General features: G+C 37.7%; 1 protein-coding gene across 2 annotated transcripts; it reads right to left on the bottom strand.

Moving 5' to 3' along the window:
• Positions 1 to 5,336: 5,336 nt before the first annotated feature.
• LOC117321968 (protein timeless homolog) lies at positions 5,337 to 39,669 on the bottom strand. Of its 2 annotated transcripts, XM_033876609.1 has the most exons (32): positions 39,558 to 39,669; positions 39,107 to 39,260; positions 38,531 to 38,648; positions 37,878 to 37,940; positions 37,397 to 37,498; positions 36,638 to 36,678; positions 35,895 to 36,009; positions 35,132 to 35,196; positions 34,839 to 34,907; positions 34,222 to 34,486; positions 33,704 to 33,921; positions 32,745 to 32,927; positions 30,978 to 31,117; positions 30,483 to 30,639; positions 28,584 to 28,664; positions 28,087 to 28,184; positions 27,404 to 27,466; positions 21,693 to 21,762; positions 19,230 to 19,437; positions 18,713 to 18,855; positions 18,305 to 18,387; positions 17,490 to 17,619; positions 16,777 to 16,853; positions 15,856 to 16,038; positions 15,005 to 15,172; positions 12,817 to 12,885; positions 11,505 to 11,623; positions 10,866 to 11,134; positions 8,612 to 8,800; positions 6,278 to 6,509; positions 6,160 to 6,217; positions 5,337 to 5,789 (listed from the first exon to the last, which is right to left on the bottom strand). In XM_033876609.1, exons 1-32 carry the CDS (start codon positions 39,637 to 39,639, stop codon positions 5,662 to 5,664), a joined length of 4,140 nt encoding a protein of 1,379 aa, XP_033732500.1. In that variant the 5' UTR covers positions 39,640 to 39,669; the 3' UTR covers positions 5,337 to 5,661. The 2 variants fall into 2 exon arrangements, with proteins under 2 accessions (XP_033732500.1, XP_033732499.1); XM_033876608.1 differs by having other exon boundaries at positions 5,338 to 5,789; positions 6,160 to 6,509.
• Between the last annotated feature and the right edge of the window lie 13,747 nt (positions 39,670 to 53,416).

Genomic DNA, 53,416 nt, shown 5'->3' with positions numbered 1-53,416 from the left:
CAGGCAAATCGATCGGCCTGTTGACAAAGGATATGATATTTGTGTTAAGCAAATATATATACAGATATGTACACGAAGAGCTAATGTAGTGAAAATTTAGCACAAACTGTGACGCTATCTTTTGCGAATTTTCATTTTTTGATATATGGTTAACTTTTGTTCGTCAAACATCGTCGGATACACACAGCTGATAGCGTAGCGTAGTGCAATCAAACGTGAGTATCCAACGCTGTTTTTCAATCAAAGTATCATATATGTAGGCAATATATGCATCCGACACTGTCTACAAATCAGAATCTGACAGCATTACCAAAGGAACTGTATCGCACGTATATTTCTGCAAATGGTTAGAATCAAAGTGCAAAGCAGATAAATTTATCCAAAAGTCATTAAAGCTTTCATAAGAAATAAACGAGTTGTTAAGTACTGTGGCTAGACACCTACACAGGGCAATTAGAATATCGTAATACCGAGAATTCGACAACTTTGCCCGACGATTTCTCGTTTTAAATCGAGACGAAGGGGCTTATAGCCTCTTGCAAATCTACGGTCTAGCTGAAAACAATGCGTATCTAAATCGATGTGTACATTAGTTACCATATTAGTGTCAGGAGAAAATTTTTAAGTAATGTTGACGAAAAATCCTGAATGCCAATTTGATTACAACCAATACATTTCGCCCGACTTATACGCTTCATGAGCTGTGCTTTTGTCTGATGACTCTAGCACAGTGCTTAAACGAAACATCTGATATTGAACCAAATAATGTCTGTGATGTGCTATGAGTCTATTCTCATACACATCGTTTCCTTTTTCAGAGATTTGAAATTTGAGATTTGAAGTTTTTTAATATGTTTTCATAAGTTTTCAAAAGATATATTTCACTGATTTAGGAGAACTAATCAAAATTTGTTAACGGAAACCACACGACAAGGTGACATTATAGGCAAACTATGGTGGTCGTTGGGGCCAAGTATCAATTCGTGAAAACTCGACGGAATCCACACGACATTGTAACATTATAGACAAACTATGGTGGTCGTTAGGGCCAACTATCAATTCTTGAAAACTCGACGGAATCCACACGACACGGTGACATGATGGATATACAATGAAGACCGTTAGAACATGGCGGCTTGTTAATTTGGTACTAACATGCTACCATAGAGAATTATTGAATTACCATTCACAATGATAACTAGGCATTTTCCGCGCATCCTCCCTTTAACGTTGACAGTTGGGAAAGGCCTCGTCCATTACGGTAATTTCAAGTCTATACAATGATTAATCTCACCACGACAATAGCATGGTGACACCGCCGCCTCAAAGACCCAGCCATTCCAATTGCCATGGCGACTGTGCGACCCGCGATTCGCATGTCGCGCTTTTTCCTGGAATAATGAGCTACAGTATATCCAAAATGGTGAACGAAAAAACTAATTACCGTCATTCCGTGCTCGTGTCCGACCAACTCGATATTGTAACAATACATGTATTGACGATGTACCTTTAACCTGACCACGCGTGGTTAAAGCGACACAAAAACGCTACTGAGGATATGATATTGGATCTCTGACAATGAAGTTACAACAATGTTCACGAACCAAGTCCCACCACGACGGGAAAAAACGGGAGTGGGTCGCTTTGCATGTTCTGTAAATACATAATTACAAGGTGACATACTTGGTTAAAAACAGCATTTCCGGAGACAACAATTGACAAATCCGGAGTTGATATGGCGTAAAAACATGAGTACAAAAATGTACGCTATACAAAACTGTAAATTGTCTTGGAGTAATCAAAACCAGTTCATTGCGATGGGCATGTATCATTTCCATTTCTGACGTTTATTTAATTGGTATTTTCCATTAAGTTTCAGCGACTTGTGTGTTGTTTTACGTATCAAAGGTTTGCCATCGAGGATAAAATTTGTAAAAATATCGGAGAATTTTGTGTACTGAACAGAAGCGAGTAAAGAATTGTGTGCACGGATAACTGTATGTTTGTCCTGCTCAAGTTTAAAGGACAACTGTATGTTTCGGTCCGAGAAAAAAATCTAGCGAGCCTGGACTAAGATTTGGGAGTTTACATTAATAATACATTAATATATAATTTGGTTGTTTGACTAAGATATTAAAAATAGGCGAGCTATAGCTCATCGGCATCATTGTCATCATATTAACAGATGTGACGTATGTGTTTTGAAGGTCATACTTGTAGACCTTAGAGAGATTCCAAATTTTCAGACAAACTTAAGACTGCAAGACACGAATGCCGTCGCTCATAAATTCTTGGTGTTTAGCTTTATAATATGATATAATAGAATAACATCTGTTGAGTGGCATTGATTGGGAACCCGACAAGAAACATTGTGTACCGATCAGAAGGTGACCTTTGACCCTATAACCTTGGCTAATGACACCTGGATGTGATCGGATGTAGAACTTGCTGTCATGATACCTTGGGGTAAATATGAACCAAATATGTTCAGGGATATGTTACTGATCTATAACGGGACGGACGGCCGGACGGCCGGATATTGGCAACACTAGATATACCCGCCTAAGCAAGGGAAGCTCGTTACTGTATCAAATTGTTACGAAACAATATTTTGAGAGAGAGACAAATTTTGAATTTACAATTCCATTCGATACACCAACCGATTTCAAAATTGACATTAATTATCTTAATGTAAATTTCACTGGTACACAGAAATCAGAAAATTTAAATTGATTGATAATAAATGGTGTAAAATATTATTTATTACTATGATCGAGATTTGTGTCTATCGAATCCAGTGTTCCCCTTTTATGAATATTCAATACCGTCATACATAAATGTCATCATGAGGTAAAGATGTATGATTAAGATATTTCAAACTATTAGCCCAGCACTATACATTGGCTGTGTGAAGTTAGCTCAACATACGACATTCAAAACTTCATATCTTGTGTGTTTTTACCAGCCAACTTTTGAATGTTCAGCGGCTGAACATATGACATTCAGATTTTGAATGTTCAGCCGCTGAACATACGACATACCACATTCAGATTTTGATTTTGAATGTTCAGCGGCTCGACATACGACATTCAAATTTTGAATGTTCAGCCGCTGAACATACGACATCCAAATTTTTTAATGTTCAGCGGCTGAACATACTACATACTACATTCAAAAGTTACCTCGTTGGTTGGTAAAAACACAAGATATGAAGTTTTGAATGTCGTATGTCGTATGTTGAGCTAACTTCACACAGCCCTATACATTATACATGTATCCACCTCGGACGAAATCGCTGTCAATGTCTTTTTTCTGAGTTTCAGCGATGTAAGGGAGATAACCTATTCACACAACCTTGACTATCCAACTAGTCTTGTAATGATAGTGGTTGAAAACTGTTTGCAAGCTTTCGAAAATGTCTTTTTCCCTTTGTAAATCAAGAAAGTGGAGATAGTGGAGCTTCCACAACTTGTTTGAATATAAAAAGAAAGGAAAACAAAGAGGCACAGAGGGCCTGGATTGCTCACACAGAGGTTTTTTGTTTATGGATATAAATCTAATATATATATTTATATTTCTAATGTAACTGTAATGATTTACTGAGGCATTGGTGAATCCTTATATAGTCTACCAGCATAATATCAGGACTGCTGGTGGGTGGTGGGGGTTAACATATCTGACCCCTGAAGCATTCCAAATCACTCAAGGTCATTTATTTGAGGAAACTTTGTAGCACTCTACCAAGGTAGTGTTTCATCATAGGTACCTCCTGGCATATCAGGAGTCTGGGTCTTCTGGAACTTATGAAAAAAAATTCTAGACTTGAACAACATTGACCCATGACCTTTGAAATATGACAAGGTTATTTATATGAGGTTATAATTACTGATAGCACTCTATCACAGATACCTACTAGCTATATATTACGCTGGGATTATGAAACTGAAAAGATTCAGAAGGAAATGTTTTAAATTATTTGACCCATGTGACCTTCAAAATGTCAAGGTCAATATATGAGGTAACTTATGATATCAGCACTCTTGACCAGGTACCTACTGCATGAATAGCAGTATCCGGGTCTTGAGAAAATTCAAATTCTCAAATGCTTTCCAACATAAACGATCATGTGACCTTGATCAAAGGTCAAGGTCAATCATATGAGGACACCTTCTAGAATCTCATCATAGGTGACTGCTGGCAAAATATGGGTGTTCCTGAACTCGAGACATATCTTTCATATCCTAATATCTCTGACACTATGACCTTGAGAAGATGTCAAGGCCATTCATCAGAGGACATTTTATCAACTCGATCCCAGGTACCTCCTGCCCAAATATCAGTACCCAGTTGCTAATAGTTTTCAATCAGAAGTATCAAGCTGATGGACAGACAACAGACCCTTTACCATAGTAAAACCTCACAACTGGTATTTGTGCAAATATCAATCAAAACATCAACAATTTTCATGACATCTTTACTGACACTGTTTTTCATGTTTTGTATTTTATACAAGTTATATAACATTTACAATAAATGCAAAAATATCTTGATTATACAGGAAAATATATGTAATGAGATATACCATTATAATCAAAACGAGAACAATGACAGATCTGACATGAAGAGCCCTATCTGAGAGTTCGGTACCTCTTTACACTTAATAATATCCTGTTGTTGCAAGTTCCCATTAACTCTATAATTTAAAAGGATCTGTATCAGGATCTGTCCATATCGTCTGATAACACATCTGTCAGCTGTACATTGATAACACAACTGATAGCACTACAACTGTTTTTAGTTGTAGACTGATAACACAACAACTCTTAGTTGTAGATTGATAACAATACATCTGTTTGAAGATTCATCAATTCAAGTTCACATTTTCTTATACAATTATCCTCAGGTTTCAATTATCCCCAGGCCAGTAATAGCTGTTATGAAGAAAAACAGTTCCCAAGGTCAAGGTCACCCTCATCTTCGCTAGCCAAGGCTTCTGATTACGTTACACTACACGAACCCTTGGCGGATATAGTCGTGTTCAAACCGTTGCGCCCTGGAATCCCAGGGCACCCAATCAAATCACGTTTTACATTCTGGCTTGGTTTCGCAGTAAACAAAAAATGCGGCACCCAGTACAGAGCTACATTGCCGACTATGTCATGGCATTTTACCTAAATACAAAAATCACAATCTTTGGGGGAACATTCGCAGTGTTTGATCAATTCATATAAGTCATTGATCACATATCTCATCGAAATGACACCAAACATCGATGTGTGTTTGTAAACATCACCGATGAAGTAAATCGGTAACGCTTGTTTTGATTGGTCGAAAATTTCATGCGTGAAGGGTGGCAATTTCGAATCACCGCTAGAGGGCCAGAACTGACGCCTATATCTGCCAAGGGTTCGTGGAGTGTAACGTAATCAGAAGCCTTGGCTAGCGAAGATGGGTCACCCTGTTCATATGGTGAACATCACTAGTTTTCCTCAACACCTGTTTCCAGGGTTTCCAGGGTCAAGGTCACCAACCATTGCTTATGAACTGTTTCCTTGGTGAAGATCATCACTTATAACTATCCATTGCAACTCTTCCCAGGGCTAAGGCCACAACTGTGTCCTAGCAATTACTACAACCAGTCTCATTTAATTTTTAAAATGTTCAATCCTCCTCATCACTTTCTATCCTGTTTTTCTTATTGAGCACCTGTCGGAGTGGTATGTGGTCATCAAGTTCTGAGTCAGAGTTATCTCCCATCTCCAAACTGAACTGAGTTGCTGGAAAAGAGCCTGAAATAGAAAACAGATAAATGTCAATAGAATTTGTACATTTTCAATTTTCATAATTAGTGATGTAATTTCTGATAATGGCACTTTTCATTGAATTGTATATAGATATTTCATATTAATGAAAATAAATATAATTCATACATCAAACTTGTATATAAAACAAATTCCGAGTTCTGAACTGGAAGGGAGTGTACATTTATCAAAATACAATCAAATTGTTAAGAGGGACATGGAAGGGAGTACTTCAATGTTGACTACCGACAGATTAAAACCCATGTTGTATCCATCCATTCTAGCAGAGTAGTTGGACTAAAAGTTACTTATTACTATTTTTGTGGATGAAGTAGAAAGAAACAATAGTTTTACTCACCTTGCTTAAGCTTAGAAGCTAGAGGGACATCATCATCACTGTCCGAGTCGGACTGCATTTGGACACTCTTGGTTGGTTGTGCAGGAGTTTCTACATCACTGTCCGAGTCGGACTGCATTTGGACACTCTTAGTTGGTTGTGCAGGAGTTTCTACATCACTGTCCGAGTCTGATGGTGAAGTGTTATTTTCCGATGCATTTGATGGGATACGGGCACGCTTGGCTGGCTGTAATGGTTCATCATCATCGCTACTGTCACCTAAATCTAGAGGGCGCTTCTGTGACTGGCTTGCCTCGGTGTCACTGGTAACGGCTGTCTCATCATCAGCAGGCATAGCTGGTCCAGCATCACTGTTAAACAACAATACCAGTATTAGATGTAATTCTTGTTTGATCATTATGTTGAAGTGATACATAGATAAATAAATAATTAGTAGATTCTGTCCCAAAAAAGTTCACTACCTTTGTCATGTCTTAGCTAGATAGAGGTTTGAGACAAGAGGACAGATGTATATTTTTTCTGATTTTGAAACAATGACATCATTTACATTGAAGTATACAAATAATGGTGTTCAAGAAATAATTATAAACATGTACATTCCCTCTTCTGCTCTTGGATATACAGGTATATGGATTGCAAAATTTACCTAAACAAGAGATCCCAGAGGGATCTTGGCGCCCACCATTGAATGATCTTTATAGGTTCCATGTCAGATTGATCTTTTCTCTACTTTTCCCTTCCTCTAAGTCTTACTAATCTGTGTAAATTCAGATACAGCCCTCTAGTACTTTTCAAACAAGGGTAACCTATATATAAAATTTAAGATTTGGCGATAATGGCTGTCTGTTGTTTTCGGATTGGTCCCAAAATGCAACACCAGGGACCAAGGGGAACCTACATATGAAATTTCAGAAAGATCCCTTCAGTACCTTCTGTAAAATAGCGATAACAAACTTCAATTGTCAAAATACAAGATGGCTGCCTGTCGGGCAGGTTGTTTTCTGACTGGTCTCAAAATGCAATATGCATAACTAGGCACTGAGGGCAACCTACAAATGAAATTTCAGAAAGATCCCTTCAGCAATTTCTGAGAAATAGCGATAACAAACTTCAATTGTCAAAATCCAAGATGGCTGCCTGGCGGCCATGTTGTTTTCCGCCGATAGGTCTCAGAATGCAATATGCATAACTAGGCACCAAGGGGAACCTACATATGAAATTTGAGAAAGATCCCTTCAGTACTTTCTCAGAAATAGCGATAACAATCTTAAATTGTCAAAATCCAAGATGGCTACCTGTCGGCCATGTTGTCTTCCGATTGGTCTCAAAATGCAATATGCATAACTAGGCACCAAGGGGAATCTACATATGAAATTTGAGAAAGATCCGTTCAGTACTTTCTCAGAAATAGCGATAACAAACTTCAATTATCAAAATCCAAGATGGCTGCCTGTCGGCCATGTTGTCTTCCGATTGGTCTCAAAATGCAATATGCATAACTAAGTACCAAGGGGAGCCTACATATGAAATCTGAGAAAGATCCCTTCAGTACTTTCTCAGAAATAGCGATAACAAACTTCAATTATCAAAATCCAATATGGCTGCCTGTCGGCCATGTTGTTTTCCGATAGGTCTCAGAATGCAATATGCATAACTAGGCACCAAGTGGAACCTACATATGAAATTTGAGAAAGATCCCTTTAGTACTTTCTCAGAAATAGCGATAACAATCTTAAATTGTCAAAATCCAAGATGGTTGCCTGTCGGCCATGTTGTTTTCCGATTGGTCTCAAAATGCAATATGCATAACTAGGCACCAAGTGGAACCTACATATGAAATTTGAGAAAGATCCCTTCAGTACTTTCTGAAAAATAGCGATAACAAACTTCAATTATCAAAATCCAAGATGGCTGCCTGTCGGCCATGTTGTTTTCCGATTGGTCTCAAAATGCAATATGCATAACTAGGCACCAAGGGGAGCCTACATATGAAATTTGAGAAAGATCCCTTCCGTACTTTCTCAGAAATAGCGATAACAAACTTCAATTGTCAAAATCCAAGATGGCTGCCTGTCGGCCATGTTGTTTTCCGATTGGTCTCAAAATGCAATATGCATAACTAGGCACCAAGGGGAACCCACATATGAAATTTGAGAAAGATCCCTTCAGTACTTTCGGAGGATTAGCGATAACAAGAATTGTTTACGGACGGACGGAGGGACGGACGGACGGACGGACGACGGACCACGGACGCAGGGCGATTTGAATAGCCCACCATCTGATGATGGTGGGCTAAAAATGTAACTGCAAAGCTTCAATATGTATTGCCATGCAAATTGTAACTATCCTCGATGAGTGTATATACCCTCCGAAACTTCTTATCCAAAACCATTGACTGAGAAATTTGTTAAACTGAAAATTGTTCAATAATTACAAGTGCTATTAGTTTTACCTATCTTCACTGTCGGAGTCCTGTATACGTCTGATGCGGGACTTTTTCTTGGAGGGTGGAGTAACCTTTGTTGTGGTTTTGTTAGCTGGAGTGTCTGTCACCTCGGAAACTTGATGACCTTGACCTTCAAATTCCACATCATCATCACTGTCATTCCTTGCTACAGGTGGAGAAGCAGATCTTCTCTTTCTGTTGAAAGCAAAAAGCCAGGAGTTTATCAAGAATTCTGGAAGTACTGCTAAACCCAAAAATTAACAGCAATATAGTATTCCTTGAAACATTTTATTTGCTCTGAAATCAAGAGTACCATCATCCGACAGTATAAAGCTTCACTCAGACTGTGTATCACTATACTTCAAACTAGCATTAGGGGGCAAGTTAACAAACAGGAATTACATATATTATATACAGTACATTCCAGTTAATCGGGTAACGCTTAATCGGGTATTACGTTTTATTGGGTAAAATTTCAAAAACCAAAACCATTTTCTCTTAAATCATGTTAAAAAAATTTGTTTAATTGGGTTGGAAAAGTCATATTTTTCGGTTATTCGAATAGAACAATCGGGACAAAAAAAAATAGAAATGCTCCGATTTTCACGAATGTCATCACGTATTTCTTTAAGTTTTGGACATTTATCAACAAATAGGGTAATTTAGATGGTTAAAATGTCAAAAAACGGTAAAATATTACCTTAAACGATAATGTTATGTCGGGGTTTTGTCATGTTCAGAACTGTGTTGTTGTTAATTCTGCCTCGTGGGGTTTTCCCCCCCAACAGGAAGTCGATTAAGAATTGTGGGTAAAATTAAATGTTATTTTTAGAGTCAGCAGCAGGCCAAACATAATGGGGGTTTAAAAGCATAATTAGCTACTAGACAATTAAACATTTACTTCTGGGATGTAAAATCTTCGAAGCAGAAACCAAATAAATAGGGTTTGACCTGGGTGTGACACTGCTACAGATGGATTGATATCACCGCTTACTGTATGTGGCAAATCCAAAGTTAGGGGTTCGCCATGGGGAAATGTGACGACACCGGTACACAGGTGATTTATTAAAAAAACAGTAGTGAGCAGTAAAAGGACAGACGCCCGACGTAAGCTTATAATTCCTATTCAGGTAAGGATTAGAACTGGTTAATTAAAAACATTACATTGGATTTCGTGTTGTTTTATCAGTGACTGCCAGTGTCAAGTTCGTATAAATTTATACCACAGGAAACGACCTAAATAAACTCGGTTTCTCCGATCTCTGTGCTTTGGCAATTGAAAATAATATAGAATATTTTAAACTTCATAGCAAACATAAGAATGTCTCTATGATAAACATAAATGATTTTAGCTGTAATTGTCGGCGAGTCCTCAGATTGTATGTCAAATTAGGAACACGTGGATGAAACAGGGATGTATGACTCCCGATTTGAGGTGCTACGATTGTACTGTGTCGCGAATAAGAAACAATCTTTAAGGTTTAATTATTTTAATACGTGTATTTTTATACAATTAGTAATAGTGATCTGACAATTTGACATCAGTAAAAGCACAAACAAAAACACCGTTTATTAACAATAATAACGCAAATATTTTCATCCAAAATCGACCCAAGTCTGACAACCATTACGGACCAAATCCAAGATGGCGACGTGCATTTCGACTTATTGCATAAGTCGGTTAATCGGGTAAAAAGTTCCCGCAAATAGGCAACCCGATTAAGCGGAATGCACTGTAATGATATTTCAACAAAAAAAATATTGCAATATTTAAAGGCAAAATTGACATAGTTTTAATCAGGCTTTGCATTATAGTAAACAATGAAATTATCATTACCATGAAACATGTTCAATTTTGGTAATGATAGTTAAATAATATCAAACCTTAATACAATTATATAGGGGTTAACAGATGCCTTTCAATACATGCACCAAAAGCTTAACATCAGAATTGGCATTATAAAAAGTCTGAACTTAACATCAGAATTGGCATTATAAAAAGTCTGAACTGTTAAAAAAAAAATTAAAAAAAATAAGACTTTTCCCCAGAAAGATATCAATTGTGTCTCCAGAATAGTTTATTCTACCTGTTCATCTAGATAAAATGTGGTTGTAACATGTAGCTAGAGTTGCCCTGATAAAGGCCAGAGATTCACGTGAATACAGAGGTTAAAATATTCATGATCACCTAATTATTTAGGCTTTGTATCATGAATACTGAATATTCTGAACTTAACTGATGCAGAGGACCATTAAATACCTTGTTCTATCTCTCTTGGGCTTCTTGCCCTTATCCTGCTGTCGTTGTTTTGCTATGGCTTTCAATCTCTCCATCCTTTCGGATGTTTTCTGATTATCCTTCTTCTTCGCCTCCTTGACTTTTTTCTTGCTGGGTTTGGGAGCGGGTGGTCGGTGGACCTTGATTGTATGTGCCTGACTTGGAACCCCTTGTTCATCAAGTGTCAGCCCCTCCACAAGCTGCCTCAGTTGGGCGGGGCTCCAATCGCCAGGGATACGCCAAAACATCTCCTGGAGAGCAAAAAATTGGGAGAGTAATCATATCATATCAATGGTAATATTTATTTAAATAGTGTTATGTTCAATTCTTACATGTTGTCTTAAACATGTCAAATAATAAACTATAGCATGTGTGAAATATAAATGACCCATGTCCCACTTTGACGAAAATGGAGCTAAACACTTGAACATCTCTATCTCTATTTTTGGTAAATTGACGAATTCCATGGAAGTTCTTACTTAAATTGAGACAAACGAAGGTTAGGACTTCATGGCAGGGACATATATGAACTAAAAATTATCAAAATACAATACAAGAATCCATTTTAACAATGAAACAAGAAGCCGTCTGAAGTGATCCCGTGAACTGGAGATGTTTTACCTGCTCACTGGAAGGAGGACAGATGCCAATTTTCTTCAGGAAAGACAGAAAGCATTCATCTTCCATGGCTGTTTCATTCTCCTCTGTCAGTGGAACAATGGGAACTGGCATACTACTGGCTGTAATAAAGGAAATAAAGCTTAAATAGCATCCAGATCAAAATAACTTTTACTATGGTGGTACATGTACCGTATATAAATAATTAATCTTAAACAGCATCCAGATCAAAATAACTTTTACTATGGTGGTACATGTACCGTATATAAATAATTAAGCTTAAACAGCTTCCAAATCAAAATAACTTTTACTATGGTGGTACATGTACCGTATATAAATAATCAAGCTTAAACAGCTTCCAAATCAAAATAACTTTTACTATGGTGGTACATGTACCGTATATAAATAATCAAGCTTAAACAGCTTCCAAATCAAAATAACTTTTTTTACTATGGAGGTACATGTACAGTATATAAATAATTACCCTATGTACATAGAGAATACATGGTCAGTGTCTTAAAATATAAGCTGTATTTTGGCGAGGGTAAAGAAAGACAAAAGTGGCGAGCCTTGGCGAGCCACTTGTCTTTCTGTCCCGAGCCAAAAATACAGCTTATATTTTAAGACACTGACCATGTATTCTATTTATCCTGCAACAGTCATAAAAATAATCATCAAAAATAATCATTTTGAAGTGAAACGGTGTCAAAAATGACAGAAATATGTTCGCCTTTCAAACGTAGTTTCACTTTGAATTAGGTCAGTCGAACAGACGTACGTGCTAAGATTCCAAAATACAGCTGTTTTCCGTCACTGCCGTATACAGCAAAAATATATACGGTGGGTGTATTCCGACAATGCGGTGGCAGTTGCAGGATAAAATGGAAATATATGGATTGCGAATGGCAAAGCCCCTAATAAGGTAGTCTACTGTCAAACTAACACAGCCTGAAACACTTCCCTATGGAAGCAGCTTGGCAGTGTAGACTGGCAAGTGCTGTGAAACATCGCTACACATCACATTCAAGGCTTGTTGACATGAGCCAGTTAACTATGTCCTGTCAGCTCGTCATATATATTCACAATAGGAAAGAAAGCAAAATTTTAAATTTTAAAGCATTTTTTTCCTAAAAAAAAAAAATTATGTTAAAATCAATAGAAGAGAACACTGGCTCGTTATTTGTTTATTGTAAGTACCTCTGAAGTTCAGTATAATATAATATTATGGCATTAAAATATCTGCTTCTTTAATTATTGGATAAATCTTCAAGAATTCTTTATGTTACACTTCACTGTGTCAACAGTCGGCCCTTACCTGATTCCTCCTTATCCCCAGCGGTCCGACTCAAACCACGCTGTATCCACTTGATCTGGTCATTGTAACCTGTAGGATTATCAACAGTAATTACCAAATCAGACATGGAAGAGAATACCAGATGACACAAAAATAAATGAGTGAAAGAAATATGAGACCCCCTGTTTGCAAGAGATGATGAAAGTGAGGTGAACCTAGGGTCCCAACACTGGCATCTCGTATTTTTTTTAGTAATAATATAAAAGCAAATTAAGAAATGAAATTATAATTTAGTGTCTGTTATGTTCAGCTTACCTAATCAAGACACCAGTAATACACACTAGGAAATACTGGTGACAAAGAGGACAAAGAGGCCAGCAGTAGTGATACAAACTCCTATACCGTGGGGCAATAACTACCCCCCCCCCCCCCGTATGGCTTTCATGTGGCACAAAGTCTGGTTATATTCTTATAGATTACCTACCGTATTTGACCTAATAAGGGCGCCCCTACCTTTTTTCAAGGAAATAAATCATTCAAAAGTAATAATTCATGTTAAATGTTTGCTACTTTATGTGTTCAATTTTCTTCAGCAAAATAAGTAACTGGAACACAACTTTTTGCCACATTTTGTCTATTCCTACAGATGACATGTCAGTGCAAAGAGCACCTGAAACTAAACACACATACAAATAATAACTTACCATCTTTATTTGAAGATAAAGTAAAAGACTTCATTCTTGTTGATAAATAGCTTTTGTTCAGAACAGAAAGCTAGTAAAAGACATTTTTATGACTGAATATTTTACCGTTTCCACAGCCTTGGGTATTCTGCTATAAGGTATAGTCTGTTTCATAAAACTTCAGAATAACTAATCTTAATAAGGGCGCCCTGACTGTCAATTACCTGCGCCCTGATTAGGTCAAATACGGTATATATATATATGTTTAATCAAGCCTAACGACTTTACAAGTCTGCCTGTGAAATTACATGTCTCAAACCTGTCCTTTATGGCCGATTTTCAGATTCCCTGTGATATTTTATTGTATAATGACCCTCTGTACAGCAACCACCTGTCTAATGAGACAGAGGACCGGTGATTTTGAAATGTGGCGACTCGTTTGTTTTCTATAACAACAGATTACTGTCAGCAAGCCATCTTCTGCTCTCAGTAGTCATCCCTCATAAAATCCCCAGAAAATTCAGACACTTTGACCCTGTCCTGCTTATATAAACAAAAGACCCCCATCACCTGTTGAAATTAATGTAGCTGCCCTGGATTGGGATTTGTGACAGAGGAGCCAGTCACCATGTGTATTGGTGTATTTCATTACAACTGTGCCTTGGTGGCTTCATATGACACGGTCAGATAATTTGTGATTAAAACTAGGATACATCACAAACACTGCTCACATCTGTCAACAAGATACTGGCGTTTGTACTGCCACCATCTCTTAATTGGACAATACCAATAAAAAGTCATAAACTGACACAAAAATCTGGATCTAAATATAGGTCAGAAAAAAAAACCTTTTAGTTTAAAGAAAATGTTTATGTCAAAACAGAACTAGCAGTAAAGCAAATATAATTAATTACTAAGTATCGGTAATTAATGTATTTACATAAAGAAATATTTCAGAACAAAATAAAATAAAAACGTTTGTATACATTAGACCATTTTGCGTTATGTTTTGTCTTGGGACTTCACAAAATTATGTTTTATTTATGGATTTTTAATGGAAAAGTCTTTTTAATTATTTATTAAGGCTAAATTTATCAGATTTTCATATTTCTGCAATCTAAGCAAATGTTTAAAAATAATCCTGTCTATGATCAGACAGTACATTATTCTGAAAAGAGACAATCATATAATGTCGTATAAGTGTTGTTACAAAAATCATACACTATTTAATGGTATGGCTGTATCTTATATCAAAGTCGGTCATGTGTTAAAAACCGATTAAATTTCAGAAACATATTGAACTTAAAATGTAATGCAACAAGAACAGCTGTCTAGAATGATTTGACCAAGGGAGATAACTCACACAAACTCTATCACAATTCAGCACTAAATGCTATTTTTTCATCTAACAAGGCTTTTACTGTATCATTCTGCTAATTTCATATCTATTCTGGAATAGTCCATGAGGATAAGAAAAAGATGGCTGCAGAGTAAGAAATGAACAGGATCATAAGTTCTGAATCTACCTTTTGCCACCAGATCAGTAATGATGGCTGCCATATCATCCTGTCCTCCATCATTCGATGTACGACCCCGAGCTTCATCTTCCTTCTTATCATCATCACCAGACACATCACCCTCATCTCCAGAGGACAGCACTTCTTCTTCAAAGTCTGAAGGAAGCTCCTGAAAATCTGCATAGAGGAATCAAACATAAGGTATAGGATTGGTTTATTTTGTTTAATGTCCCCTTTAGCAGCCAGGGTCATTTAAGAATGTGCCTGGTTTTCGAGGTGAAGGGAAGTCAGAGTACCCGCAAAAAAACCACTAGCCTACTGACAGTACAAGGCAACTGCCTCACCTATGTTTAGAACTCACAACCCAGAGGTGGTGGGGTGGGGGGGGGGGGCTAGTGATAAAGTGCTGGGACACCTTAACCACGCAGACACTGTGGCCCCGTGAGGTACAGGCCAAACAGACAGGGTTTATAAAAAGTCAATACGAGGGTGAGTCAATGTTGAATCTGCTTTGTACAGTCTATGAAACTGATTTCAAAAACAACTGGATTAACTGCCCTTTAACTCATTCCGTTCCATTGTCAAATAGTCGACAAAATTTAAAGCACCCTCTTCCGTAGTCGACAGGCTAAGCTGATGCTATTTAAGTGTTGGTGTGTTGAATTCAGCACCCGACGCATACAATTGTCCAATACAATGACATAATAAAAGGTATTTAAGACTTTCAAAACAAATATTTTGGTTGCTTAATTTCATTTTTCATTTTATTTTATTTCATTTTTCTCGTCAGAGTAACGGGTGATATTTACTTCAAAGCTTGTTGATATTAAGGACAGACAATGGTCCAAATCAGTACATACCTTCCCTCTGCTGCATCCTGTCAATGTCGTCATCGCTATCACTGCCTGAGCCACCCCTCTTCCGCTGACGTCGCTTATACAGCTCCTTGCGTTCCTTCACCAGTCCAAGACTAAACAGTTTCTCAATGACCTTGGTCTTGCTGCGTTTGACCTCCATGTGAGACATAATACTACCAAGTGGGTCTGAAATCATCAGATGACAAAAAAGTCTGTTTGATTACCATGATCATCAATAAACAAAAATGTATACACATGACCATTGTAGGATGTCATACAAAACAAGGGGTTGCTCACACTTTCAGTACTTTTGAGGGAAAAATTGCATGTATTGTTGTCCTGATGAAGCCCAAACTTTGTGCAAAACAGCTAGACCAGAAATAAAACAAAAGGCCAACTGGACCTGTATCACATCAGTTGTGCAGCTGATCAAAAAAAAGGACTGCTGTCAGATTAATTCATGTGAATCTCCAAGGTAACTTAGGTCATGACCATTGAAATCAAATTCATAATCATTTGATTCCTGTGACCTTGAAAGAGGGTCAAGGTCATTCATCTGAACCAGCATGGCAGCTACACATATCAGCATATTATTGTTAGGTCTTTTGGTTAAAAAAAGGTAATAATTTGAACATTTCAATATATTTGACCTCTGTGACCTTGACAGTAGGTCAAGGATGATATCTTGAACAAACTTGGTAACCCTTCATCCCAGCATGCTATTCGCCACATTTATTGGCCCATTATTATGACCCCGGGCATCTGGAATTGGTTATTGAATTTGCTTAATTGGAAAAGTTGATGCCGGACAGATGATGGACACCACACTTGCCTTTAAGCACACAAGAGAAACAGTGCTGGTTGTACTATGTTATGACCTTTTAGTTATTTGTAAGTGAAAAATCTCATTACATTCTGACATACCATTGGTTGAATGAAATCGGTCATAGAGGTTTGCCAAGTCAAACTCCTCTTCTTCTGTCCAAGGTCCTGGTTGTCCACTACAAAACACAAATATTTTCTAGTTAAACACGACCAAAAGACAAGTATTATTGTACAGTGTTTACTGGAGGTTCACATATTTTCTCAAGAGTAGTCTTAATGGATACAACCAAAAGCTTAATAGCATTTTAGGAGTTGGATGATCGGTTCGCCGATTGTCAGCATATATAATGTGACCAAGTGGGATGTCCTGCTGGATGCCTTCAGCAGTATGCTTCAATAAAATAACACTATAAAGTCAACATCAGATTTGCGCTATCAAAAGGAGACTAACACACAAAAAAAAACAACAAAAAAACAAGGCAGCCTCCCAAAAAACATATACACTACACTTATGCATCTTTCGCACAGGGTAACCAGGTTATTTATAGCATATTAAACTTTAATAAAAGAAAAAGGTTTTATTTTACAAGTTTTTGCCGAGAGTAAATGGTATTAGTTAGATGTTTAATTAAGGGGGAATAAATCTGAGGGCTGCATGCACATGCAATCACAATAGGCTTTTAGAACCAAATATTGTTTTAATCCTATGGCCTGTGACTGCAGCCATTTTCCTTCAAGCAGACTTGTTTCTCAAATCTTTCTCCAGAGATCTACTGATCCTTTCATCCTCATTCTTCCATACATCTACATACCCTGCCTTTTTCCTCTTTATGTCTTTGACACTGCCAATCAAGCCCTGTTTCTTCAGCTCCCTAAGGACCTGGCCTCGTGTTTTTTCGGGGTCTGTGATTCTTTCCATGATACAATCCACCACATCTTTACCTATAATATAGCAGAAAACAGATGTCACACACCAAAAGATTGAAGTTACAGGTCATATGTAATCAGAGGTGACAATGTCCTTCAGATCAGACAAGCTTGAAACTTGTATCTGCACATCATTTAAAATTGTAACAAGTTCTGATTGTTTTGAACATAAATGACTATTGCTAATCCATACATAAACACAAGGGAAGGATTTAGAAAGATTATTAGGATATCAACTAGAACTGAGATCATACCCCTCAAGAAGGTTAAAATATCACAAAAGAGATTTTCAGAATTCATCTCCGGTTGATTCAGTGTAACAGTTATATAGCTTCTGAATGTGAAATGCACTGTGTTGTTATAGTTGTGTCCTTAAGCAAGATACTTTACCCTAACTGGATAGCATATGAAAAGCATCCTGTGTGTTATTTAGTGAGGTAGCCACCAGCTGCTACAAGGAGAGTGCACCTCAAAATGACAGTTACACCATTTATTGTAAAATGTCTAAGCTGACCCCCTACCTGCCTCCACATTGCCTTGATGACAAACCCATCAATGACCCTTACCCCGCGTATTGTAAAATGTCTAAGCTGACCCCCTAACTGGCTCCATATTGCCTTGATGATAAACCCATCAATGACACTTATCTCACTTACTGTGAAATGTCTAATTAGCCGACACCCTTTTCTCTAACACTTACTGGAATCGTCTTGGTCCCGGTATTCCTCAAACAGGTGTCGTACCTCAGTCTCCAGCTCCTCTGTCCACAACACCTTCCCCTTACTAAAAACACAGGACAAGTTTGAAATATTAGAAATGCGTTACATCCTTCATATTTCAACATTCAACATTCAACATTCCAACATACTTCAATGAAATAGCCCTTTTAAATATATTTTTTATATATATTATATGAAGTTTGTTTTTTATAGCTTTTTCCTATCTTTTCTGATATCAACATCCCGTGACGATGAATGATGGGAGATTTTCATTGATTGTTACCCAATGAGATTTCGTATTCCTTCACCGAATCAAGGGAAGTTTGAGGACTGATTTTGATATTTTGGAGTACTGTAGGCTTTGTTAATTAAGTTTGGCCCAGTTTTACCTTTGGTATGTACCATATCCATCTACTAATTCACTGGCTTCCTTGCTTGACTTCCAGAACAGTAATTCCATGAAGGCTTTGGGGTTCTTTTCTGCTGTTTCCACAAAGTTGCGTACAGTAAACGTAGAAAACTTTACAAGCTCCTAAGAAAAATCACAAGCAGGTATAAGCTCAAACTAAATTCACCTTGAAGCCATTCCCCAAAGCATTTTGAAGCACAGCAAATGAAAAAGCATTTCGCTTTATTTCAGAAAGTTCATTCAAATTATACAGGGCAACCACATTTTATTTCAAAAGGACCCACTTTTATAAAATACCTTGTGCAGATCAAGAAATTGACACAAAGTTATTTAGTTCAATTAGGAGCACAGTACCTCATATTTGCATTACTTTCATTAGAAAATAAAAACATTTTTTTATTAACAGTATATCGTTTTTCTCAAGCACAAACATTCCAACAACCTTCAAGCATCTTCACTATTGAAACAGTCCATTCTCACTAAATGCCCAAATCTACCTTGTAGCGGTCAAGTTTGGCGAGCGGACTAAGCAGTATACGTTGGAACAGTCGGAACAGGGAGGCCTGGAATACGAGACCTGTGTGTCCAAGGTCTACACTGACCCGGTGTAGCATCTTAATCACGCAGTGGTTTGTGTGGGTGGTGTTCTTGTCAAAGTCAGCCAACAGGAGAACATAACACTTCAGTATATTACCAGAACTGAACCTGTGCAAACAGGAAATACGTACTATCAACTTCGTATAATCAAGATTTTAAACTGAGAAATTATAAAGCAAACGTTCACATATAGTACCATATTACAGCTCTTGTATGTACACCATTTCAACAAGGGCCCAATGGGCCCAAATCGCTCACCTGCAATGCAGTGATCTTTTCATATATGGATCCTGCAGTTATTTGAAAGCATGCTACAGGACCAATATAATGTCTCTCTGCACTTTGGCTTTTCACTAAAAGTCATTTAAAGATTTAAGCATACTTGATCGACGTGACCTTGAATGTGAGTCAAGGTCATTCATTTGAACAAACTTGGTAGCCCTTCATCCCAGCATGCTACAGACCCAATATCAACTTGCTGGGACTGTTGGTTATTGAGAAGAAGTCGTTTAAAGATTTTAGCCTTTTTGACCCCTGTGACCTTGAATGAAAGTCAAGGTCATTCATTTGAACAAACTTGGGAGCCCTTTACCCCAGCATGCTACAGACCCAATATCAACTCCCTGGGACTCTTGGTTATTGAGAAGAAGTCGTTTAAAGATTTTAGCCTTTTTGACCCCTGTGACCTTGAATGAAAGTCAAGGTCATTCATTTGAACAAACTTGGGAGCCCTTTACCCCAGCATGCTACAGACCCAATATCAACTCCCTGGGACTCTTGGTTATTGAGAAGAAGTCGTTTAAAGATTTTAGCCTTTTTGACCGCTGTGACCTTGAATGAAAGTCAAGGTCATTCATTTGAACAAACTTGGTAGCCCTTCACCCCAGCATGCTACAGGCCAAATATTAGGTCTCTGGGACTGTTGGTTATTGAGAAGAAGTCGTTTAAAGATTTTAGCCTTTTTGACTCCTGTGACCTTGAATGAAGGTCAAGGTCATTCATTTGAACAAACTTGGTAGCCCTTCACCCCAGCATGCTACAGACCCAATATCAACTCCTTGGGACTCTTGGTTATTGAGAAGAAGTCGTTTAAAGATTTTAGCCTTTTTGACCCCTGTGACCTTGAATGAAAGTCAAGGTCATTCATTTGAACAAACTTGGTAGCCCTTCACCCCAGCATGCTACAGACCCAATATCAACTCCCTGGGACTCTTGGTTATTGAGAAGAAGTCGTTTAAAGATTTTAGCCTTTTTGACCGCTGTGACCTTGAATGAAAGTCAAGGTCATTCATTTGAACAAACTTGGTAGCCCTTCACCCCAGCATGCTACAGACCCAATATCAACTCCCTGGGACCATTGGTTATTGAGAAGAAGTCGTTTAAAGATTTTAGCCTTTTTGACTCCTGTGACCTTGAATGAAGGTCAAGGTCATTCATTTGAACAAACTTGATAGCCCTTCACCCCAGCATGCTACAGACCCAATATCAAGTCCCTGGGTCTTTTGGCTATTTAGAAGAAGTCGTCTAACTTTTTTTTAACATATTTGACCCCTGTGACCTTGAATGAAAGTCAAGGTCATTCATTTGAACAAACTTGGTAGCCCTTCACCCCAGCATGCTACAGACCCAATATCAACTCCCTGGGACTCTTGGTTATTGAGAAGAAGTTGTTTAAAGATTTTAGCCTTTTTGACCCCTGTGACCTTGAATGAAGGTCAACGTTATTCATTTGAACAAACTTGGTAGCCCTTCACCCCAGCATGCTACAGGCCCAATATTAGGTCTCTGGGCCTTTTGGTTAATGAGAAGAAGTTGCTTGAATGGAAAGTTGACGCCGGACGGACGGACGACGGACGGACGACGGACGCCGCGCCACGGCATAAGCTCACTTGCCCTTTGGGCAGGTGAGCTAATAAAAAAAAGCACACAAAAAACCTCCAAATCTGATTCTGACCTACTTGTATATTGTATCTATTTTACTAATAGAGAGAACCTCTCTGATTGAACTATCAGGGGACCTCTCGGATAGGACCCCCTATCAACAGCTGTATGGTCATTTAAGGATGGCAAGGAGAACTCTCCGACTGGACCGAATAGGAGACATACAAATTTAACAGGCAATAATGCTCATTTCACTGAAATAGATTTGACAGGAATAGAGTGGATTCAAACAGAATATATCGTAGATAGGGTTACTTAGAATAATGTGGAGTCCAACAGAATATATCGTAGATAGGTTACTTAGAATAATGTGGAGTCCAACAGAATATAAAGCAAACAGATTCCTCTTAAATCTAAATAATCAAAAAATGTTGTGCTAATTTCTTGGTTATACCATAGCACTTCAGACATCAGAAACATACTTGTTTACAAATTCTTTGAAGTTAAATTCCTGCTCAGACACACTAGTAGCCCTTGTCTCCTCTTCCTCAACTGAAATCAGACATACAGCAATTTTTATCAAAACAACCTAACATAATACATACAGTTTCATATAAGAATAAAGACAGTCATCAAGATCCCCTGCCCATGCAAATATTGTACAGTAGGATTCAGCCAATCAGGTCACAATAGCTTCATTAAATATAAGCTACATATGCCGATAATCAAACTTGAGGGAGGACATTTGGTTAAACAAGAGGCCCAATGGGCCTGTATCGCTCACCTGGCTCTACAGCAACTTTGAAGTTGATTGAGGTCATTTCTAAAGATACTATGTTGATTACCTCTTTATTCAAATATCATTGTAAGCTAGTTTTATTCATATTAAAAATTTTCTAGTCCTTCATTCCAGCATTCTATTGGCCTAATATCAGGTCTTGGAGGCTCTTGGCTTTCGCAGAATTATTGTTTACAGATTTAAGCTGATTTCAACCCTGTTACCTTGAATGTAGGTCAAGGTCATTTATTTGAACAAACTTTGTAGCCCTTCACCCCAGCATGCTACAGGCCCAATATCAAGTCCCTGGGCCTCTTGGTTATTTAGAAGAAGTTGTTTGAAGATTATAGCCTATTTGACCCATGTGACCTTGAATGAAGGTCAATGTCATTTATTTGAAGAAACTTTGTAGCCCTTCACCCCAGCATGCTACAGGCCCAATATCAAGTCCCTGGGCCTCTTGGTTATTGAGAAGAAGTCGTTTGAAGATTAAAGCCTATTTGACCCATGTGACCTTGAATGAAGGCCATGGTCATTTATTTGAACAAACTTTGTAGCCCTTCACCCCAGCATGCTACAGGCCCAATATCAAGTCACTGGGCCTCTTGGTTATTGAGAAGTCGTTTGAAAATTATAGCCTATCTGACCCATGTGACCTTGAATGAAGGTCAAGGTCATTTATTTGAACAAACTTTGTAGCCCTTCACCCCAGCATGCTACAGGCCCAATATCAAGTCCCTGGGCCTCTTGGTTATTTAGAAGAAGTCGTTTGAAGATTATAGCCTATTTGACCCATGTGACCTTGAATGAAGGTCAATATCATTTATTTGAACAAACTTTGTAGCCCTTCACCCCAGCATGCTACAGGCCCAATATCAATTCCCTGGGCCTCTTGGTTATTGAGAAGAAGTTGTTTGAAGATTATAGCCTATTTGACCCATGTGACCTTGAATGAATGCCGATGTCATTTATTTGAACAAACTTTGTAGCCCTTCACCCCAGCATGCTACAGGCCCAATATCAAGTCCCTGGGCCTCTTGGTTATTGAGAAGAAGTCGTTTGAAGATTATAGCCTATTTGACCCATGTGACCTTGAATGAAGGTCAAGGTCATTTATTTGAACAAACTTTGTAGCCCTTCACCCCAGCATGCTACAGGCCCAATATCAAGTCCCTGGGCCTCTTGGTTATTGAGAAGAAGTCGTTTGAAGATTAAAGCCTATTTGACCAATGTGACCTTGAATGAAGGCCATGGTCATTTATTTGAACAAACTTTGTAGCCCTTCACCCCAGCATGCTACAGGCCCAATATCAAGTCACTGGGCCTCTTGGTTATTGAGAAGAAGTCGTTTGAAAATTATAGCCTATCTGACCCATGTGACCTTGAATGAAGGTCAAGGTCATTTATTTGAACAAACTTTGTAGCCCTTCACCCCAGCATGCTACAGGCCCAATATCAAGTCCCTGGGCCTCTTGGTTATTTAGAAGAAGTCGTTTGAAGATTATAGCCTATTTGACCCATGTGACCTTGAATGAAGGTCAATATCATTTATTTGAACAAACTTTGTAGCCCTTCACCCCAGCATGCTACAGGCCCAATATCAATTCCCTGGGCCTCTTGGTTATTGAGAAGAAGTTGTTTGAAGATTATAGCCTATTTGACCCATGTGACCTTGAATGAAGGCCGATGTCATTTATTTGAACAAACTTTGTAGCCCTTCACCCCAGCATGCTACATGCCCAATATCAAGTCCCTGGGCCTCTTGGTTATTGAGAAGAAGTCGTTTGAAGATTATAGCCTATTTGACCCATGTGGCCTTGAATGAAGGCCAAGGTCATTTATTTGAACAAACTTTGTAGCCCTTTACCCCAGCATGCTACAGGCCCAATATCAAGTCCCTGGGCCTTTTGGTCATTGAGAAGAAGTCGTTTGAAGATTATAGCCTATTTGACCCATGTGACCTTGAATGAAGGCCAAGGTCATTTATTTGAACAAACTTTGTAGCGCTTCACCCCAGCATGTTACAGGCCCAATATCAAGTCACTGGGCCTCTTGGTTATTGAGAAGAAGTCGTTTGAAGATTATAGCCTATTTGACCCATGTGACCTTGAATGAAGGTCAAGGTCATTTATTTGAACAAACTTTGTAGCCCTTCACCCCAGCATGCTACAGGCCCAATGTCAAGTCCCTGGGCCTCTTGGTTATTGAGAAGAAGTCGTTTGAAGATTATAGCCTATTTGACCCATGTGACCTTGAATGAAGGCCAAGGTCATTTATTTGAACAAACTTTGTAGCCCTTCACCCCAGCATGCTACATGCCCAATATCAAGTCCCTGGGCCTTTTGGTTATTGAGAAGAAGTTGTTTGAATGAAAAAGTTGACGCCGGACGGCCGGACGGACGGACGGACGACGGACGCCGCACCACGGCATAAGCTCACTTGCCCTTCGGGCAGGTGAGCTAAAAAGTCTACCAAGCAAGTTTCATGAAAATCCAATCAATCTTTCAAAAGATACCTTGTGGCAAGCAATCAGCTAATCAGATCACAGCAGCCTCATTAGATATGTGCAGAAATGCAGATAATCAAACATGAGTGAGGGATTTAGGTAATAAATCTACCAGGCTAGGTTTCATCAAATATCATTCCTTCAAAAGGTATTGTGTAGAAAGTGAATTCAGACGGACGAAGGGAACCCATTTGTATATCCCCCGGGGCCAACTGTTGTTACAGTGTAATTAATGTTAAATTCTAAATTCATTTCTTTCCAATCAATAGCAACAAGTTTACTTGACAACATTAAAAAACAAGGGCCCAATGGGCCCAAATCGCTCACCTGCAATGCAGTGATCTTTTCATATATGGATCCTGCAGTTATTTGAAAGCATGCTACAGGACCAATATAATAATGTCTCTCTGCACTTTGGCTTTTCACTAAAAGTCATTTAAAGATTTAAGCATACTTGATCGACGTGACCTTGAATGCGAGTCAGGGTCATTCATTTGAACAAACTTGGTAGCCCTTTACCCCAGCATGCTACAGACCCAATATTAATTCCATGGGACTCTTGGTTATTGAGAAGAAGTCATTTCAAGATTTTAGCCTTTTTGACTCCTGTGACCTTGAATGAAGGTCAAGGTCATTCATTTCAACAAACTTGGTAGCCCTTTACCCAAGCATGCTACAGACCTAATATCAACTCCCTGGGACTCTTGGTTATTGAGAAGAAGTCGTTTAAAGATTTTAGCCTTTTTGACTCCTGTGACCTTGAATGAAGATCAAGGTCATTCATTTGAACAAACTTGCGAGCCCTTCACCCCAGCATGCTACAGGCCAAATATTAGGTCTCTGGGACTGTTGGTAATTGAGAAGAAGTTGTTAAAATTTTTAGCCTTTTTGACCGCTGTGACCTTGAATGAAGGTCAAGGTCGTTCAATTGAACAAACTTGGTAACCCTTTACCGCAGCATGCTACAGACCCAATATCAACTCCCTGGGACTCTTGGTTATTGAGAAGAAGTCGTTTTAAAATGTTAGCCTTTTTGACTCCAGTGACCTTGAATGAAGGTCAAGGTCATTCATTTGAACAAACTTGGTAGCCCTTTACCCCAGCATGCTACAGGCCAAATATTAGGTCTCTGGGACTGTTGGTTATTGAGAAGAAGTCGTTTAAAGATTTTAGCCTTTTTGACTCCTGTGACCTTGAATGAAGGTCAAGGTCATTTATTTGAACAAATTTGGTAGCCCTTTACCGCAGCATGCTACAAACCCAATATCAACTCCCTGGGACTCTTGGTTATTGAGAAGAAGTCGTTTAACGATTTTAGCCTGTTTGGTCCCTGTGACATTGAATGAAGGGCAAGGTCATTCATTTGAACAAACTAGGTAGCCCTTCACCACAGCATGCTACAGACCCAATATCAACTCCCTGGGACTGTTGGTTATTGAGAAGAAGTCGTTTAAAGATTTTAGCCTTTTTGACTCCTGTGACCTTGAATAAAGATCAAGGTCATTCATTTGAACAAACTTGGTAGCCCTTTACCCCAGCATGCTACAGACCCAATATCAACTCCCTGGGCCTCTTGGTTATTGAGAAGAAGTCGTTTAAAGATTTCAGCCTTTTTGACTCCTGTGACCTTGAATGAAGATCAAGGTCATTCATTTGAACAAACTTGGGAGCCCTTCACCCCAGCATGCTACAGGCCAAATATTAGGTCTCTGGGACTCTTGGTTATTGAGAAGAAGTTGTTTAAAGATTTTAGCCTTTTTGACTCCTGTGACCTTGAATGAAGGTCAAGGTCATTTATTTCAACAAACTTGGTAGCCCTTTACCCCAGCATGCTACAGACCTAATATCAACTCCCTGGGCCTCTTGGTTATTGAGAAGAAGTCATTTAAAGATTTTAACCTTTTTGACTCCTGTGACCTTGAATGAAGGTCAAGGTCATTCATTTGAACAAACTTGGGAGCCCTTCACCCTAGCATGCTGCAGGCCAAATATTAGGTCTCTGGATCTGTTGGTTATTGAGAAGAAGTCGTTTAAAGATTTTAGCCTTTTTGACTCCTGTGACCTTGAATGAAGGTCAAGGTCATTCATTTGAACAAACTTGGTAGCCCTTCACCCCAGCATGCTACAGACCCAATATCAACTCCCTGGGCCTCTTGGTTATTGAGAAGAAGTCGTTTAAAGATTTTAGCCTTTTTGACTCCTGTGACCTTGAATGAAAGTCAAGGTCATTCATTTGAACAAACTTGGTAGCCCTTCACCCCAGCATGCTACAGACCTAATATCAACTCCCTGGGACTCTTGGTTATTGAGAAGAAGTCGTTTAAAGATTTTAGCCTTTTTGACCCCTGTGACCTTGAATGAAGGTCAACGTTATTCATTTGAACAAACTTGGTAGCCCTTCACCCCAGCATGCTACAGGCCCAATATTAGGTCTCTGGGCCTTTTGGTTATTGAGAAGAAGTTGCTTGAATGGAAAAGTTGACGCCGGACGGACGGACGGCCGGACGGACGACGGACGGACGACGGACGCCGCGCCACGGCATAAGCTCACTTGCCCTTCGGGCAGGTGAGCTAAAAACCAAAACAAAACAAAAGCAAAAACAAAAAAATACAGAAAAGGGTGTCAATTACAACTTTGATTTCACTAAATAATTAATTTGACCGTTCTATTTTTCTTTTCCAGTTTTATGTCAAATTCCACCAAACGTTTTTGTTTTACAAACAAGAATCTTTCATTGCCTTCACCAAGTATTTTGGCTGGCTGTTTCAAAATCTACCTTCTGAGGTATTTATTACAAACCGATTCTGAAGTTTCATTAAGCTAAAAAATATGTTGTCATACACAGTTTCATCAGCAAAGAAAAACACAACAACAGAAACACAGAGGTCTCGTCAGTAGTTAAGCCTACCTTCTGCTCCTTCCTCATACCCATCCATTGTTGTCTCCTCTACCTGGCTCTCTGGAGGTGCCCCTACAAATCATAATGCCTATGGTTACAGCTTTTAAGAACATTTAGAGCTAATTGTTGGCTAAAATTATAGTTTCTTAGAATGTTAACAGCTAACAATTAACTAACAAGGTATGATTATAACTTTAGAATGTTTAGAGCTCTAACAATCAATTGGCTTTAGTTGTAATTTTTTTAGAATGTTTACAGAGCTACAATCCCTTACAAAGCATTAATATTTATTGGGATAGCAGCAAATGTTTTTTTTTTGATATTATTTGTCATGGCTAATGGAAACTCATGATGGTAATATTTTAAACAAAATTCTGTTTTGAATAATTTTCGATATTAAATGAAAACAAAATTTGTTAGTTCAGCTAAATTCTGTTGATTTGTAAACCAACTAGTTAGGTAAAATTTGCAAAATATACAAATCTTAAGATGGGACAGATGAAAGCTACATACTCTGGACATAGACATACTTATTTGTGATGTTCTATATGTCTAGTAATTTTCAAGGCTCAAACTTCTCTCTTGATTTTATTTAAAATATCATTTTTACACATGACATTTTAGGACATTGCATCAAATGTCAACTTTGAAATATATATCTTGATGTAATTAACAAATATTGAGGATCATACTTGGTAGAGTAGCCATAAAAATTTCCCTCAAGGCCATGAACTCTTCCTCTGGACTAATGTCTACACTCCCAAACTCATTCCTCTCCGGCCAGATCTCCCTGAAATCAACAACACTGTGGTCAACAGTTGGTACTTTATCAGAATTTAAGCGAGTAATCACAGACAGGAAATCTTAAAGACATGCTATGTTTAAGCACTATATTCCATTTCTGTATAAACATGTGTGAGTAAAGGGACTTCTTGGAAGAACATTTGGTAACCCTAAAATGAATAAAGATAAGCCTCTTCAGTAAAAGGCTTAAGCAATGACGTTTAAAAGCTAAACAAGGTTCCTGTTGCTATCTTTGAAAGTACACTGTAAGTCTGAAAGAAAATCCACTTTCATAAGATGATTTTCAAACATGTCTCACATGAATTAACCGCTTTATATATACAAAACCTCTTTAATAACATCTAATCTATTCATACAAAAGGAACAACGAGGGCCAATCACCTACCTGGCAGCTCTCAGGAGTGCAATGCCATTTCCTGGCTGGGAATGTCGCAGAGCATCCTGTATACTTATCATGGCATTGACCCTAAAACAGAGAACATCAAAACAAGTGTTTATATAACGAAACATGAATCAGTTAAAATCTGTGAAGGATGTGTCTTCATCCAACAAATATTTGTACCTCAATGGAAATAATTTAAACAATGTACTCATTATAACACGTAAAACTCGCCAATCTTATCCTTTGTCTATATCTCAAAGCATTACTGCATGTTACTACCTTATATTTACATTCCTAATGTGGTTTGCTGATATGAACATACCAAGTGAAAACAACAAACATATGACCATGAATACACTATGAAAACCGTATGAAAACATTGTCTCTCGTGCTGATTTTCCACACATAACATCAGAAAAATATCAATACACTTGAAAAATAGTCCTCGTTTCATTTCCGTAAATTATGTTTTCTTTGTAATCTATTTACATAAATTAAATCTAATTTAACACAAATTATTGTATTCGATGTTATTTCATGTCTCCTTGTTTTAAATAACAAACAAAAAAAAAATAAATAAACTACTGCAAACTGCGGAGTGGAAGGACACAGTAAACGATGGTGCATAGGCGGGATCTCCCGGCTGTTCTAATAATTTGGCGTTTCGTCCTATACATGACAAATTTTTCTTTTTAATAAAATTTCTCGTTTTCTCGATATAAATTTTTTAAAGCAAGGTTATGTAAATATATGAATTGAATAGATTTTTTTAATTTTCATTGCGGCTATGAATACCAGTAGCTAGTTACATATCCTCCGAGGCGCGCTACCGCGCCCCACGGGATATGTAGCTAGCTACTGGTATTCATAGCCGCAATGAAAATTAAAAAAATCTATTCAATCCATATGTAGGATAGTATTTCAACAAAATTAGCTGAAACTTATTTTTCAGTTGGTGTTGCCCAGTATTCACAATATCTTAATATTTACAGTATATTTCACAGGAGTGCCTGATATTTATGTTTAAGTTCAGGTATGTCTTAAAATTTTTTTTTGATAATCTCTACCAGCATGCCCCATTACTTTATTTTGTCAGGAGTAAAGTGTACCCCTCCTCTGAACATTTGAGGGGCACAGTGCGACGAGATGGTAAAAATGAAATAGCATCAAAAAGTGTATAAGTTCATATGATGTACTGTAGTCAAATCGGCTATGCTTTGTTTAACACTCTCGTAACACTGTTGGTGTCAATATGATCATACTAGAGACAAACAATTCTAAAAAGTAAGTCAAGTCTATTACCATCTCAGAGAGTACATATGCAAGTGCTTACAGCTAGTACACTTCACATTAGTCATTAGTCTGATGAGATGACAGTGTAGTCCCCTAAATGTCACACTCTTAAATATCATATTGGTAGTGTCTTATAACTTCCGTCTGATTTACATTAACAACCTGAAGAAAATGTTCCAGAATATGCTTTTAACTATTTTTTTTTCTGTTTTTGCACCCGTTTTTATGTGCATGCAGTGCACCCTCGACATTGAGCATTAGTGTGTGCATGAGATTTGTTGAGTGAATCATGTACAGCTGTATGTAATGTGGCACACTGGTAGAGCAAGATTCATTTTTTAGGCGCAGTCTCAATGTGGCAGCTGGTGGCTACCTCACTAAATAATGTACAGGATGCCTTTCACATGCTGTTCAGTGCCATGAGGGTAAATTGTCTTGCCTAAGGAAACATCCATAACAACAATGTGTTTCATATTGAGAAGCCATAAAATTGGTTCATTGAATCAACTAGAGATGAATTCTTAATGGGGCACACTGCTCTACTTTCATTTTTTATAACTTGACATAATTATGCGAAACGTAAAACTTCTCCTCCTGAATGGTGAATACCTTTGTTGCTCCTCCTCAATTTCTGAAGCAGCATCAAAGGGAGAGACATCTGTTGGTATCTCTCCACGTCCCTGGAACAGGGAGGATAAGTCTGTTGACAGGTCGTCCCACATGTCCTCTAATTGTTGGGGGGTGTGCTCTTGAGGCTCAATATTTTCTGTCAATAAACTTATACAATTAAATATAACATTTTTTTTGTCAACAGTTTAAATTCAAATACTACATTATTTTTGTGAATCGTTGATAATTCAGGACTAGTTACAATTAAAAAACAAAACAAAAAAACAGATGACAATGGACATTGCATCTTTGGCCTAGGTGATCAAAAAAAGCTGAACAGATAAAAAAAAAAGATTTTTTTTTTTCAGATTGAATTACTAAGATAAAGAGGAGTTCTAGCTACAACTATTAAAATACTTAAAGCAGAGTCTTGAGTTTGCTATAACGATGGAAGACTGTACTATGTCTACATCAATAGAGGTACATTTACAATACCTTTTGAAACATCTTTCTTCTGTCTTTTCTTGTTTTTCTTCTTTTTGCTCTGGACTACAAGATGGGAATTTCTCTGTGTTTCATTATCCAGCATCTTTAGGAACAAATGAGTAGTCTCTACAAGGTCTTTTAGATAAGTCCTGAAACAGAAACCTACACCTGTCACTACAGATTAACTGAGACTCCAGTAGTAGTGTGTATCTCTACACATGTAACTACAGTTTAACTGAGACCAGTACTAGTGTTTATCTCTACACCTGTAACTACAGATCAACTGAGACTACAGTAGTAGTGTGTATCTGGATGGAGACTACAGTATTAGTGTGTATCTGGACTGAGACTACAGTAGTAGTGTGTATCTGGACTGAGACTACAGTAGTAGTGTGTATCTGGACTGAGACTACAGTAGTAGTGTGTATCTGGACTGAGACTACAGTAGTAGTGTGTATCTGGACTGAGACAGTATTAGTGTGTATCTGGACGGAGACTACAGTAGTAGTGTGTATCTGGACTGAGACTACAGTAGTAGTGTGTATCTGGACTGAGACTACAGTAGTAGTGTGTATCTGGACTGAGACTACAGTATTAGTGTGTATCTGGACTGAGACTACAGTAGTAGTGTGTATCTGGACTGAGACTACAGTAGTAGTGTGTATCTGGACTGAGACTACAGTAGTAGTGTGTATCTGGACTGAGACTACAGTAGTAGTGTGTATCTCTACACATGTAACTACAGATTAACTGAGACTCCAGTGTAGTGTGTATCTCTACACATGTAACTACAGATCACCTGAGACTCCAGTAGTAGTGTGTATCTCTACACATGTAACTACAGTTTAACTGAGACTCCAGTATTAGTGTCTATCTCTACACCTGTAACTACAGATTAACTGAGACTCCAGTAGTAGTGTGTATCTGGACTGAGACTCCAGTAGTAGTGTGTATCTGGATGGAGACTACAGTAGTAGTGTGTATCTGGACTGAGACTACAGTAGTAGTGTGTATCTGGACTGAGACTACAGTAGTAGTGTGTATCTGGACTGAGACTACAGTATTAGTGTGTATCTGGACTGAGACTACAGTAGTAGTGTGTATCTGGACTGAGACTACAGTAGTAGTGTGTATCTCTACACATGTAACTACAGTTTAACTGAGACTCCAGTATTAGTGTCTATCTCTACACCTGTAACTACAGATTAACTGAGACTCCAGTAGTAGTGTGTATCTGGATGGAGACTACAGTAGTAGTGTGTATCTGGACTGAGACTACAGTAGTAGTGTGTATCTGGACTGAGACTACAGTAGTAGTGTGTATCTGGACTGAGACTACAGTATTAGTGTGTATCTGGACTGAGACTACAGTAGTAGTGTGTATCTGGACTGAGACTCCAGTAGTAGTGTGTATCTGGACTGAGACTACAGTATTAGTGTGTATCTGGACGGAGACTACAGTAGTAGTGTGTATCTGGACTGAGACTACAGTAGTAGTGTGTATCTGGACTGAGACTACAGTAGTAGTGTGTATCTGGACTGAGACTACAGTATTAGTGTGTATCTGGACTGAGACTACAGTAGTAGTGTGTTTCTGGACTGAGACTACAGAAGTAATGATTATCCTGACCCTACATTGATTTTTACCAATTTGCAACTATATTTATTACTATTAAGAGTTAACTTGTTAAATTGTCAACTTAGTGAACACGTTATTTCTCCTAAATCTTCTATCACACCTTACAGTTTTGCTGGAAATGTGGACGTAGTTCATACCTGGATTGTTGGCTCTGATTGAACTTCCTGAGTAGTGTCAGGAATATGTCTCTAAACTCCATCATGTAGAAGATGTTGCCCTTCAGGACTTTGGAGCTCTCCATAAGTTGAGGGTTTTTGGATCGGTCCATGGCGTCGAGCGTTAGCAGGAGTTCCTGATAGGCTTTTAGGGCCAGATGTACACTGAAATGTCATGGCATCATGTAAAATGTTATGAAATGTGTGAATGTTAACTTCTCAGATTTTTCCAAGTTAATTTCTAACTGGTAAACACAAGTTTTTAACATACAGTCAAACTTGTTTATCACAAATTCCATAGGACAGGGGGAATCATTTTGTAATATCTCAAATGTATTTTCAGATTTTATCAAGTAAAGTCACATCAATTAATTAGTTTGTTCTCCGGCCATTTTTTTGAAAAAATAGATGAGGAAGGGCGGTATTTATTTTACCATTTAATTGGATCAAAACAGATGCTTGTGATTTATCTTTATTTCTCATTCATATCAAAATGAATATATTCTAATAAATCCTCTAAAGCAACTTCTGTGTTCATTAATTTTTTAACAAGAGTACATACCGGTATATCAAAGCTATCGGCCGCTAGAGATAGTCAGCCATTTGCATCAACTAGCTAGGTCTTTTTAGTGCTTGTAACTGCTTTTCGTTGAAACACTTGAAATAGAGGTGAGACTTAATGTGCGAACCAGAATGCGGAACATTTTTTCAAGATTACTCCCCCCTCCCTGAGTTTACAGATGCCTTAAAGCAATTTCATTTCTCTGCTTTTGTGAAATCGCTAATGCGGCTAATTTGTTTTGGATCGAGCAGGCCTGACAACCAATCAATGATTTTTTTTTTGGTCTAAGTCTCAGCCAAAGTTGGCAAATTCCTAGTCAGGAGAAATTTGTGGCGAGCCTGTTCATGTCTTAGAATAGTTTTACTGTGCTACTACTCACCGCTTGCCCCAAACAATGGCTTCCTTTTTCTCCATCATCTGCATCTCGTAGTACTGTATCATTTGTACTTGTATGTAATGGAAAGCTTGGACAGACATTGTCTCCGACACCAGCTCAACACGCTTACTGTGATGGCGACAAAACTCCATGAAGAATCGGATGCTCCATAGATAGTATGTCTCATCATGTTCCTGTGTCCTCTCATGATTCAGCACATCCTTATAACATACAGCAAATTGTCAATAAAGAGTAGTAGTCATTTCATCAACATTTAACGCTCTTTCTCATACAGTGAGGATGCTATACAAATAATCAAATATACAGTCGAACCTTGTTAACTCAAAGTGTTAGTCAGTGGGGTCAAAAAAATATTGATGGCAAAATCTTAGAATGAAAAGTTATGATAAAATCTAAGTGTATTAATTATGACAACTTTCAGCAATGTTGCAAATAAAAATAACGTATCTTATCCTTAAAATCTTGCAAGGACATGAAGTGCACATATATGTGGTACAAACCTTGACGGCATACATAAGAGGGTTGTAACAGTTCTCCAGGAATTGCACACAGAACTCCTTCAGACCAAGACGAATACTCAGAGTTGAACGTCGGACCAAATCCTTGTCCTTGATTGGCTGTCTGTTTTTTGCAATCTTTTTAGGTTTTTTGTTCACATCAAAAGATAAATTACTAACGTCATGTTGTGCTTTATGAAAAATGACATCTCTTTCACTGATAGATTTCATGTTCTTCACAACGTACGTCCCACCAAATCGTGAATGTCTGAAATAAGACAAGTAATTAGCACATAGACTAGACAGGTTTATGTGGAGGACGCTGAACTTATAATAACCTGACAACCATTCCTATCTTCATTTGAGAATAAAACACATGATTTATTAACATTTATAATTAATCATCATGAACTGACTCACAGAATCGTTTTCTCTGCAAAACATTGACATTAATCAATACAGAATTAAGCAGACATTTTTTTTCTATCAATAATATTATTTATCATTTCATCAGAAATGTCCTTATGTCATAATGTCATCAAAGTTACAAAGCAAACATGACATCGACAGATTCTATAAAAGTTAGTAGTGTCTTTTAAACTTTAAAAAAGTAGTATTACCTGGTACTAAACTTCTTGTGATCCGAAACTTTTCGCACCCGTTCCTGTTCTCTAATCATCTCAAGTTCCCTGTAAGACATGAGTGACCAAATGACATTTCAAGGTGATTATATTTACCTAAAAGTTTTCAGTAATCATTGCAGAAAACATCAATTTGTCATTAAAATAGAATGCTGCCTCTTTTTTAAGTCTGGTTAAACTGTCATTATGTGTAGTTAGATCAGGTATGAAATTAAAGGTTTCTATTCAAACAACACCTCAAATGAGGTGTCAATCCTGAATCATCATGCTACCTTTCATCTTTCTCCTTCTGGCTTTGTGATCGTTGAACTCCAGCACAGGCCAGCACCTCTGGTGTCTGTAAAATTGTGTCAATCATCAGAAACAATCGGTTTATCACAATTTAACCCTCCTCTTATAAATAGCTTTGTAATTTCAGGAATAATTCATAACAGAAATTCTACAGTATCATATCAATTTTGTAATTGAAATATAAAGGCAATTTTTACAATGAAAATGTTACTGACAAAATCAATGTAAAAGTAACAAGTAATGGACATAATTGATTGCGAGTTCACACAATATATCATCTTATTAAAATATCACATATACAAAATACATCATTTTCTGTCGGAATATATCTTTTTTAACTAGGGATTGACTTTTCGTTAAGTTCTTTATAAAGAAATGCAAAACAAACAGAAAATCATTCATTGTTTTCAAGATGAATAACAAATATTTTTGAAATATGGGCTGAGTATTGCATATTTCACATGTGGGTTAAGGGCTATTCCAGTAAAACATCTACCCCACCCCAGGACTCCAGGTTTTGTTTAGAGGTACCACACATAGAATTTTCTTAACTAATTGCATAGAAGTTATAGGAAGGAATTATAACCATGGATTGAAGTGATTTAATCTGGTGTCCTGGGGTCAGGTAGATATTTTAATGAAATAGACCTGAGTATTGTTCATACACATGATATGTATTGGGAACTCGAGAATATTTCCTATAAAGGTGTTGAATTTGATGACTTGGTAAATATGTTAACTGACCTGCTCCCGAAACATCAGAGACACAATCTCAAGGACGTGCATAGAGAATTGACGCTCCTCCTCCGAGCTGGCTATATAGAGCAGGAGATCTTCTAGTCCACTGCAGTGTATGGCCCTAAATACAAACACTTATCTAAGTCTTCACTTTCATATGAACACACCCACATGACAGATAAATTTTAGATGAGCCTATCAGAAAGCATTTACCAGAAACATTTAGCAGGGATCAGACATGATTTATGGTGATATGCCCTTTTTACTATCTAGGGGGAATAGCCGGGTTTTGAAGGGGCCATCCAGAAGCTAGTGGGAATTATCATAAGGTTTTTTCAAGCTAAATTTCTACATTTTCAGCATACGATTCATGGATCTATGGCATGTTTTACATACTAAATTTGGTGATGGTTTTGATTTAAAAGTGTACAAAAAATTATGCAGTGAAGTTTTCATAGCAAGGTATTTAAAATTATTGGCAACATAATTGATGAAATAAGAACAATATGTTCAAGGGTATTTGAATAATCTTAAGGCAAACAACTCCACTTGGAAAATTCATCTGATTCAATTAACGGTGAAGTATTGGGAATATAGAGTGTTTATATTAGGGGCCATGAATAAGTTGAAAGATATTTTTTATATAAAATAATGAAAATACATATTAAATTACAAACACAAATAAATGTTCATCAATTTGAAACAAAACTATTAACAATATACATTTCTAACTTAAGTAGAAGACTTACCAGATAACTTGGTCATGGATAGTAGCATCATCATCTGTCCTCTGTCAGAAGATTATATTCATAGTTATAGTAGTTAAAATTACGCTTGAATGGTGGAGATATATCTACATATATAATCAGACTTATTTCAAGGGTGATTTAGAAAAAAAAACAAGATCTTCTCAATGTCAAAATTTAATGATTTTCAAACGAAAATCTGAAAAAGGATTTACACTCATGTTTATGTCTTCACATACAACATGTGGGAATCTAATCTTTTGTTACCATTTCAATATAAAGTTCAACTATAACAAGTCAAAACGTTGAAAACTTAAAGCTGACTCATGATCACTTTTAACTCTTTACCACCTAATGAATACATATGACGCCCCTGCTATTTCCCCAAAAGCTATACTTGGTGAAGCCCTAGAATGATTAATAGCTAACTGAAAATTTTTAATTAATTAATGATTTAAAACACTGAGAAGAAAATAATTTATTGTTGAAGATATGATTGTCATACACCAAATTAATCATGAGAGTCTCCAGAATTGAATTACAGTTTGCAAATCCAAAAATAAAGTTTCACTTCAACTCATATTTACAGGTAAGTCGGCGAGCTCTACAAAAAGGTGGCAAATTTGAAATGTCGTCATTAGGGTTACAGGTAGGGGCGTCGGATGTCGTCATTAGGTGGTAAAGTATAGGGAGTGCTAAGTGGTAAAGAGTTAAATATCAACAACAAAATGAAATATTTGATGATGTCAAACTGCCACAAACCTGTTCTTGATCTTGATTGGGTGGTACATGGAGGATGTTTCTAATGAGGATGAGAATTCTCTCAATGAGGAGACGGTCCTCCTCCTGCCGATGTTCCCAGTCCTACAAAATGTGATAAAAAACAAGTCATATACTGAGTCATCCAAGTCCATGAGTTTTCCAGGACTTTCTGTCATTAAATAAAGGATTTTTCAGCAATGTTTTTGGGACAGTGAGCAATTTCTGGGAGAAATTTACATAGTTACAAACTTAAATGTTTATACTTTCTTCATCTTAAATTAACAAAGTTGTACAATTGTAACCACACAAAATTGGTTGCACATGCATTGGTGACAAAGAAATGAATGTGCCTCACAACTTTTGTTTTGTTGGTTTTTGTCAGGGTATTTAAAACATGTTTGTTAGTGGAACTTAGCCCCCACCCCCTCAAATCTGGTTTCTTAAAATCAAACATCTGAATACCTCACAAAGAACACCTTACCAGCTTCAATAGTTGTCCTAATCGTTCTGTTAATGTACTGAAGAAGTCTTCGTCCACAAACACCTAAAACAGTAACACAAGAGTACAGGATATGTCAGTAACTGAGTTCAATTAACATTATGCAGATCAACACATGAGACATCAATTGGGCTGATGATTTACAGTTAGAAATTAAAGTCAAATGGGACAAACACCTACACACACCCTTACAACACATGAACATCTTCAATATTACAACAAAAACTTTGTTTTAATTTAAATCATGGTGGAAGAATCGAAGGAGCTAGAGTAGAAAGGCCATTGTTAAATCTTCCTTACATCTGCTCGTCGTAGAAGGATGAATTACAATAGCAGAACAGTTCCAGGACTTTTTATGAGGGCTTTTAATTCGGGCTGTTAATAGGCCCGATTCCCAAATGAAAGTGTTTCATATTCTAGCCAAATTCCTGAAATTTACAGTTTACTCCAGAAAAAAAACTTTCCCATTTCACCAATTTCTTTCAAAAATAAGACTTAAAATCCCCAGTGAGAGAAAGGCCTGGGGTTGTAATTCATAAATAAGCAACATACACTTGAATACATTCTGTCAGAATAGATTCTTAAATAAATCACTTACAACTAAATAAGATATCTTACTACACAATAACACACACCTCTTTGTATCCTTGCAGCTCTGCCTCGACCTCAAGGTAATAGTTGTACATCGTTTTATCAGCTGGGATAGCATTTTTGAAACAAATAATCGCAGGCTGTGTCAAGTTCACCAAAACCCTGTAACATGCAATCAGCAGGCCTTGTTAATTGTATCCATATATGTAAGAGAAATCTTTATATTCCTGTTTTTATGGTTTAATAATATAATCAGGCCAGGAAGGCAGTAGTTTTGTAGGATTTTCTCAAACAAACCCAGAACACCATTTCCAAAATTTTGATGGAATCTCAATAGTAAGAGATATGATTGTCCATGGGTATTCAAAATTTGAGTTGCAACAGTATGAGATATAGCAAGTATTGAAAATTTGTGCGAGTCCCACAGGAAAAGCCTAAGTCCTGGACTAAAGTATATCAGATCTCTCATCACTGGAAAGGGGGCTAAATGTATCTGGCTTGATGGGCCATGTGGCCAGTTTACTCTTCAAATGTTTCCTGAATTATACAACTGTGGTCTATATTTTACTTTCAAAATAATTTTTTTTTTTTATTTAATGATTTTTTATTTAATTTAAAACCTGATAAGTGTCTCAAAGAGTTGCCGTTCCTCATGGTACTGCTTGACTAATGGAACAAGGTCCTTTTGTACAATTTGGGCATGACCAAGCTGTCGTCGAATATCACAAGTTTCATCTTCCCGCTTCAGAAATCGAATCAGGTCCTTTACAGTTTCTGAAAACAATAACAATAAACAATCATCAAATACAGGAAAAACTGCTGTGTTGAAACGCTTTGGATTTAAAAAAATGATATGCATACCCGACAGAAGATGAATCTATTTTTTGTTATTTGATTGTAAATATGTTATTGTATATAAATATCTATATTGAGAAACTCAAATATTTAAAAACTATTTTCCATATAGCTATAAATTATTTATAGACTGTATAAAATCTGCCTTTCTTGAAATGAACATGTATCACTTGAGATTTAATGGCCATTTGTGATTAAAACAGGTTGTTGACCTACCCAGACAGTCTGGTTCCTTGACATAACGATTACCCTCTAGGTATCCTAGGGCACTACATGTGGCCTGCAACTCCACATGCATAATGGCTACAGGGTTCCTATTGGCATCAACTGTAGTCTGAAAAATAATAATTCCGGATTCACAGGGGGCAAATTCAACACTTTTTTTATTCTGTGGATATTTTGTTTCTACCAGTTGAACTGATAATTATACACTCGACAGCAACAACATGCATGCTCACAAAAGAAACACCAAAAGCTTGCAGGGCAATCTAATTAAAATCTAGATTCTCATTCTGTAACATGAACATCTAACAACATGGATATATCCCATAAGGGTCACTTTAGGGTGACCTTTTGGATTAACCAATCAAATGACTACTTTCAAAATCTTTGAAGTGCATTTTATAGGTATGAACTAGCATATGACTGTATAGCTAGGCTGTATAGCTTGCATTATCTGTCAATTTGGTTCAAGTCATTTCGTCCCACCAAGGATTTATAGCTATACATACTGAGAAATCGTTTGCTTCGAATGGATATATCGAGGCTATAATTTTAACCAAATGGCTTGCTTCGATGACATGTACAAGTTGACAATTTGCCCTGAAAGTGAAATACACATCACAGAGGTCATCAGAATGTGACCCCTTTTTGGGATGTTGTTATAATTAGATGTTCATGTAACACAATGAGAATAAGGATCTAGATTTCAATTAGATTAGCTTGCAGAGAAGTTTATAAACAACATTCAAACATCTATTGAAAGCAGTTTTGATCATATCTAATATGTAAAGTTTATTAGGTTATCAATTGCTATATTGTTTTAATAAAAACTGATTGCATTATATATGCTAGTTTCAGATGTTGGTTTGGGGTACTCCTATAACATAAGAGGCCGCTGGCCGGCTCTTTTTCTATCGGATATTATTTTGCCGACTGCGACCTCTTATTTCCTAAGCACTACAATTCTTTGATGCAGTTTCCGCCCCAAATTCAGGCGCAACGAAATATGCTTGAAAATTTCCGCCCCAAATTCGGGCGCAACGAAATATGCTTGAAAAAACCACTTAAGTTGTTGACAAGTCATTACAACGATGTCTACGTATCATGTATGCATTATTTATCCCATATGTATGTCACAGACAAAAATACATCATGTATATAGTATAATACAGTGTAGAACACACAAAATACATGCCCATGTCGTTGTAGCACTTTTCTAGTCATTTTTAAAAATGGCTGCCTAAAGGTTGATACAAAATAGTTTTGGTTATTTCAAACGGAACAAAATGATACGGACTTTGTTGTATTCCGTTTGTAGGACATAGGTAGTAATCCATTTTTGTATTAACCGGCAAATCACGTGGTATTTCTACTATCCCTACCGGCAGTATTGTCTGCTTGAGCTCTCCTCCGCTTCGGAAGAAGAAAACTTCATAATTTGTGTTTGTTACAAAATTATTCTCATTTAATCATTGGATTATGGAAAGAAATATATATTGGACCCCGTTGATCATTTAAATGTAAGTTGACACACTATATTTTTTCAATATACGAACTTTGAAAATTTCATAGTCAGCATCGGGAAAATCAGCTATGGGCAGTTAGAGGTTACACGGCGCCTGTCAAAAGTATCTCGCCGTGTAAAACCTCTAACATTGTTGGAGTAGGTTTGGGGGTGCATGAATAAAAAAAAGAAGTTTTTCGTCAGTGTGATTTAGCTATAAAAATATATTATAGTGTTATATAGCTATAATGTAGCGGGGTGTAATATGTCTTAAAATGATGACAATGCCGCTGGTTCGTTTGATTTCAAAGGTTTTATTATTACTCAAAAACCCACGTTAACACGTATAGTGCATCAACGTGAGGCTTAACACTGCTCACTTCCATGACCGTCATATACCGCACAACAGATGTAAACAATACAGGAATACGACTCTATATGGTGACAGATGAATTCAAAGACCTACATTTTGTAGCTCCGGCTTCAATGACGTCGAAATTCAAATGTCCCGAAACACAAAGAAACAAAGACTAAAACCACAGATAAGAACTTTCAACCAATCAAACAACTTTGTTACAGTCACATGTCACGTTCGTCAGTGAAATATACTCACAGGTACAAAGACAAACACATACCAATATACAAACACGCGCACGGGATCGCCGGTAACGAATATATATATGCACGGACGCAGGTAAAAGGTCGCGAGGGCCTTATACCTCAATAATAAATACCTTACATATTTATTATATTTTATTAATAATTATCACACATATACATGTATACATTTCACAAATATCAAACACTTTATTAAAAATAACCCTATTACATACTCCCCCTGGTTCGAAAAAGACGTCCTCGTCTTAAAACAAGTTGGGAAATATCTTACTTATCATAAATACAAAATCTAGAAAAACACATATCTATTTAAAACATGTAGAATAAAACAGTCCAGCTGGAAACAATATATCTAACAAATCACATCTCCACATACGATTCTAACGAGAGCATCTGATACTCGATCAGGAGCAAGTACTCCACGCTCACCCAGACGTTGTAAATACTCTGCTCTCGTGAACCAATCCGATGAAATCCCTTGACATAATTGGTTCATCACGAACTCTCCTGACTGCTGCCACAAAGGAGGCTGCCTAGCTCTAGTAGATCTTCTAGGAGCTGGCGTTGGTACCCGTGGTGCAATTGGTGCTACCACATCTTGATCATCCTGGACTGAAACACCCCCAGTCTCATCATTCCCCGAGACTTGGTCGTCACCAGGCGGAGCTTCGTCCACTACCACAGTCGGATGACAGTCGTCACCATCAACAGACTGGGCAGACTCTTGTCTATCAGACGCCGGAGTATCCTCCTTGGGATGTGAAGGTATCCCATTCTCCAATTCTGATAGCGGGCCCTCTACAGGATCATCAATGACGACTGATGAGTCGACATCTTCATCGGAGTCGCTGTCTGCAGTCTCCAAAGTAACAATATCCTCCTCCTCTGGCTTGGTCAATGTCCTCTTTCTTGTTGTTGACTCCGGTTTCTCATCAAAACTCACTTCATCTGTGTCATGCAGGAAATCGATGGGCAAGAGCAAATTGCGGTGCAATGTCTTTTCTTTTCCTTCTCCATTACACTTGCGGACGACATAGACAGGCACATCTGGATTAGGCTGACGAATCACGACGTATTCATCATCTTCCCATTTGTCGGAGATTTTGTGTTTTCCTTCAAATGCCATAATCCGAACTAGAACTCTGTCTCCATCCTGTAAAGCAACTGCTCTAGCCTTCCTGTCGTAATTCCTCTTCTGGTGTTCTGCAGCTGTAGACATAAACCGTCTTGCAGAGTCATAGGCATTCTTCAGGTTCTCGCGAAGAGACGATACAAACTTGGACAATGGTTGATGCTTCCCTCCAATGTCTATTCCGAATGCCAAGTCGATGGGTAACCTAGGTTGTCTACCAAACATCAGAAAGAATGGAGAATAGCCTGTGCTATCGTGCCGTATGCTGTTGTATGCATGAACAAGAGGACCGACATGCCTTTTCCAGTCTCCTTTATCCTTCGGGTCCAAAGTACCAAACATCCCTAGCAACGTCCGGTTAAACCTCTCACAGCTTCCATTACCCATTGGGTGGTACGGCGTAGTCCTACTCTTCTTGATGTTGGCTATAGCGCATAACTGGTGAATTAAGTTTCCAACAAAATTGGCACCTTGATCAGAGTGTATACGTCTAGGCATTCCGTAATGTACAACAAAGTTGTAGAAAAATGCCTCAGCTGTAGTTTTAGCGGTTTGATTTTTCGTAGGAATGGCTTGTGCGTACTTGGTGAAGTGATCCGTCACAACCAGTATATGCTGAAATCCTCCTTTAGATGACTCCAAGGTAAGGAAATCCATACACACTAGCTCCAGTGGCTGGGTTGTCTGGATATTCACTAATGGCGCTTTCTGAGTAACTGCCTTCCTAAATATACAGCGTCGACACCTTTTCACCCATCTCTCCACGTCCTGAGTCATTCCTGGCCAATAAAAACGTTCCTGAATAAGTGACAATGTCCTATCACGTCCGGGGTGTCCGACAGAATTGTGAAGTCCATATAAGGCTTGTTTCCGAAAAGCAGGAGGTAATATCAGCTGTTTTCTGGATGTACCATCTTCTATGACTTCTCGATAAATCACCCCCTTATCGATCTTTAATCTGTCAAAGGAACGTAACAAAGTTTGCTGATCAGGATCTAACTGTCTTCTATCTGGCCTCTGGTTATTCCGAACATAAAATAACATCTGCCGGAGTACTGGATCTCTGTCCTGAGCTCGTCTCCAATCTCTAGAAGTCATCTCCTGAATATCCTGACCAGAGTCCATGAATTGCTCATCAATGACTGAAGTAGACATGGAAACGGTCTCAATCCAGGCTACTGGCTGTTGTACTGCACCGCAAATAGCCTTGACAGAATCCAAAGGGATATCCTTAACAGATGTAGACTCCTCAATGTGGGATGGCAGTCTAGACATAATGTCAGCATCTGTATTGTTCTTTCCTGGCTTGTAGATGATGTTGAAGTCAAACGCGGATAATGCAGCCAACCATCTATGTCCCGTCGCATCCAACTTGGCAGACGTTAAAACATATGTCAGTGGATTGTTGTCGGTGGTAACTGTAAACTTCCTTCCGTACAGGTAATCCGTAAATTTGTCAGTCACTGCCCACTTTAAAGCTAAAAATTCCAATTTATGGGCAGGATAATTCCGCTCAGATTTCGTCAATCCTCTGCTTGCATAAGCAATGACCCGCAGTTTTCCATCCTGCTGCTGGTAAAGGATCGCCCCAAGACCATGTCCACTTGCGTCTGTATGTACTTCAAATGGGATGTCATATAATGGATATCCAAGAACAGGCGGTGAGGATAAAACACTCTTCATGGTCTGGAACGCTGTTTCCTGCTCTTTCTCCCATTTCCATACAGTTGACGCAGTCTTGCTCCTAGTAGAATGGCCTTTCTTCCTTGTAGGTGGTAATAGCTCGTTCAGTGGCTTCACGATGGCAGAAAAACCTTCCACAAACTTACGATAGTAGCCACAGAATCCCAAGAAACGTCTCAAATCATCCGGACCAGAGGGCTTAGGCCAGTCAACTATCTTCTGTACCTTATCAGGATCTGCTTCTATACCATCCTTAGAAACAACGAAACCAAGAAACTTCACTTTCTTCTTGAAATAAGAGCATTTCTGTGGAGCTAGCTTTAATCCATGGTGCCTTATCTTCTCAAATACTAACTCTAACCTCTCTATATGCTCACCGAATGTCTTGGAAAACACTATGACGTCATCTATATAGACGAAGCAAATGGTGGTATGGAGCTCTCCAAGGCACTCTTCCATCAATCTTTGGTAAGTCGCTGGTGCATTCACTAACCCGAATGGCATCCTATTGAATTCATAGAATCCTAACGGTCCGATGGTGAAAGCAGTCCTTGACTTATGTTCCTCGTGAAGTTCGACCTGATGGTAACCACTCTTCATATCCAGTGTAGAAAAATAATCACATCCTGATAAAGAATCTAAAATCTCCTCCACCCTAGGAAGAGCATAAGAATCCTTTACAGTCCTAAGATTCAACTGACGGTAGTCGATGCACATCCGCAGTCGTCCGTCCTTCTTCCGTACCAATACAACTGCAGAGGCCCAAGGTGAATGAGAGCGACGAATAACTCCTATGTCCAAAAGTTGATGTAGGTGATCACGCACTTCACTGAGCATAGCAGGAGGAATACGACGATGGCGTTGTTTAAATGGCACTTCATCTGTGAGCTCAATACGGTGATGAACAGCATTAGAGTGTCCAAGATCCATATCCCCTTTAGAAAATATATCGGGGAAACTGGAAATCATCTGTTTACTAATTGTTAACTCCTCTTCAGACAATCTATCATCAAACTTCATCTGTCGCATCAAGGCTTCCATATCCGTGCCTACAGAATCATCAGTATCATCAGATGTGTCCACATCTTGCAAACATCCTTCGACCTTCACTGGCTGAATCTCACAAAGCACCGCACGAGGCTGTATGGTAACATTCCTGGCAGTGATGTTAGATATGGTCACAGGAACAACGCCATTTCCTCTATAATGGTACTGAATAAGACTGGGCGATATATCCAAATCATCGACTAATGTCGACTCCTTTGATGTTGTAAGGTAAGCACTGGTGGGTGTATGCTCGACTTGATGATCAACATAGCCATTAATAGTAACTTGACTATTGGGCTTAACTTGAATTGCAGTACCTTCAGCACTCTTTACTACACCAAGACAGAATTTTTTCCGAATCAAATTCTGTTGACGCAATGCAATGCATCTGAATGTAATATACCAAGGCGTCGAGAGTGAGGATCCTTTCATCAACTTATCACCACAAACTTGCTTACAGGAGTCCATGATATCCATCAATATGTTGGTCCCCACTAGAATTGGTACCTTAGAATTATATCTGGTGTCTGGTACAACCAATAGAAGTCCTGGTAAAGGTGTATTGTGTCCCTCAATTGTAGTCTCTATCTCGGCCTGTATAAAACCATCATATGGCAATGCCTCTCCCCCAGCACACTCAATATCTAAAACATCGTTTAAAGAATGAAGTGGTAAATGGCTCAAATGACTGTCGTAGAAGTTACGACTAACAGTGCTGACCGCTGAACCAGTATCCAACAATGCGGTAGTATTCACCCCAGAAATCTTTAACTGTTCCTCACTGCAATCTCCAACCAGTGCTGTACCTGTATCATCATGATCATCTTGCATGATAGGGCTCTGTTGTCCAATCCTGCCTACTGGTGCCCCAGGCCTGTAGGCGTCCGAGCGTTTAAAGACTTTCTGCTGTGATCTAAATTCACTCGACAATCTCGTTTGATGTGTCCTGGCTGTCCACATCTCCAGCATACTGGTCTATCACTATCTCCTCTATAAGGTTTGTCCTGCCTCCTATAGTCCTGAGGTACCTTATAAGATCCACGTGCAGGTGGACAACCATGGCCTGACTCCCTATTCTTCTGTAAGGATACTAAATCCTGTTTCAGCTTAGACATCTCAGTCGTAAGGTCCTTTACCAAAGCCTTCATTTCTTTAATGTCCTCGTTGTGTGGTATGGCAACCTTAACAGGTTTAGGCTTCTCTGGTGAGGCGTCGGCCTGCTCTATCTGCCTAACAGCAATGCGAAGTTTGTCATAGTCCTGAATAGTATCAAACTTGTGACCAGTAACATCACGTAGCGACTTCTTAAGTCCACGCCAAAACTTAGTCCGTAACATCTCTGTGACCTGAGATTGGGTAAGCTCACATCGGGTTTTAGCTCTATCCAAAATATCTTCAAGTCTACTGGCCCAAGATGTCACACTCTCTGAATCTTCTTGTTTAGCAGAATAAAATTTGGCAAGCAAATCCTCTGCAGCAGCAATGTTTCCATAGTTTCCAGTCATCTTATCCAACACCTGTTGTAATGCAACTGAAGATCCCATTCTTCTAGCTGTATTTGCTGCTTCACCTCTTAAAGATCTTCTCACGGCTTGGAAAATAGCCTGATCCTTGTAAATTCCATCTCGTTGTAACATCTCAACCTCATAGATCCATTGCTCAAACGGTACCTCTCCATGAGGGACTTGTGGAGATCCTGAAAATATGGAAATCTTCGGCACATAATATGAAGTATTATGTGTGCTGGATGGTACTGTGTCATCTCGATGATCTTGTAACACCTGGGAAAGATCGAGGATCGGTTCACGCTTCACAACCTTGGCTTTAGCTCCTCCCGCTAAAAGATCAGTTAACCACTGAGCTGCAGTATCCTTAGATTCTAGATCTGGTTTAAGGTTCATAGCTGCTAAAGCCTCCATCAAATGTTCAGCTTGCTTCCCAGCATCCGCCATAGTTGAAGTATTACACAGAGTACACAAGCACAATAATACAAGTAATATAATCATGAAGTCCAATGTGAAAAATGAGAGCCAATACTGCAAAAAAAACCTAACAAAGTCCAAATATGCCGATAACTGGAAATAAATTCAAGAAAATTTCAAAGTCCAAATAAGCTGAAAATCAAAAATAAATACAGAAAATTCATCAAAGTCCAAACACAGGTAATAATACACAAGAAAATATTATATAAATGTGTATAGGAAAATAAACACTAGCAATAAATCAAAGTCCAAATTTATCTGAAGATCAAAGCTGAAATTGAAAAAGAAATGAAAACGCAAACACGGTTCAAATTAATAAAGCTAGTCTAAAGCCTACAAGGTGTCTGAAATTCACAAAAATAAACAACCACAAAATATCTGAAATGCAAAAAGATACAAACAATGTCAAAGCGACAAATATTTCTAAGTATAAACACCTAAAGCAATAAATTCTAACACCGAATAAATCAATTAAATGAAAGAAAATCCACAAAATCTGAAAGAAAAACTCATAGATTCAAAGATATACAGAATCAAGTACTATGCAAAGGGAAATAATCAATAGCTAATTTATCAAGGGCAAATAACTCACCAATGTCAAGACAATAATCAACAAGATAATCTAATTACATATATAAGCAAGCATGTATCTAGATGGCATTGATAAAAAAAACAAATTGACATAACACACAAACTAAAGTAAATCAATCTAGATTACAGGGTATTACGCGAAAACCGAAAACTCCGAACAGAAAAGAAAAGCGTGTCGCAAGCGCAGCAGTTCAACATATAACACACAAACACAGATTGAACAACAAATAATAATCACATGGAAGTCACGACAGTGTAATGTCAGTTAATGTGTCTTGGTCAGTGCAAAATATCAAACTACCCAACTAAGAATAGATAAACCGATAAATAAAGAACCAATGCAGCAAAAGATTTACTAAGTATACAAAGATACTAACCTTTCTACAGCGGGTAAGCAGGGCAGGTACAGGTAGAAGTTTCCATGCTCACATTCAGATTCACGATTCAGATCCACACATTTTACGAATAATACAGGAATAAACACATGACAACACTAAATTCCAAATAGAATACACGAATAAACACATAAATAATCCATGCTATAATGAATGAGTCACTGAATAATATCCTTTCCCGTCATAAAGTTCAATTTAGTTCGAAATAAAAAACGTAAGTCCATTCACATGTGTGCCACCATCAACATCCGGTTTCACATATCGGTGTCACCTTCCCATAGTGCCATACTGAAAAGTTCCGGGTGCAAAAGTTCCGGACCAAACTGGAATTCGACGATCACGTCAGGCAAGTGCAAACCCTCCGGTCTCCGGACCCTCAGTCTAACGGAGTAGTCCCTACATGGGCGCCATTTGTAGCGGGGTGTAATATGTCTTAAAATGATGACAATGCCGCTGGTTCGTTTGATTTCAAAGGTTTTATTATTACTCAAAAACCCACGTTAACACGTATAGTGCATCAACGTGAGGCTTAACACTGCTCACTTCCATGACCGTCATATACCGCACAACAGATGTAAACAATACAGGAATACGACTCTATATGGTGACAGATGAATTCAAAGACCTACATTTTGTAGCTCCGGCTTCAATGACGTCGAAATTCAAATGTCCCGAAACACAAAGAAACAAAGACTAAAACCACAGATAAGAACTTTCAACCAATCAAACAACTTTGTTACAGTCACATGTCACGTTCGTCAGTGAAATATACTCACAGGTACAAAGACATACACATACCAATATACAAACACGCGCACGGGATCGCCGGTAACGAATATATATATATGCACGGACGCAGGTAAAAGGTCGCGAGGGCCTTATACCTCAATAATAAATACCTTACATATTTATTATATTTTATTAATAATTATCACACATATACATGTATACATTTCACAAATATCAAACACTTTATTAAAAATAACCCTATTACAATAATAGCAATATGTCAACATATGCCTAGCCTGATGAAGGAGACAGGGTAAGATAAGGTTATGTTTACAAATTCAGTATGGCTATATATACTATGTGTACACTATTGAGATCTGCTACACATACAATACACTGGAAAATATATGCAGTCTATGTCATGTGTAATATTTCATTAATGAAACAAATTCAACCTGAAACTTACCTCTGCGGACATGTAAGTGTAATTAATATTAATTAAAAAATACTTTTAACCTGTAATCGCTGATTTCAATTGAACCATGGGCTGTTGGAATTATGACGAGGGTTAAATTAAAATCAAAATGTAAACAAAATTGAAATGCGACTAGAAAACAATATTTCAATCAGAATGTTGATGTTGTTTCAAATAGCTACTACGGACAAGTCTCTGCGAATATCTTTGTATAATTATATGCCGATTTTGTAGACACCAAACGAAACGTAAGCTACGTATACGACAGCAGGCCAAATTCATTATGTCAAATATTAAGCTATTCCCCGCCTTTCCCTGTTTCCAACCTACATTCATGACAGATTTAGACTGCGTCATTAACAAACAGCAGTTCTCAGATGGATGTGCAAAAAGACAGTCATTATGGCATTTGGTGCTTTTTTTCAATGGGCTGTATGGTAAAATGATAGGCAAGTCAACTTACAATTCTCGATGAACTTCAGCAACAGATGATAAATTTCGCGCCTTATCGATGCAAAACACTCGTGGTCTTTGAGACGCTTTTCGGATGACTAATTAATAAACCGGCTTGACACAATCCGGATTCTGGTGAAACATTCATGCCAAGGACATGTATTTTATTATTTTTCATGGCACGGGTTTATTAAAATGGTAAATGATCATATATTCGTTTATAACAGCATTAGTTATCATTAAAATCTCAATATCAAATAAGAGGCTGGTATGTGCATAAGTTGCATTTCCCCGCGCTTGAGGAAGTGACCTATAGAATAAATTTAGGTCCATTTCCTTAAATAAATAATCAAAAATTACTTTTATTAATTGTATGTATTATATAAAGTATGCATAACAAGAGAATTGTGACAGTCTAATAAGTAACATCTTACGTACAATATCGCGTCCAAATGGTTCGACCGGTTGGAAGGACGGATCGAACTGCATGGTGATATTTTGTTATTTCCAGACAACTCTTGACAAAGAATGTGCCTGAAATATTACATTTAAAAACAGACGAACCGGTTTGTCCGCATAAACAAACAAGCCTATGGATACATAATATAGAGGCATAGCAATGCCGCGTCCATTGCCTGTCGTATTGTGTTACATATATATATAAAAAGTTTGTACAAGTCAATCAAATATACATCACTGTGATGCATATTTATTTAACTGAAATCCTGAAATCGAGCCCCTGTGCTACTTGAAAATTATAAAAGCTTAGCATCGGTTGTATAAGGGAGGCTTTTGATATAGAGTTTGGAATCCAGAATTAATTCATAAATTATCCGAAATTGGTATATCAGGATATCTTTAAAAATGGCTTGAAAATTATTTGCATAACAGGAAACAGAGAGTTGTAATTAAAAACGTAAATTCTGACTGGGTTGATATCAAGGCTGGAGTTCCTCAGGGCTCTATTCTTGGTCCTCTGTTGTTTTTAATTCATATTAATGATATCGTGATAGACATAGAATCTACCATCAAATTAATCTGACGATACAACACATTATATCATAGTCGATTGTCCGAATAGTGCAACTATGATTATGAATAGTGATTTAGATAAAGTAACAAATTGGTCGAAGCAATGATTAGTGTATTTTAATCCGAAAATGAGAGAAAGTATGATAATCAGTAGGGAAACTACTGATCTGAGTCATCCTGTTCTACAAATGAATTCTGAAAACATATTAAGTGTATCATCTCACAAACACCTTGATGTAATGTTCTCGGAAAATGGTAATTGGTTAGATCATGTTAAGTATAAAGCTTCGAGCAAAGTGAAAATTTCAAATCCCAACTGATGTTTTCACATTAGACTCCACGATGTTGTGTATGCCTATGCTGTTATGCAACGTCAACACACACACACACACACACACACATATATATATATATATATATATATATATGTCCTATTTGTATAAGTGGCTTGACACATTGTTTCTGATTCCTTTTTGTATCATTTATATGTTATATATATATTGTTACATGGAGATTGACAAATAAAACAAAGTTTAAACTAAGATAAGAATATCGTTTATAAAAAAAGAGTATTGAAATTTATACGCCCACAAATGGAACTCATCAAAATGATTAAAAAGTTTGACATCTTTGGTAAAACAAATATATCGTTAAAAATATAGAAAATAGTATAGACTCAAGAATGGAACCTTGTAGAACCCATTTATAAACAATATACCGTCAATGTAGCGTAGCATTCTCAACAGACTAATCCTATTCCATAGGCGGCAAAATGACCCCGTCTTGGGAACTGAAGGTTTTACAGATAACTGCGATCAGAGACTAAGGTATAATAATCAGTAAAGCGTATCGTATGGTTACGGATACTTGCACATAACAGTAAATCTTGTGTCTATTAGACGCTCCCATCAACTGTCGGACGTGAGAATAAGCTGTGAATGTGAGCTTCTCACAGAGATCGTCTTAATAATGAAATAATGCCTTTGAGGATCATGTAAATAGTAAATCAAGTGATATTTAAGCAGATTAAAATCACTACTAGTAGTATGCTGCAATTAAACAGATGTAAGTTAACCAATAATTAATATGTGTCATGGCTATCCATGGCTCTTGATTTTGATATTTAATTTGTTTAAACTACCTAGCTGCTAATTTCGGCAAAACAAGCGTAAAATGCAAGTTTCAGGAAAACAAATAAAACTCATATAGATCAGGCATATTCCATAAAATAACCATGCCATTATGGTCACAAATGTCTATAGCCGGTAGTGCGAGCGCTTGTTTGGCTAGAGTTTACTCTGTAAAAGCATAAGCGTCAATTCGCTTTTGACTTCGAAATGCAAATGGCAAATTGTGTTATTGTTACTAGGGCAGTTTTTCTTGCATCTTTCTTAGATTTCATGTGAAAACTTTCGTTATCAAATGATTAATAGGAAAAAAGAAGAAAGAAGAAAAAAGCAGAGAAAAGGCCAGCCTTACATAGGACCATTAAATATACATGTATATGGACGCCAAGATTTCGGATCTCTTGTTCAAGAAAGAGCGATGCAACTCAAAATGAGTAATTAGATTTACAATTTTGGTAAAGCACATCGAGACCCATCTTTAAAGATTATTTGATTCTGCTTGATTTGGGTGATAAGAAATCTTATTCCTAAATCATCAGATATAATGACATTATGTGCAGTGTAATATTTGGTATGATGCCACTAATCGTTGGCTTGTTCAGATTTCCAATTTCTCAGAGAGAAAACTTTAAATCACTTATATTCCATGTGGATTTTTTACGTTCATACACAAGGAGAATCATTTTCGATAATTAAAAAAATCACCTTTAGATGATGGCCAATGCCATGATCTAGCAATATAGGCAATTGCATGCATATCAGACCAATATCATCGTTAACCAAAATAAGATATTCACGAATCGCGAAATAAAGTATTCGCCAAATCCAACTGATTTACAGTAGACTTTCTTTGCAAAAGTTATCGCCCTTCTATATATCTATATTTATCTCCGTAAGGTTGTCCTGCAGGTAGGGCGTAAGAATTGTACCTGCTGCCCCCATTGCATGATCGTAAGAGGCGACTAAATTTGGGATCTTATCTTTTCTCTTCTTTCTGAACAACTTTCTCCTTCCTAGTGTCTCCCTTGACAATGCCTCACTTTTGGCCTTTAGTTGAGCGTTCGCCCCTGTGAGGAAGGCTTTGG

The sequence above is a fragment of the Pecten maximus genome, chromosome 2 (assembly GCF_902652985.1).
Source record: "Pecten maximus chromosome 2, xPecMax1.1, whole genome shotgun sequence".
NCBI classification, from domain to species: domain Eukaryota; kingdom Metazoa; phylum Mollusca; class Bivalvia; order Pectinida; family Pectinidae; genus Pecten; species Pecten maximus.
Note: the sequence above shows the minus strand (reverse complement) of the source record. Positions and strands in the feature narration are given on the sequence as shown.

What these genes read in the sequence shown, in the direction of transcription:
- LOC117321968 (XM_033876608.1), bottom strand. Translation starts at nt 39,639, where the DNA reads ATGCATGTGGAGTTGCAGGCCACATGTAGTGCCCTAGGATACCTAGAG. An exon ending in GCACTCCTGAGAGCTGCCAG is followed by an intron (nt 28,185 to 28,583) that starts GTAGGTGATTGG and finishes TGTTGATTTCAG; the next exon opens with GGAGATCTGGCCGGAGAGGA. An exon ending in TTCAAAGAATTTGTAAACAA is followed by an intron (nt 19,438 to 21,692) that starts GTATGTTTCTGA and finishes CTGTTTGCACAG; the next exon opens with GTTCAGTTCTGGTAATATAC.